This window comes from Dermochelys coriacea, chromosome 8, assembly GCF_009764565.3.
Source record: "Dermochelys coriacea isolate rDerCor1 chromosome 8, rDerCor1.pri.v4, whole genome shotgun sequence".
Classification (NCBI taxonomy): domain Eukaryota; kingdom Metazoa; phylum Chordata; order Testudines; family Dermochelyidae; genus Dermochelys; species Dermochelys coriacea.
In genome coordinates, this window is record NC_050075.1 from 82,447,730 (window position 1) to 82,519,818 (window position 72,089).

The following is a 72,089-nucleotide window of genomic DNA, read 5'->3' on the forward strand; positions in this document are numbered from 1 at the left end:
GTATCACTGCTGTGTGCACTAGGGTTCCCAACCATGATTCTGTTGTGCCTGATTCTGGGGCTAGAACCTATCAAACCTCAGAGGTCTAATTATGTTGCTAATTGAGGGCTTAAATAATCAGTATAGCAAAACAATCAATAACCAACCAATACATCAGGCAACACTACTAATGAATATGTAAAGTTATGGCTTCCAAAAGCAACAGGGAATTAGAAGATTCTGTGCTCTTGGTACTCCTTCATGACAACAGGTTACAAAATGATCTGAAATATTGAAAAGAAGCATTAATTCATTTCACTTTAATAAACCAAACAGTCAGGAACTGTTGGTTTAGATCAGTGGCTCCCAAACTGGGGTTCAGGAACCCCTGGGGGTTCAAGAAATGTTACAGGGGTTCTCGGGAAAAAATTCCCTAATGGCGGACAGAGCTGTCCCTAGGGACCCCGGGCAGCATGGGCCAGCAGCCCGGAGCCCCTGGATTTCCAAGAGCTAAGCAGATCAAAACAAGCATATCTATCACACTAAGGAGATTTAAACTTCAAGACTCCTTATAAGAAATGGAAAGGGAGGTGGATATTTTTTGCTATTTTTGAAATTAAATAAGCAGCTAGTATTGTTTTTAAAATTATTATGAAGAACAAGTTTAAGCTTTGTTGTAACATACATTGTTTGCCTGGACTGCTCAAGACCTGAATGCTTGTGTAGGAGGAACTCTTTGAGTTGGCTTCTTAAATACCTTCATGCTGTTTCACATCTGATACTCCTTGATAAAACATAGAAGCCTTGTCTTATAATAGGTTTATTCAAAGTGATGCAAGCTACAAAAGTGAGATCTTGGAAGAATGTTGCTGTTTTCATAAAGTAATAAAAATACTGTAATGATAAATAATAATAAATAATAAATAGTGTGTAATAAGCATGTCATAAAAACAAATTTTATATTTCTAAGATCACTGCTTTTATAATTTATACTCAGGTAAAGGAGAAAATCCCTGGAAATATTCATTTTTAGGACAGGGTTTGCGAGACTTGACATTTTAGTGAAAGGGGTTCACAGGGTTGTTAAAGTTTGGGAACCGCTGGTTTAGATGTATTAAACTCAAAGAAAACCTTTAAAAAAAATAAAAATTTTAACTAACCGATACTGGATCTGAACCTAAGAACATAAGAATGGCCATACTGAGTCAGACCAATGATCCATCTAACTCAGTGTTCTGTCTTCTGATCTGATCCTTCAGTAAAGTGCATCTCCTTTCTGCTATGCCTCTGGAGTACTTTGATGTTAAAACTAGCTTAACCTACCCAGAAAAGATCACTTTCTTTTTTTTTTCTAGTGGCACAGAGTTGTTGGGGATTTTACACCACCCTGCTGCTAATATAACAAAAAAGGGTGTGGTCAGAGAAAGGGGGCATGGTCAGAATGCCCGAAATCAGCTGTATCTCCCCCCACCTCCAACCTGATAGCTTTTGTAGCCCAAGGTGAGTTAGATCAGTCTTGGATGTAACAGAAGGATCTGCTCCATGATTTTGTTCTACATGTGGTTATATTTTTACTATTTCTATTTTTCTTCTTGCATCCCTACATGAAGATTTCCCCTCTCAGAGTACTTCCCATCATGAATGTTAACATACAAGTATTGGCTGATTCCCCACCCCCCAAAAAAGTTTAAGTAAGTGATGTTCACCCCTTAGCCTATACTTATTAGTCCTCCTCCTATGAGCCAAGTTTTTGCCTAATATTTCTGATGAAAAGCTGCAAAATTGTGCTGTCTGAAAAGGGATATCTTGTGCCTTTTTGCAATACTAGATTCCACTATTCTTCTTGATATGAAAAGCTTTTCACACTTCCCTACTGCTTCAAAAATAATGTTTTGTTATTGGTAAGAGATTAAACAAACAGCTTTTAACAAAGTATCAATAAGACAGTCAGTGTGGTAATGGACTAGCCCTGCACATATTGGGAAAATAGTTGGATTTTATATTTCCCCATACAAAAAGTTCATCCATATACTTTCAGGCTAAAAGTACTTTTATTTTAGGATAAGAAAAACAACAATAAGAGAGAAATGAGACACAACATGCATCTTCTATATAACAGGCTGTAACGACTGATGGAGTTTTCAGAAGGAGCCATCAGGTAGTAACTCTTGAGTACAAAATGGCTGCTGTCTCTGCAAATAATTCAGATACATCTAATAGTGAAATACACTTAAAACAAAGTGTTCACAATTTCATAGCTACATAAAATTGATACCTAGGAGGCAAGTGTCAGATGACAAACTGGATATTATTAGTAGTAGTAAGGAGATAATTTTTGGAACCCCAAGTGAATCTTAGTTCCCCATAAACAGCAAGGCAGTATTGTTGAAATACAAGAACATTGCAGTGCCAAAGCAAGAAAGAATGTTTGGAAAGCAGTAGAGTCCCAGAAAGGGAAGTATATGATTAGTAGAGACAATGGGTGGGAATTAAACTATGAATGGGCACTTCTACTTGGAATTACTAATGGATGGACCTGAAATGGTTCTGAGATTTTTTTCCAGATATTTATCTTGTCTGATTTGAAAATTCCACAGGAACAAAGTTTTGAGTACTACCTAATTCCAGCTTTGTGTTCTTAGTTCTTATTTAGACTGGTTAACATAACTAGGAGGGTGGTGAAGCCCTGGAATGGGTTACCTAGGGAGGTGGTGGAATCATCATCCATAGAGGTTTTTAAGCTCAGGCTTTTCAAAGCCCGGGCTGGGATGATTTAGTTGGGGATTGGTCCTGCTTTGAGCAAGGGGTTGTACTAGATGACTTCCTGAGGTCCCTTCCAACCCTGGTATTCTATGATTCTATGAACTAACAGTACTAAGAAACCCAAAGGGGCAGAAGGGTGGCAAAGCCACACCCATGCTTCTTTTCAATATTGGCCTTAAAGCTAGCCTGCATGCTGAAGGGCACACTGCACCCTCTTTGATAGTGGTACAGTTGCTACACTTCCCAGGAGTTTCCACACCATTCCCATGTGAAGCCATGGCACATGATTTATACCAAATGGCCCAATTCTGCAACCCTTAAGACAAGTAGCATGTATGCTAATACTCTCATTTGATAAGCGCTGTAATAAAAATAGGCTCCATTTTCTTAGAGCCTGATTCAGTGAAGCACGTAAGTAGATGTTTTAATTTAGCATGTTCAGATCACCCCTATTCAGCAAAGGCTTGATCCAGTACTCATTGAAATCAATGGAAATCAGTGGTCTTCTACATGGGTCTTCAACACACACTGAGCTTTAACTGATTTGCAGAATGAGGGACCTAGTGTTCTACTGTTTTATCTGCTGGCACTGAATTCACTAATCATGTTCCTACAGTTAATATAGTGAGCCAGATTCTCATCTGGTGTATGTTGATGCAGTTCTATTGATCTCCTAATGGTGGGCCGAGTATGTTTAATCTTTAAAAGACATTATGAAAAATAGAGAATAAAAAGTAAAATTACAAAAACCAACAAAAACCAAAAGACAGTGTCATTTTAATAACCCTGGCTTTAGTTTCTGAGCTTGGAAAGTTAAACGTTAGCTTATGAGGCAGGATTTCCAAATTCTCACAGCTCTAATTCAGATTTGTTTCAATATTTTATTTTGTGGTTTACCACTATCATTACTGCTAACTCCCTAAAAACATGTTCCAGTATCTTGGTTTCGAATAAACACATTATGGGTATTCTGTAATTGCTTGAAAAATGTGAAGAAAAACAAAATCACAAAATTGATGGGCACAATTACCTAAACAGCTACATAACTCAGCAACAAAACCAGTAGAAAAACAACAAAATAATCCAAATGACATACATGAAACTGTAAATCAAATCAATAACAACAAGACATAAAAGAGAACATGCCTGATCTGAAATATGTTCCTCATGATCATCACCATAGGTATCTCTTTTACTTTGACTGTACACCAGCATTTGGAAGCAAGGAACTCTTGAATAAACTTTTATTTAGTAGATGCTTCAGGCCAGCTTCATAAATGCCATATGGCCCTTGGCACTGATACCCCATTGAGTAGCAGTGGTACAGGAGGCCACTACCAGAGAAGTGGCTCTGAGAGCTCTGCATCAGAGTTCCCAGAGGCTCCTGCTGTGGAAGGCTTTCTGGGATAGTGGGAGGGGCTATGGCAGGGGGGAACTCTTTGTATAGGGCACCAAACCAGACCCTGCAGTCTGAGAATCAGGGAAAGGAATTTGCCCCTACATTTTTAGTGGGTAACAAAGTTAATTTGTTCAAAATGCCTGACACTTTTAGAGCTAGGCTCTCCTCGCTGACTTACATCATAGTTGTTTTCTTCAAAGGTATTTTGCTCTCTCTGCATAAGCAGCAGAGCCAGACATCAAAGGCAGATCTATGCATGTAAAAAGAACAGTCAACCTGAAGGGCCAGTTCTGCCCTTCACAAATGTGTCCAACTCCCCTGAAACCACTGAATTTGGCTTTACATTGCTTTTGCACATGGAGAAAGTCAGAGATCAGACTTGCTTTGAAAAGATCTCTGTCACTCAGAGAGGAAAATGTATTCCTAAAACTGCCAGGCATTCTGAACAAATCAGTGTTCGCATATGTCAGTATCATCAATCTGTTATGCAGCTATGTGAAACAGTACCTCCAACAGATGTAGTATCTACTGAAGACAAATGTTTTACACGGGGGAATCTTTGTTTCAAAATGCAATTTATGGGGAAAAGTAGAGCTGCTGATGATTGTGAAGAACATGTTGCATACTATTTATAAAATGGGTTAATTTCCTTCATTCTGATACAAAAAAGCTGGGCTTTCCATTCATCAAAATCATAATTTTTCAGCAAAGCTTGCAAAAATACTTGTCCCTTTTTATATAGCTATCCCTGGCAACCAAAACCTGATACTTCCACAGAGCACTGGAAGGCACTACTCAACACAAGCTACATTGTAATCTATAGGGAAAAAGGACTTGATCCAATACCCTTTGAATCAATGGGAGTCTTTGGTTCCTTTGGGCATTAGATCAGGCCTTGAATGTTAAGACAATATATGTTTTCTGGATCAATAGTTTTCCTTCACAAAATTACTTTCACATCAAAAAGGGAAATGGTCAAGTTGACTCAGAAAATATTGTTGGAAGTTAAATTGAAAGGAATTAAGTATTTTTTCAGCTAGGCTTTTGAACAGTGGGAAAGAAACTGATTTCTGTGATATATTTGTACTTTAATCTTTTGTAAAGGCATGAGAGTTCTTCCTAAAGCATAATATCTGGCCCAGGAAATGCTCACTACTTTACTATCAGATTATCAGACGATTATGCTCTGTGGTTAGATTATGACTTTCAGCACAGCCCTAGTGTGGGGAGATGATTAAGCTGCATCATAGCAGAGAGAGCCCCGAAGACATTGCGGATCAGAGTCATGCCTCAGAGTCCCCTCTACTTCCTCTTTGCTTCTGGGATATAGTAATTTACTGCTAGACTACACCAGCAGGAAATTACTACTTGGCTCCCTATGCTGGCTTGGATGCTTTGACCAGCAAAAAGCAGGAATGGACTAATGTTCTGTCTGTTCCCTCCCCATTCCTCATGCTACTCCATCCACCTGTTCTGGGAGGAAGTAAGCAGGCATTGGCCCCTCTTACTATGTGGACCTTGACCCAAAGTCCAGGTAGCCTATGCAGGAAGGTAAGGGGAGATTACATCCTCTTACCCCCTTGCTTCAGTTCATAGTCAGTCATAATCTAAACTTTAGCAAAGCACCTTTGGAAGGCCATCAACTCCAGTGCTGGCAGGGAGGGGATAGAAACTCTGTTTCACACATGCTAATCTTCAGCTCCTTCCTTGTGCCAAAAATGGCATAGTTTTGAAATGGTGTGCAGTAGCATGCCTCAGCGCAGCTATGAAAACAGGCTGATTGCTGGCCATGATTACATTAAGAACCAAATTTGCTATCAACTTTCTAAACTGAAAATTCAGTGCACTTTTCCATCTACAACTTAACCTCTGAAATATAATACATTTACAGAAAAAAATCTAATAATTTACAGTATACTGACTATATTCCTTGGTGTACTTTTCTACATCCCTGGTGATCAATGTAAGTATTTTATCAGATTCAAGGCTGTAATATACTTTAACAACCTAACTACAGTGGGTTCATCTTATCTTATCCTAGTCTCATTTCCACTCAGCAGGATAAGTTAAACTGTGCTTAATGTGGTGACTAAAGTAATGAAACTACCACCATTAAAGTATTTACATTCACATTTTTATATCATTATATGGGCACTTTCATCTAGTTCTGAAACTAAGTCAATTTGGCAGGAGCTCTTGCATCAGGATTATGAATTGAATGAGAATATGAATCAAACCCACACAGCTTCATTGTGTTTAGTTGAAAGGTACAATACACACCTCAGCTTTGTGGCCTGACCTGAGCTCTGGAAATGACTGTTTTCCATAATCTCTGGGATGCCCAGCGAGCACATTTTCAGCAAAACTACCACCAGTCCCTTCAATATATACTTATTTCTGTGGTGACTGGGTAAGGTGAGCAGGACCAGAAAAACAAGGGCCTCTACCCCAGCAGGATGCTCAGAGACTTTGACTGAGAACAGTGCTCAAATGATATGAAGACTATACATTTTTATTAGCTGCAAAACTAGGTATAATTTGAGGAATCATGTAAATACAACTGACTAAAAAATCACTGATCTTTAATAAAGAAATCAAACAAAACAGCCTTAAAAGAAAGGCAGCACAGTGCCATAGAGAGGTTCAAAATTTGGTGTCCAAACCTACAGTTGACTACAGCTCACCTTACACAAATGTAAGCAGTTCTCATTGATTTCAATGAGAATATTCCTTTGAGTATGGTGAGTAGGATTTAGCCCTTGATCTCACTTGGCCATTAAGGTATGAAAGCCTTCTTGAGGAAATGGGCCTGATACTCCTCTCACTAGCACTAGGTTTATATCAGTGTTACTACTTTGTTTTAAGCTAATTTACTCCTGATTTACATTAGTCTGAGTGGGAACAGACTCAGGCCCAGCGTACACCATCCAAGGCATGCTTTCAGTCTGTCCCTCTCACAGCAGTGTTCACTGAAGCCTTGACCCAGGAAAACATTTATTCACATGCTTAACTTTAAGCATATGAATACTCCTGCTGAAGTAAAATTGAAGCCAAAGTAGGAATTTCTCATGTGCTTATAGCGAATGATTCTGGCTGGGGCTATGTACAAAGCTTCTCATGTAAAGGGAGGTGTTACAATATTTATATCAAAATCAAATGGATTTTTTGCCTTGACGACAGCATGATAAAGATATGGTCTCATGAGAAAGGGTGGCATGTGCTCAAGAAGGTGCTGCATATAAAAGGATTGCAGCATTTATCAGTGGATAATGAGGTATTCATACCCACACACTCTCTTAAATTCTCTTTACTATTTGACCCTGCGTATGTACACAAAGAGACGGGATAGAACATGCCTTCCCTTCCTTACAATGGCTCTGCACAGGAGCCACCCACAGCAACGCTGGGAAACACAGGTAATGCATGGAGCTAGCACTGCTAGCCTTCCCAAAGGTGTGGGCAGGAAAGTGATGCAGAGCTGGCCAGGCTGGTGAGTGAGAGAGAGAGGCTAAAAGAACTGAGACAGACTCAGTTTTCCTTGTGCAAAACTCACTACAGTGTGGCTACCATCACTCCCAACATACTACAAGGATGCACCTTAAGCAAAACACAATATAGTTTATTATAATTGATTACCCATGTACCCATATTCCCAACCCACTCTTCATTTATTCCTGTGCACTTAGATGGTTTGTCAGGTAGATCAAATCAGGCACCTACAGTGATGTTGTTACTGTTGTCAGACGCAGGCCAAATGCAGAGCTATTGTAAGTGAGTAAAACTCTATTGACTTTAATGAAGTTGCACTTGCCTTTACCAGGACCAAATGTAGTCCTATGCTACTTCTAAGGTAATTCTAGTTCATCGTATTATTGAAAAAGTGATTCCACAAGAAAACAAAACAAAAAATAAATAATGAAAAAGAAAAAAAAAGTAGTAAAGAGGATGAAGAGAACAGGGCAGAGAAGGTCAGAGATACTTAAAAAAATAAAAAACAACAGCCTTTAAGGAGATTTGATGAAAGAAACGAAAAGTGAGAAAAAGACAGATACAAGAAAACCCAAGGGGATTGTAATGGTTAAGAAAAAAACCAAAGGTGTTCTCTGTCTTCAATGTGAAAAGATTTCATACAGCATCAAAGCTCCAGGAAATGGAATATTTTTAGGGTCATATTTTTCCAATTGGACCACTAGTAATAGCAGTGTGTAAAATGTTAAAAATGTTTTACCAGAGTGATGTATGTACATTGTCCTTACAACATGACTTTTTAAAATAGTCTGCTTTGACAAGAAGTGTTGATAAATGCATAAATGGATGGAACCAACCCCCAAAATAGTAGCAGCATTTAATGTGTATTTATTTATTTTATTACAAGTAACATAACTTTACTCTTAAAGACAAACAATAAGAGGGGAATAGAGGATGACTACTTATTGTTTTCTTCCAACATCTACACAGTTTCTAAATGGCAATTTATAGATTTGCTTTATATTTACCAGACTTTCATCAAACTGCAGTCAAACACTGGTACCATTTAAAAATCAATAGGAGTCTTGCCATTAACTTCGAAGACACTAGGATGTAGCCTAAGGTGTGTATGAGTTCCAGGAGCTCTTAAGAAACAAACACTCTTCCAAACTTTTTCAGTGTGGTTTCCATGAAATATCTATTTTTTCTTTTGTTTTTTAAATCTAATGCTGGTCCAGTTGCAGCAGTTTCTGTCACTCATAGCAGGGTCAAGATCATGTCAGGTTAGAATCAGAAAGTTCCAGTGCACAGAGTACCAATGAGTTTTACCACATTCTATTTAGGTGCATAGTTCTACCCAAGAACAGCCATCTGCAGAGTACCACCAATTACCCCCAAACCTTTCTACTATTGTGTGCCAGATGAACCTCAACTCATAATCATTTAAATTAGTTCACATAGCAATATCAATATTAAAATAAAAAGAAATCTAAGAACCAGAACCAGGAAGATATTGCAAACATTAATATTAATTTGAATTTCATGGTGGTCATGTTTCTGTTCCATTCTGTTCAATTCTGCAGTTCAGGAAGCCCTTTTAAAATTAGAAACAACCTGTAGTAGGTGTAACAAGGGTCCATCTTGACTAGTGTTTGAATTAGTCTCTAAAACCCATGTATCTGTTTCATTTGTCTGGTGACTCCTCCCTTTTAGTGTTAAGGAAAAAGATGCAAACTATTCTGAACTTTAATATTTAAACTGTCTCCTTTAAAAGCCATTTTGCCGTTCCAGCTATATACTCATTTAGTCATATTTTAGCATGGAGCAGCATTGACATCCAAGTCAAATAGTTTACGGAACCTCACTTGGAGCATTGCTACTGATGCCCGGGGGAAGAGAGATAGATACTGTACATGGCTTTCCTATTTTCTGGAAGTCATATGAATTTACTGTAGCAGTTGCTGGCTGCCCAGAGTACTGTTTACTCCTAAGGGACCTGATTATCTGGAGGGAAAATTCAGAATTGCTGTTTATAAATTCCCACCAGCCATATACCAAAGAATAATACTCACTGAACTGCAGTGCCCATCTCTGATGTTTCAGAAATTCAACAGTATTGTGCCAGTAAAACAGTGATTTGGGGTTTATATTATCATTCCCTGGAAAGGGGAGATACTATGTTTTAGAATGTGAGGGTAGAAGGGATAGTACAGGTGATTACCCAAATGAAAACTGCATTAAATGCAAATTTAATTTGTGACCAGATCTTGTTGAATTCCAGTTACTGTATATGAAACACAACTCTTAGGTTTAAGTATTCTTTTGTAAAAAGTAATTTTATTTTGTAAGTTATAAAGTGCTGAAAAGTAACACAATATAAAATTCAGCACTAACGGTTCATATGAATAACAGAGCCTGTCATGGTCCAAATATTTTACTAGGTAAAAAAGAAAAGCGTGAAAAATCAATTCTTTACTATAAGTAGTGCAAAATAGGAGTTCTTCTCTCCTTATCTTCAATTTCTTGTTAATAACTACTGCAAATAGTTCCAAACCCTAAACACCAGAGAGAAAGTAAGAGTTGTTTCTTTAGAAACCTTGATTTTGCAATCTCCTTTTACAATGTTGTGCACTGGAACAAAATTTGTCCTTCTTGTAATTCTGTCCTTTTTAGGCTGCTTTTCCAATCAATGGATGCCAGAGAAATGGCCACTTGGGGCTGGAAAAGGAGGAGGAAAGAGACAAATCAGTAAAGGCATTTTAAATGCATGCCCGCAGAATCCTGTGTAAATGCTACATACTTTAAAAAAAATGAATCTTGCCCTTTAACTGTAATGCTGAAATGAAGATTTGATTATAGCTGGTTCAGGTAACGTTTTGAATAACCAATAGGAAAGTGTTAATTCAAATTCTCTCTAGCCCTATCATCTTCAAATGCAATTTTCCCTTTTAAATTAATGACTGCAGCATCTGACATCTTTCAACAGGCAATGCCAGTCTTTAAACTAAGGGCTCTAACAGTCCCAAATCTGTGTATGGGATTACTCTATAGGCATAAACTACTTAAATCAGTGGTGGGCAACCTGCGGCCCATGGGCCACGCATCAGGGTAATCCGCTGGCAGGCCGCAAGACAGTTTGTTTATATTGACTGTCCTCAGGCATGGCCACCCTCAGCTGCCAGTGGCCGCGGTTTGCCGTTCCCACCCAATGGAAGCTGCGGGAAGCAGCATGGGCCGCAGGGACATGCCGGCAGCCACTTCCTGCAACTCCCGTTAGCCGTGCCTGTGGATGGTCAATGAAAACAAACTGTCTCACAGCCTGCCAGCGGATTACCCTGATGGGCCATGTGTGGCCCATGGGCCGCAGTTTGCCTACCACTGATTTAAATTATACAAGCTTCCTTCAAAAACCTTTCCTTCCTATCTCATTCTCATCATGCAATTTCTCCTTAGTGTAAATCCTTCACCTGATACACTGAGATTCAGGAATATGCTATTCCTCCAAAAATTACTGACCTTGCTGCTGTTCAATCTCAGAGGAAAAGGCAGCTGAGAAGAAATCTCTTCAGATGGCTGTCACAGAATTAAAATAAACTCTTGTGCTGGGATTTCCACTCCCATTGTAGATTTCCAATAGTCCTAAATGAAGCATTAATACCAAGAGTTAACATGAAGCCTTTCTGAAAATAATTTAGCTCTCTGAAAATACTGAGTACAGCGGGCTGTAAAACGATTCAATCTTGGGGCATAGCTGCCCTGAGCATTCTCATCCATATCCTACACTGGCAGCCATGAAGTAGAGCTGGCACTGACATTATAAAAGACAGCTGTATGTGTCTTTCTAGAGAGAAGCTGTGGGCTTCAATAGAGAAAAGCTGCTAGGAATCATAGAGAGAAATATTGTCTAGTTTTGCTTCACTAATATTTCATTTCCAGTCTTGAGCATAATGCTTATTGTCACTTGCACATTAGTTTTATCACTATCTTCTTATCAATGGCTTGGATCATGCTCCATAGATTTGCCCATGAAGGGGTGAGGAGGGGTGAGCAGTGGGAGTTCAAGCTGCCTCCGCAACACTATCAGCCTTTCTCCAACCAAACTATCCAGAGATCTCGCTGTATCATTCAGGTTCTATTCTGTAGGAGGTGATGGAGATTAGGTGGAGATTGTATGGGGGAAGCATATAATCCTCTCGAAATTAGTCAGAAAATATTGCATAATCTCAAACTGCATTATCTGTTCCTCATAACACCTCATTCACCTGGGATAGCAGGTACAACTGAAACCAAGGGGCCATGGGCCGCCAAGAATTGCAGGAATACACAGTGTATAGTGCACAGGATGGTGTATTCATGGCCTCCAACAGATCTTCAAGTACCTATGCAGCTCCTTACGGATCTGCTAAATTTGGGGCAGGGCTTTTCTGTGGGGGGTAGGGCAAAAAGGCCAGATCTACTTCCCCTGTGGGAAAATGCCAGGTGCTCTCCAGGAAGAAATACAAGCACTGTATAGAATAAACTAAGATACATAGGACCAATTCCTTAGCATGTATAAGTCATCCTAGCTCTAGATCCATTGCAGTCAATATGCCTCCTCAAATCTATCTCATAGTAAATCACTTGGATGAAGATCTGAACTTAGCTACATCAGGCAGCCCCATATGGAGTCAAGGAAGTTGCATTTGTGTAGTTAAGGGCAGAATATGACTCATACCATGGAAGTAAAAATAAAAAATAAAAACCTAACCCAAAATATTAGAGACATTTTTAATATTTTTGGTACAAACGAAGAGAAATAGACCAAGAATCAGGTCATATATCCTTATGACTTCTGCAGTCAGGGATGGGGGGGAGCGGGGAGGGAATTGCTATGCTTCAATTGTTTAATTGTTGTTAACAAATACTAGGGGCTGGAAAGGATAGAAATAAAAGCAATGCTTTTTTGACATACTTTGTAGAGAAAGCTCATTGCTGCTAATTGCAATCAGGAATGGCAAAGCTGCTGTTTTTGTAACAAATACTTTACTGCTGGCTTGAAATATACCTTTGATTTTTTTTTAACAATTAGTGAATTTCCACTCCACAACATTTTAGAGTAGGGAGAACTAAAGGAAGGAGAGAGAGAGAAAGAGCGAGTGAGAGAGGAAAAAGGATCAGTTAATATCTTTCTCTGGGTGCCCATGCTGTCTAGTCTCATCAGTGTCTGTGTTTTAGCTTGTTAACATTTTGAGGCAGGAATTGTTCTTAATTCATGTCTGTCACAGTATGACACACATTGTTGACAGTTAACAAATAAATAATAATCTTTAATCATAAATGTGCAGTGCACATTCCTTCATTACTCCCTAAGACTAATGAATATGATTGTTTTGTCAAACACTTTGGACTGACAAGTTTAAGTATGACTGCCACACTTAGCTGAACTGTAAGAAGCCAGCAATGAAATGGAAAGCTCTTTTGTGATTTTAATTAGCAGTGCCCATCATCTCCCCATTTGTGCTTATGAAACAAGGTACGACAGGCTTGCCACCACTAATCAAAAAATGTGTAAGATAGACAAACCACCACCCTGGCATTCTCCATTTTGAACTATATGTAGAAATGGCATTATTTCCTTAGGAAATGTAATATGTCCCACAACCACATTTTAATTCTGTTTTCATTCAATCTTATGGTTCAAGGATTTAGAGCTATTTGCTCTGCAAATAATGCACTCACTGGCTGTCATGGTGCAAATGGCAGAGAGTACTTTAATTCCAACACAATGGCAGTGAAGATTTAGGTTATGTTCCATGATTCATTATGTTCTGCAAAAAACAGCAACACTATATTACATACAATAATGTAATGTTATTTGTCATATGGAGAAAAGATCAGTGTTTTCTAGATTAATACACAGTTGAATATTTGCTTTGCATTTAACATTTTACTGTAAGACATTGTCTTCAACATAATTTGACCTCCTTATACAAAATTATTCAGATTTCTATGTAAATTTAAGACATAGGACAATTAAAGCAGTTATAGGAAATGCATAATACTGCATTTCTCTTTGCTTATGTAATGTTAGCATGTTTGCAAGAAAGAATTATTAGCATTTCAATAAATAAAACTGAATTTAAGTTGAAATGTGTATTACATTCACAGATAGATATGACTGCTAGGAATATATAATATGAGCTGTAGCTAAGAATCTGGTCCCCATATGTATTCACATATAGAAGGATATGGTGACATAGTTCTTTAATATTAGGAAACTTGGGAATAATATATTTTACTACATCATCTGCATGCTGGTTCTACTGTCAGCTCTTCTGCCATATTATTTTGCTATTTCAGCTTCTAATGCCATCATATTTTGCATTTCCATCACAAATATACAAGTATCCTTTTATCTGATACCTCATCAGTTTTCTACTTGATATTAATGTCTTTAATAATATGCCTTGAAATGCTGACTAACACACTATCGGAGGAAGCAAGTTTAAAGAGTAATTGGAAAGCTGACTTCTAATTTTACGGAATACGGAAGTAATTTGAAAGCAAACAACAATGGCCTAAATCATCCTGCTCCGCTTCACTGGGCAGAGGGGATGAAAGCTCCAAGAGATTCCCACACATTGTGTCTGGACTGCTGCTGCTACGGCATCAGTATCACATTGGAATATTTTTTTAACCAAAGCATTTTTTGGAGTCTCTTGTTCACAGCAATACACCTAATCTCAGTCAAGTTGATTATTGCTGAGCTAGCCAAAGTTTTAAATCTTGGTGTATGAGTCACTATTGCATTGCTCTAGTTTTAAGGCAGTGTAACTCCATTGGTTTCACTGGTGATAGTGTTATGTTTCAGCATAGCTCCATTAAAGTTAATAGCTTAATAGGGGACGGGGGAAGCTCTCTGCAAAAAGCAGGTGTGGGGCAGAGATTGGAGAGGTACTGAGAATGAGAGTTACTGAGACTCTGTTGGGGGTGGATCAGCTGGCTCCAGGCTGGGAAGGAGAGTCTTACCTACCATTCTAGCCCCTCTGGGTCCCACTTCCTACTGCCTAGCCCAATCCTGGGTTCTGCCAGAGCTGCTCAAGCCCTAAGACTACTCCCAGGCTTCATGGTGGCCACTCCAGCCCCTCTGAATCTTATTCTTTCTTCTATGCATGGTCCCCCATATGAGGGCCATGCACAAGATTATGTGGGAGTAGAGCCTCTCACCCCGCCCAATATTTCCATTGGCACTAGCCCCCTGTCCACCCAGTTCCACCACCCCGGAATTATGTGAATTTACTGCAGCTGAGGTTCTGATCCATTGATTTCAAGTGAGTTACACTGATGTAAAACTGGAGTAGTTGTGAATCAAGTCCCTAACTTTTAATTGTTTAACATAATTAGAAATAATTCTACCAAGTGCAACTAAAAAAACAATCCTGCATACTGAACTGATGGTAGTTGGGTGAAATGACAATGATATATCATTTTACGTAAACATGCCATTCAATGTATTTGCATATAATATTATACATATAATTCTTTCAAACAGAAAAAAAAATCCATCAAACTCACATAAAAGGATAGGTTTCAGAGTAGCAGCTGTATTAGTCTGTATTTGCAAAAAGAAAAGGAGTACTTGTGGCACCTTAGAGACTAACAAATTTATTTGAGCATAAGCTTTCGTGAGCCACAGCTCACTTCATTGGATGCATTCAGTGGAAAATACAGTGTGGAGATTTATATACATAGAGAACATGAAACAATCTGTTATGGATAGTAATCTCTTCAATATTATTATAGAAGGAAATCCTTTTGAGAACTGTGTCATAATGAGAGACTTTAACTTCACAGATATAGATTGGAGAATACATACTAGTAATAGTGGTAGGGCCTAATTATTCCTGGATGTGGTAGATTATAATTTTCTTCTTCAGATCACTGAACCCATGAGAGGTGATACAATTTTAGATGTGGCTTTAGTAAGTAGTGAGGACATCCTGCAAGAGCTGGTTCTAGGAAATAGCCTTGGATTTAGAGATCAAGAATTGATTCAGTTTAAATTAAATGGAAGGATAATCAAAACCAGGTTGTCAACTATAATTTTTTATTTCAAAAGGGCAGATTTTGGGAAACTAAGGGAATTAGTTAAAAAAAAAGTCAGCAGGACTAAATAGTTCAAGGACTTAAATACAGAAGAGGCTTGGAATTTCTTCAATTCAACTATACAAAAACTATCTGCAATTTGCACCCCAAGTAACGGGAAGAAACTTGTAGGGAAAGGCTCCAGTCCCAGCTGGATGAATAAACACCACAAAAAGGTTAAGAGTAAGCAGAGAGCCTGTAGAGAATGGAAAAGGGGGCTGATGAACATATAAAGCTACATTGTGGAGGTTAGAAAATGTCGGAATAAAGTGAGAATTGGTTAAAGTCAAGCTGATTAGCTCTTGACAAGAAAATTAAAATAAATAAGAGGTTTTTTAGTTATATAAATAAAAAGAGAAATAAAGAAAATCAGTCTGGGCCAATATGTGGTGTGGATGGAAAGGAGATTAAAGATAATTTAGGTGTGGCCCAAATGCTAAATGCATACTTTGCTTCAGTTTTCAGTTATGATGGCAATATAGAGCATGTGCATAAAGGCAATATGTCTGATGGAAATAACTGTCTAGAAATGGAAACAGCATCATCTGAGGTGGAAGAAAAAATGAAAGAGCTTAATGCACTCAACTACAGGGGCCAGATATCTTCCACCCCAGAATATTGAAATAACTGTCACATAAATTTGCTGGCACATGAGTCCAGTAGCAGGGATTTGTAATAAATCTGTCTATTTGGGGGTAGTACCTTAAGACTGGATAATAGCTAATGTCATACCTATATTTAAGAAGCGGCCGGGTGAGGGGGGAGAGATGATCCGGGAAATTACAGTCCTGTTAGTCTGACCACAGTAGTGTGCAAAGTTTTAGAAAAAAAATTGTGAAGGAAAGAATAATTAGATTCATAGAGGTAAATGGTAAAGGAATGAAATGCAGCATGGGTTTCATGCCAAACTAACTTCATTTCCTTCTTTGAGAAAATAACTGGTTTTTTTAGATAAGGGAAATGCAGTAGATCTAATATACCTGGACTTCAGTAAAGTATTTGACACTGTGGCACATGGGAAATTATGAGTTAAATTGGGGAAGATGGGGATAAGTACAAACATTGTCATGCGGATAAGGAATTAGCTAAAGGCGAGAAGGTAGCAGGTTGTGCTGAAAGGTGAATCATTGGACTAGATCAGAGGTCCCAAAGTGTGGGGCGCTCCCCCGTAGTGGGCATGGAGGAACATCTGGTGGGGTGCGGCAGGGCGTGGGTCAGCCCCCATGGGGGCAGGGAAAGATCGCTACCCAGCCCCTCCCCGCTCACAGTTCTGCTCTGGTCCTGCCCCCCAGCTGCATCCCCAGCTCCCGGCCCTGCACTTGGCTCAGTCCCCAGTCCCCCAGCCTTGGTGCAGCTCCACTCCTGGCCCTGCGCCAGCTCCCAGTTCGGCCATTGGCCTCAGCTCCATTCCTGGCCCGGGGCCAAGGCTGGGGGAAGGCCGCACCTGGCTGCAAGGCTGGCTGCTGGCCCTCACCGCAGAGCACCTGTGGCTCCGCTCCTGCCCCCAGCCTTGGCTCCTGGCCGCAGCCCTGCTCCCAGCCTTGGCCCCACCCCCAGCGGTGGCCCCAGCTTTGGCCCCCTTACCACCTTCCACACCCACCCTTCCCCTTCTGGAGCCACGGCTCTGCTCCTGGCCCTAGCTCATAAGTAAGGGGGAGCATGACCCTAAAAAGTTGGGGGACAGCTGGACTAGATAGAGGTTACTAGTGGGGTTCTCAAGAATCAGTCTTGTGACCAGTCTTATTCAATATTTTTATTAATGACCTTGGAACAAAAACAAAATTTCCAGAAACCACTGGGGTCACCTTTAAAAACTTTTCAATACCTTTTTGCATCTAACAAATAATATCATCGTATTTGTGGTTATAGCTGGTTGGGTTACATTTGTCCAAAAATTGAATGACTTTTGTGATATTTTAAAGATAATTTTTCTCTGAATATTTTTAAAGTTATTTATCCAGTTTATAAAACTGGCTAAATAATTCACAAATAGATTTACTGAATAATTTTTGGCATTAATTTCATACAATAATTTTGAATATTGGAATAAAATTTCAAATTATTCATTTAGGCCCCAATTTAGCAGTCTGTTCTTATTTAGCAAAGCACTTAGGGCCAGGTTTTTAAGGTACTTAAGAGCCTAAAGATGCTGATAAGCAAAAGTGTCCATGCAGGTTAGGTTCCAAACTCACATCGATTTATGTCCTTTTAAGTGCCATTAGGCAGCTATCTGCATCTTTAGGTATCTAAATCTCTTTGAAAATCTGGCTCGTAAACACACGTTGAAGTCCCATTGCTTAAACATGTGCCTCAAATGTTGTAAGATTTTGTGTGCTTCAGCATGCTTTGCTGAATTGCTACCTCATCTCTATTTTCAGTATTTCCAGATCACTGCAAATAGAGAAGACTGTAGATACTGCCAAGATTGTGGTGTTAGATGATCTATGCAATCAATACCAGGATGGTATGTAGAAAATGACCATGTAAAGAAAATGAACAATTTTGAAATAAATGATTAAGTTTTGCTATGCATAGACTATTATCAAAGTATACAAGCCATATACATTAAAAGTACAAAACTTTTAAAAAAACAACAACAACATAGTCTCATATAACTCTAATAAGGCTACTACTTATTGGCTGACATTACACTGACCTCTCTTTATAAAGCAGTAGAAATAGATTTTTCTGTACCTAAAGTAATTTAAACTCAGCTAACAGAAAACTTGTGTGAAGAGTAACTCTGGCAGCTGGCATATGCAGCTGCTTGGCGAGAATACAAGCTCATTACTGAGTAAGAAAAACAACTTTTATAACTGGAAATCTGAAGAACATTCAACTTTAAAAGTTGAAATTATGCCATATTTGGTACAGTTTAGTTAAATTAAAAATAAACATACCCAGGCATCTGGGGTTAAAAATGGCAGGTTCAAAAATATTTAGGTTTGAATTATTAAAAAAATTATCATACCATGAGGTGAATGATCATAAAATTAATGGCACTCAGGACAATACTCTAACTGACTTTGAAATACCATTAGGGAATGAGCTCTTCATCTCTCATTACAATATATAAATCTCAAAGAGAAATCTATTGTGTGTAGCAGTATAAAGCCCTGATCTTGCAATTTGTGTGCACACAGACCTCTGTGTTTGTGCAGGGCCCCCTTGAAGTTAATGGAGCTCTGTTCTTTCTGAGTCTACTATAGGATAGGGGCCTAAGCTGATACAAAACTAGAATTTATGAGTCTGATGACTGCTACAGACAGCTTTACTATTTAAGACTGACCATTTACATTTAAAACAAAATTATGCAGTAGCACAGGGATTTACATTGAAGATGAAACTCATAAACTACAGCAGTAAGAGAAAAATTTATGTGAAAAGAAGGAGATCCATGATAGACGTCTAGAGGCAGTAAAATGCATTATCTACAGATGCAATGTCAATGGATATCTTTAAAAATTACCTGTTTTTCATAAATATTTGATTTTTGCCTACAGTACTAATTCACTGTGGTCCTCAGCTAAGAGAAATATAATAATAAATAAGCTCAGTTTCTTGATTATTAATTAAATGTAACTAAATTATCTTGTATGTGCCTTTATAAACATGAAGCATTTAAGGGTTCAGTCACATAGCAGTAGCTTGAATGTATGTTATGTTTCAAGAATTGTTTTTCATTAATAACCCAGGAAAGTCAAAGTTAAAGTTAAAAAATACAGGAAACCTAAACTTAGGCAAGTACAAAAATTCAGTTAAGGTAGCCAAACTGCCCTTCTAGAGATATCATATTGTTTTAATTATGCAGCAGCTACTGCCATGCCACAGTGGTAAACATTAGGGCCGGTTGCAAAAATTCAAATTTTTTTTTACTGTCATAAAATGAAGCTTTGCAAAATCCAAATTTTCCATTGCAGAAGATATATTTTGACAGAATTTTCCACTGGCAAAATTAAAACAAATGTTTCATTTCTGCCCAAATCTGAATGTTTTGTTTCATGATGTTGACCTGAAGGAGGATTCAGAGGTTGGCTGCATCCTAAGGGTTAGGCTGAAGAGGACCAGTGGTGAATATGGTTATTTGACAGGGAGGTCATTTAACACCACACTAGACTCAAACACATGCCTGATATTTTCTGCAGGGGAACAGGACAGTTCTAAGTTCTAAGGCTCCATTCCTTTTCTGTTCCCGGCAAAAGCATCACACAGACAGAGAGAACCTTTGTTTCTCCCCGCCTCCAGCTTTGAAAGTATCTTGTCTCCTCATTGGTCATTTTGGTCAGGTGCCAGCGAGGTTATCCTAGCTTCTTAACCATTTACAGGTGAAAGGGTTTTTCCTCTGGCCAGGAGGGATTTTAAAGGTGTTTTCCCTTCCCTTTATATTTATGACAAACCCTTAACCCACCCCTATGGGGAAGGCAAGTATTATCATTGCCACTTTTCAGCTGTGGTAATTGGAACAGAAAGAGGGTAAGTGGTTTGAACAAGGCTGCACAGTGAGTAAGTAGAAAAACCAAGAGCAGAACCCAGCAGTTAAGTTTCCATTACTTTTCCCCAAGTACTCTTACTAAGAATGTCTTTTGCAGTTCTGATGACTTTATTGTCTATTATATGAGGAACAGCTCAGAAGGCCAGAAAGATTATTCTGTCACCACCGCAAGATGACAATTTTGTTTCTCTGATCAAGAATAGGCTCTGTGGGGGGGAAAACTTATTTTGTGGTAAACAGAGCCCTAAACTATTATGTAATTGGCACCATTTACTCTGTATTTATGGCATTATGAATTTACTGTATTTGGGTTTGTTCAAATAATTTCCCATATCTAGTGGAAATTGTATTTTATGTGAAGATTTAATCTAACCACAGCTGCAGCAATATAAATTACACTTAAGACTATGATGATTGATTATAATCAGTTGTAATCATGTCTTATAATTACATTGCATTCTGGAGGCAAAGGACGTTTAAGCCTACTCAGCACCCTACTACATAAAGAAGATTAGCTCTTACTGCTGACAATCTCAGTGAACATTGAAATATGCATATAAACGCCAAGTTTTATTAAATTTATTGTTCAAGAATCAAAGGAATTTCTTTTTGTAACCATAAAAGGTAAAATAGAAATCAAAACAAGCCTAAAGGTTATTGAATATAACACTTATATAAAATATCCTCATTAAAATATTTATAGTCCATTTGGCTTGGATATTTTAATCCACTCCCTTGATATCCATCTGATCTTTGTTTATCAAGTCTCCAGTTGTTTGTTCATGCTTCAGTAAAATTGTGCAGGAAGCATAGGCAGTGTGCTATGTAACAATGACAACCATAGCATACAAAAAGAAAAACATTCCAGTACAATTTCTAAAAAAGTACATTATATATAATCTTACAGTTTATTCTAGTTATTCTAATATACTGTGTTTTCAATGGTATCAGTCATTTTATTTTACATAAGCAAAAAGGACCTCTGTATTTTCACTTACTTGGTAAACGTTTTTTAAAAAAAGGGGGATACAGGGTACCACTTGGCTATCAGAGATTCAGTTGCTGGTAAAGTAATGTCCCTAGGTCCACTTGGGAAAAATTCAAGTCTCTGATGTTTGTTTTAAAAGCGCTGGATGAAAAGTTGGTGTAGAAGGTGAACCACCACCAACAGTGCTGCCTAGTGGTCAGGCACAGATGGGGCCAGTCATCTCCCCATGGCAAATACCATTCTGTCCTTTAGCAGCCCCTCAAGGGTTTCCAGTCCTTTCCTTTAGCTTGGGAACTATGGGGTTCTAGACCCTTAAATGGTCAGGGTCTTCCCCAGCTGGGTTTTCCACCAAGGTGAACACTCCTGTTGTTTTCACATCTTGGAGTGGTAGGGGAGCCTGGGCGCCCTCCATTAGGCTTCAGTCCAGAGCCCAGTGATGGACAGCTACACTCTGCCCTTTGCGGTGCTAAGCAGCCACCCCCATGAACCACTTGCTATACAAGTTTTCTTTTCCACACACAGTAAAACAAAGAGTCTCAAATAAAGTCTTTAACCTGCACAATCACTCCTCTGCCTAGCTTTTGTAGGTATACTCAGGTTTGTGTTGTCACGTCTTAGGCAATCATCTCCTGGGTAGCACTTCCCCTCAGAGGTTGGAGCAGCTGACAGCTCCCTTCCACTGCTGGCTTTCCCTTTTAACCTAACATCCTACTTGTGGAGGATTTTCAGGTGTGATTGGGCAAGGACACCTTGGCCCCGAGCTGTTCCTTAACACCTTGCTCTCCAGTGTGGTGTTTGTATACCCCATCACAGTTGACCTGAAAGCTCTCATTGTTTATAAACTCAATGGGCCAATCTCATTTGTTGTGTTGTCCCATAATTCTAGGGATCCTGCCACATGTACACTTTGGTAGGTGGAGATCTATAGTGAGAATGAGTTTTGTTTGGTTTCCTTTGTCATGCGATAGCCCTGACTTCCCAACAATTCTGGCAGCTATTTCATTTTGTAACCGTGGGATTGCAAACATCAAGCCAAGTATGAAAACACAAGTACTTAAGTAGGATACTGTACTATACTTCCTGAAATGCCTTCACTAGACACTTAGCTACAATACAATGAGCAAACTCCCTTTTTCTGGGCACCAGCTTTGCTCACAATGTTGCACATTTATTTTTTATTTTTTTACACCTGAAGTTAGTTGCACTGTAGACAAATAGTTCATGGATCACAGTTTGAGAATCATTGACCTATTTTCTACAGTAACTCTTGGATCCAGAAAGGGGTTATATTTCCAAAAAAGAAATTGTCATTTTGTAAAAATGAAATTATTTCCTCATTACATTCCATCTTTCAGTATACACCCTGACCTTTTCTTTGAACAAATTTGAGACACCAAATAGTTACTCAAGTTTAAAAATAGCAATAATAATCCATGATTAAATAAGCTAAACAAACCATTGTGTGCATTGTAAAAGCAATGTTTTTGTACAAATGTGTGCAGTTTATTATCATATCTGTATTAAAGGTCTATCCTATATACCTTATGGGTCTATTACACAGCACATGAAGTGAAAAACCCCGGAACTATAGAGTTACTCTGAAGCATGCCTTGCTAAGAATTAGCCTAGTTCTTAATAAGATCAAATGCAAAATGCCATGGTTACTCCAAATGTTTCCAAAAAGATTACCATTTCCTATTAAAATTCTTAAATATTAACATAAACATTTGCAAACCATGATCAGACAACAAAGCATTTCTGTAAACAAAGATAGTCTTTCATAATTGTGTTGGTTATGCATACCTTCATTCCAGCAGAGAGCTCTCCAACAGAGAGGTCGCTGCTTCTGGTATGTATGTGAATTAATAAGACTATACAGTTATTACGAGAACTAACAGAAAATGAGATCTGCAATTACACAAATTAAAATGTTTCATCAAATCAAAGATATAGATAGTCAAAGAGAAAAGATATCAATTTTTGGAAGATTATACACTGAACAGTCTTATCTATAAAGTTTAGTTCATCTTAAACATTATAACTTTGTTGTGGGATGTGTTTTCCAGTATCTCACTATGTGGAAAAAAGGCCTATGAATTTAATAGATAATGACAATAGATTGCTATAGATTTCTTTAGGATTGTTCAAATCATAAAAAAAGGTATTATCTGTTCTATACGTTTTTGGAGTAACTTCTATAGAACCTTACTATGTGTATTCATCCACATTAAATTCTATAGGAATTTTCCAGATGTCCATAGCTATCAACAACAACAAAAATTCCCAGGTATTGTTAGCACTAACTATCTAGAGGTGGGATTTTCAAAACTACTGAAGTGCTTTAGGAGCAAAAATCCTATTAAGAATCATGAGAGATAACCCATCTAGAGTTGAAAAAAATAAACTTGCTGGGCACATCTGATTGCTGTTTAGAATAGAATCTTGTCATTCCTGTCTCCTCAGATCAGGGACCGTCTTTTAGCATTATATGCCTGATGTAGCACTGAGCTGATTGTTAGCATTTAATAAAGACTCAATTATAAGTTGATGAAGGGAACTCAGTAGACATCACATATTTGGATTCTTTAGTAAAACATTGCATAATGTATCTCATGAAATCTTACTTGAAAACATTAATCCAAATTGCCTTGTAGAGAAATATTGTCATTAGGATTGAAAATGAACTGAAAACCATAAATAAAGGGTAATAAAAATCCTTTAACATGGGTAGGATCCTTGTGGGATGGGAGAACCATGCTAAGTTCATTTTGTGGCTTGAGGAGTTTCCTCCAAATTCTTCTATTGTCCACTCCTCCCACCCTCCTCTTGTTCTTATTCACCCAAATATCATGTCTTCTCCCCATTTATGTTATAACTTCTTCGGAGCAAGGACATTTATCTATCCTTGTACAGTACTCAGCACGGTAATGCACTGATCTTCATCAGGGCCTTGGATATATTACTGTAATAACATATTTGTTTTCCTTGATCTAAAGAGCTTACAGTCAAAGTTAGACAAGTCAAAGAAAAGTAAGACAGATCAGTGTGCTGCTTTAGTGCAGTCTCTGTGTGCTTTAACTATGTTTATACCTACATGCTCTTTATGAGTTGTTTTTCATATGTTCTGTTTGTAATTCAACTCAGCTGTATAATGTATTCTATTTCATTGGAAGCATAACTCACAAGTTAAAATGTAATAGTATTTGTTGTGATTCTGTGCAAATGTCTCCACAGAGGGCCAATGCACCTCAGTCCTCCAGACCTGCAATATCCCCGCAATTTTAGTAGATATTTCTGAACCTTTATTTTTGGGACAAAGAATTGCATTTGAATATATTTCATGTCCACTTGAATATTGTGGTTTTGCAATTTAATTATGCAAATTACTGGCTTGAAAGGTTCTGTTCTTTGATCTGACTCCTTTAAATTGTGTGGCATGAGAGTTAACTATTTCGTCTGTGCTGCCAGAATGCTGCTTCACGTGTGAGAGCCCCACTAATTACTTTCCCTGATGCTTTGTGTTCTCAGCACACTATTGTGGAAAATGCAGTCCTATGAGGACTGGTAGAGACTGGTAATGGTGATGGGGATATGGATTAGAAAATGGAATTTGGGGGAGACAGTCTAGAAGAGAGAGAGGCCTGGAGGCAGAAAGAGAATGTGTGTGAAAAGGAGATAATTGGGAATAGAATGAGAGACCTAGCAGCAACTAGGTCTTCAGAGCCAAGAAAGTGAATTAAGCACAGATGGCCAAATATTTTGCATTCAGTTACACTAGTAGTCAGAAGTTATACCAATATAACCAAGAGGAGCATTTTGCCTACAGCGAGGGGTCTGTGAACTGGAAAAGAGTTAAGGAAAGTTGTAATAGAGGAAGACAGGCCTAGGAGCAATTTTTAAAATTTGAATTCAGCATCAATAAAGAAAAAGACAAATTTATATGGAACACTCTCATCCAAACTTTGTGCAACTAACTTTGTCCCCCTCCTCCCCTCCGCCCCCCAGGGCCTCTCGCCCACTGGCAGCCCCACTGATCAACTCCTCCCTCTCCCTCCCAGTGCCTCCCGCCTGCCAAGATCACCTGTTCCGCGGTGTGCAGGAGGCACTGGACGGGAGGGGGAGGAGCAGGGAAGAGCAGGAAGAGGCAGGGCAGGGGTGAGGCCTGGGAGAAAGGGTTGGAGTGGGTCTAGCACCCCCTGGGTAAAGAAGAAGTCGGCGCCCTTGTGTGTATGTATACATACACATACAGTCATATTGTTTTTAAATATGAATTATGACATTCTTAGAAGCTATGTATATTTAACAAGCAAAATGAACATACACCCCTATACAATAGGGGTGGTAAGTCTAAATACCAGACCATGAACTATAATAGTCTTGCTCAGCAACGTAATACCCTCATGGACCCAAATCCAAGTGGATGAACCTCAGATTTCTACAAATAAACTGACCAAATATTAATAAAAGCGCTCCAGAGGGGATGACATGAGATTGTAGTACTCAGCAGCTCAACAACCTAAAAAAGTCAGTCTGTCTGGATGAAATTGTGGTTTCAGTTGGAGAAATCCATTAACTGAGGAACTCTTTGTGGGTTTTTTAAGCACACATCCTCTCCTATGCAAAAAAGCACTGAAGCTAACTGTATCTTGTCAATATCAGTACTTTGTGAGCATATACTAACTGGTTAAAATTTAAAATAATCTATTCACATAAAATCCATTTCCTTAATGCTCACAACATACAAGAAAGGCATTTAGAGAGGGTGTGATACCAGAGGTCCATTGGAAAACCTAGCCCCAACTCCGCAGATTTCAGGAACATCACAGCAGTGCTTCTGCTAACCCTCATGCTGTCCTATGTGTTCCCCCTCCCTCTGACAGCATGACCAGCTAGTAGCCATGTTTCTGTTAGGAACTAGTTCACATACTCATTTTACCTATGGTCAGACTTTGCAGTTCTACTTTCTCCAAGGGCTTAGAATCAAATCGGGGATTAACAGTGCAGACAGTTAATGATGTGGGAAACTTACACTTGAACTGTGGTGGTTTAGTTTGGGACCATGCAGACTTGTCTAGATTTGATGCTCTATGGCCCATAAATGTCCAAAGAGGCCATGCTTCACAGGGCCTTCTCCAGTTTGGGGAATGGGGCAGCATGCCACATCACTTCTCCCTCCCTTCATGTACACTTCTCAGCTAAATGTCACACAATTAACATACATTTTCTGTCCTCATGTAATGAAATAAAGAAAAGCATTTGGCCCATAACCCTTGCACAAAGGAGGACCTAAGACTCTTATATTTCAAGAAACTCCACAAAGTGCACTCCCTGACAGAAATGGGACTTTAGGTACTAATGGAACTATCAAAATTCATTGGGAAAGATGAATTAGTCTACGTTTCATACAATGGTTACTGATAAGAATTGCTTTTGATGAGGATGATTGATGATTATCATAGCACCGAGTGATAGACCAGGATGCCATTGTGCTAGGTGATTCACAGGGAGCAAAAAGATCAAGGATGCTCCAAAGAGCTTACAATCTAAAGATAAAAGACAATGGATGGATACAGACAGAAAGATGGGTGAGTACAAGAAAATAATGAGACTATGTAGCAGAATTCTGAATGGATATAAGTAGGTCAGAATTGCATTGGTCAACGCCAGAGAGAAGGATGTTACAGTAATGGAGACATGAGATGATCAGAGCCTAGGCAAGCATTTGAATTGTGTGGATGGAGAGAAAAGAGATGTTATCCAGAAAGAAACTGCAAGAATTAGATACAACCTGTATGTGAGGACCTAAAGAAAGGTCCGAGTCAAAGAGGATGCCCAGGTTATGGGCCTGAATGACAGGCAGGATTGTGGTATTGCCCACAGTGATCTAGAAAATAGGAGAGTTTATATGGGGGGAGATTAAGAGTCCTGTTTTAGCCATGTTGAGCTTGAGAGGCTGGCTAGACATCCACAAGGAGATGTCAGAGAGAAGCTAGAGATTTTAGTTTGACAGAAGGTAACAGGGCGTGAGTAGAGAGATAGATCAGTCCTCATAGAGATGGTAGTTGAGTTTGTATTTGCAGATAAGATTACCCAGCAGTAAGGTGTAAAGAGTGAAAAGAAGGAGCTCAAGGACAGACAGCCTTGTGGAACCATGGTCCAGTGATATTATAGTTCAGAGATATTAAGGAGGGGAAAAATCAAACTTACTTCTTTTATATCTTTTTCCCCCTATCATGATACAGCCTTATACTCAGAGGAACATAAGGCAACTCTTATTGTATTATTGAAATTTCTTCCTTGGGCTATAAAGTGTTTTCATATTTTTTTAAAGGAAAAAGAAATTATTTTTGAATTCCTTTTCTTCCTCAAATTCTGAAATTAAAACAATTGTAACTTCACTAAAAACTTGCTATGCTCCAGTCTTCAGTCAAGCTGAATGGAACTCTCAATAGAATCAATAGGAGTTTTGTCCACATGAAGACTGCAAAATCATGCTCTTAGGGTAGATGTTAAGGAGACCTTCCAATGTATTCTCAAAAGCTTTTACTTTAACTTCTAGGTCAAGTTGTCATACGTATGGTCTGCATGCCAGATCCAGCTCAGATGATGGATTTATGTGACTGGCATGACATAGTCATGTTTTTCTAATCTAAAATTTCATTTTAAAAAAAGTTTTTAGCACTTGTGGCTGTAGGAGCAACCTTCCAAATGTGAAGCAAGAATAAGTGATGCAGTGATAGCCTGAAACAATGACTCAAGAGGTGTGACCTCCCTTAATAATCTCATTGGAATATCAATTTTAAAGCCCAGTGATTATACTTGACCAATAGTGTCAATATTAACCATTTAATCACAGACCATTTCAGTGGATGGAATGGGGTAGGAGTGAAGAACAATGGGTTCAGAACTGGATTCAGTTGCTAAAGGGAAATGAACACAAAGGAAAGAAAAAAGAACACTCCCAAAAATGAGGAAGGGGCAGAGAAATAGGGAAAGGAGTTTGGGAAGGGAAGAGAAACAAAGTGCTCTCATAGGGGTAAGTGGGTTTTCTCACTGAACTATGCCTATGACAATAAGGTATTGAAGAAATTATAAATAACAACATGTTTTGTTACTATGTAAAAGTGATATTTTCCCCTTGATCTCCTTGCAATCCTCCTGCTAACATCAGTGGGCAGTCCACTGTGTATCGTGGCAAGTGTATGTGCCTAAATTTGTATCCCAGTGCATACATCCTAATTAAAGATAGAATTCTGAATGAGATTGACATAATGTTGTACTGAAATCATAATGTTGTACTGATTTCCACTCTAGATCCATCCCTCCATGTGTATATAAGAACACAATAACATAAGAATGGCCATACTGGGTCAGGCCAATGGCTCATCTAGCCCAGTATGTGTCTTCCAACAGTGGCCAGTGCTAGGTACCAGAGGAAATGAACAGAACAAGTAATCATCAAGTGATCCATCCCCTGTCTCTCATCCCAGCTTCTGGCAAATAGAGGCTAGGGACACTTCAGAAAATGGATTTGCATCCCTGCCCATCCTGGCTAATAGCCATTGATGGATCTATCCTCTACAAACTTATCTACTTCTTTTTGAACCTTGTTATAGTCTTGGCCTTCACAACCTCCTCTGGCAAAGAGCTCTACAGGTTGACTGTGCATTGTGTGAAGAAATACTTCATTTTGTTTGTTTTAAACCTACTGCCTATTAATTTCATTTGGTGACCCCAGTTCTTGTGTTATGAGAAGGAGTAAATAGCATTTCCTTATTTACTTTCTCCACACCAGTCATGATTTTATAGATCTCTATCATATCCCCCCTTCGTCATCTCGTTTCCAAGCTGAACTGTCCCAGATTTAGTAATCTGTCCTCATACAGCAGCCGTTCCATACCCCTAATCAATTTTTGCCCTTTTCTGTACCTTTTCCAATTCAAATATATCTTTTTTGAGATGGGGAGACACATCTGCACGCAGTATTCAAGATGTGAACATACCATGGATTTATATAGAGACAATATGATATTTTCAGTCTTATTATCAATCCATTTCTTAATGATTCCCATCATTCTGTTCACTTTTTTAACTGGCACTGCACATTGAGTGGATGTTTTCAGAGAACTCTCCACAATGATTCCAAGATCTCTTTCTTGAGTGGTAAAAGCTAATTTAGACCCCATCCTTTTATATGTATAGTTGAGATTATGTTTTCCAATGTGCATTACTTTGCATTTATCAACATTGAATTTCATCTTCCTTTTTGTCGCCCAATCATCCAGTTTTGTGAGATCCCTTTGTAGCTCTTCGTAGTCTGTGTTGGACTTAACTATCCTGAATAGTTTTATATCATCTGCAAATGTTGCCACCTCACTGTTCATTCCTTTTTCTAGATCATTTATGAATATGTTGAACAATCTGGTCCCAGTACAGACACCTGGGGGACACCACTATTTAACTCTCTCCAGTCTGAAAATGTATTTCTACCCTTTATTTCCTATGTTATAAGTTATAATGTTCCCAAATATGTCTAGCCATGAAGGAACAATTTAAAAAGTCACATTAGGAAGTGAGTTCTGTCCATGGCTTTCCTGTTTCTAATTTAAGTAATCCAATGTGCAGTTTGTCTCCAAAGCACATCCAGATATGTGTAGAGTCTGAAATACCAGACAAAGAAAAATCATATTCAAGATTGATGTGACTAAATCCTAGTCAAAGGGAAACTGGGAAATCATGCCAAACTTAAGGGTGTTGTTGGATCCTAATGGGATACAGAACCTTACAAGCAAAAAGTCTTGTCCAAAGAGCATGTCAAAGAAATCCAACTGTTAGACCACAAGTACATTAAAAATGCCACAGTCCATCTATTCCATCCTCATAGTGATAAATACTAAGTGCTTCAGAGGAAGGTGCACAAACCCTCATAATGGAAAATTGTGACATAACTTCCCCATAGTGAAAGTCTTCTTGTAGACCCATCCAGTCAGCAACTGATAACATCAGGTATGAGGGTTTATGTCATGCAGATATTTTTATCCTCTGCTATCTAATATTATTATTTAATATATTGTTATTTCTCATTCATATCAGCATCTAATCCCCTTTTGAACGCTGCTAAGCTCTCAACTTCAATAATATTATGTGGCAATGAGGTCCACAAATTATGTAATAAAATAAAATAAAAATAAAATAAAAACCCTTTTTCAGCTTTACATATGTCACCTTCACATTTTGTTGTTTTCTAGTTTCATGAGCCAGTTAAAATAGGAGTCTCTGATTTACCTCCTCTACAACAAAAGTTCTTTGAGAAGTGAAAGTAATGAGCAGCTCTGGAAATGGGCCAGTTAGTTTAGTGCTGAATTATGATTTTTGGTGTGTAAACTTTAGCCACTCAAGTTTGAAAATGTTTGGTCTCAATTTTCCCGTGCCTCAGTTTCCTCATCTGTAAAACGAAACAATGTCCTTAAGTGGTAGGGATACCGTGAGACTTAAAGCATTTGTGTTTATAAAGCTTTAGGAGATTCTTGTAAGGAAGGGGTTTGAAGTGCAAAGTATCTGTTTGTTGCAACTGCAGCACAAAAAATACTTTTTTTTTCATGAAGTATGGCTTTTAATGTAATTGTTGAGTAAAGCCATGGAGTATAAAGCCAGACTACATTATGCTGTTTTACAGTGGCTACTGTACTTTTATGTCTTTAATAGAACAGCATAATGGTGCCATTACTTCTGTTATATTCTAACCTGTAGAACCATTCCATCACCTTAAGGTGCTTCTTGAACAACTGTTCAGTCCTATTTCCTGTTCTTAGCCTCTATATATTTGATTAGTACTGGCCCTGTGCCTTGTCAAAGTGATTGCTATGTATAAGTATTAAAGAAATGTTCCACCGTGGTGTCATTCTGATACATCATGTATGTTCTGTATATTATTTAGGCAATTTTTATATGGTATAGATATCTATAACTTTAAGAATCGTATTGTTTAATTCAATGCTGTGCTCTCTGTATACTTTCTATGTATCTATATATGTGTGTGTGTGTGTGTGTGTGTGTGTGTGTGTGTGCAAACACACACGAGAAATATATCTACAAATAATATTGCCAGCTGTTTACACACACACATACACACACAGAAGCTTTGTTAGGAAGACTTAACATGCTAAGTACTACAGCCAGAAGTAAATGTTTGCAGAATTGATGTGTTGGGGAGTCCATCCCACACAAGGCCTGACCAGGTTATAATTAACTTTATAGGCTGCACATGGAGGAGGGTTAGGGATTGACAGAGTTGAACTGGAGATGAAGCCCAGCTGGGCAGGGGCAGGCTGGGCTTGTATAAAGCCAGGAAATTGAGAGCAAGAGGGGTTGTAGGGATGAGGCTATAGTCACTCCGTAGAGAGAAAGGGCATTGGGTAAGGACAAGTAGGGTATCTAGGGGGGCGAGTAAGCCCTGGCATCCTGCCCTGGATTACAAGTCTGGCAAGAAGCCAAGAAGGGTGTAGTAGCCTCTGGGAGCAGAAGAAGGTCAGAATATTATTCACTCTTCACTTTCCCCCAAATGTTTGAAGTTGAATACTGTCCATCACCTGTTGAAGCAATAGTGTGGATTTGGGATAAAATATATTTAGACATTTTCCCTCCAGTAGGGTCATCAAACTGGCTAACACCTTTGGAAGCCAGAGTAATCCAGGGCTCAAAAAGTACACAGAAAATGTTGCCATTAATTTTCATTGGGAGCAAGATTAGTCCCCTGTGCCTATGCATTTTTTCTGCATATCTCTCCAGAAGTATACTCTCAAATATTACTCATTTTTGACAGCTTGTTGAAAAAATATTTAGTGTTTAATGAAAACTGCTAATGTTCACAACTGTATTTTATTCAACAAGCCCAAGAATAAGGTGACTGGATCAGTGACCTCGCATCAGATAGACTTCCACTGGCTATAGAAGACAAGCCTTTATTTGCTAGTGGAGTCATGCAACTTTCAGCTGACTTCATATATGAAATTTTCAGCTGGCTCATTAACTTTATGCACACCATTAATCATCTGCCACACTTCTGGCAAGGGAAAAAGCCGTCCAAAAGTGGGAACTCCTACAGGCATGTGAACTTGTTCTGCTACAATATAAGGTAGCCAGATATTTCTGGATGTTAAATAATGCCTTGGTCATGGAGAGACAAAGCTGTCATTTTCATGCTAATAAACAAAATGTTATAGTCACTAAATCTTCAAAAAAATTATAAAAGAAGATATTCAGGTTTGCAGAGCCATCCAACATATCAGATCAGGATCAGGTAATTTTAGCCTACAATTAAATGTCATTTCCTCTTGGGAACAATTTTACAATGAGAGATACAGCAGTGCCAGGATCTTGTCTACAACTGAAACTACAACTGGAAAATAGCAATGCATATTTCTGTATTGTAATTTGTTATCTTGAATAGTATGCCAAGAATCAAAGTCCAGGCAAATATGACATACTGTGGTCCAGTGTCAATTTACTTATGCTCTCAGAACTGAAACTCTGTTTTCCTACACAGCATAAGTAAGCTTTGCTTCTTAATTTGTTTTTTCCCCCAAAGTGCATATTAAAATGATTGAACTGTCAAAAATATCTAAATTTTTTTCATTGTTCAACTCCCATGAATGTTTAAACAAGAAGAAATCTTACAATTATTAAAAATTCAATATCTGACAAATAAAAAAATAAAATGTCAATTGCGTCATTCCAAGTCATAGAACTCCCAGTCAACAGAAATCTCTAGTTCACAATTTGATTTCAAGTGGAGTCTAGATCAATATTATTGATTTAACAGAAACTTTAATTATTTACTGTATATGTAGTTTATTAAAAAACTTTTATCACATGTAGACTAGTTATTTAGATAGGAAATTGCAACTGTCTAAATTAATACTGGAGAATTGTAGAGTTTATCCTGAGGCTGCAAAACTGGGATCAAGCAGGAAACTGTTTTAAGGCATTAGAAATGTGTATATCATTAAAAGCCTCAAAGTTGCACACACAAAAAAGAAGGCAGACTACAGCCATTATTTCCCACCGGAGCATAATTAAATACAAATAATAAAGACTGTATTGTCTCTGTTATGCCTTTCTTTCTCTCAGAAAATTTGTTCCTGAATGACAGCTGTCAACGGCCCTGGCGTGATGTGACACAATCTACTTGAAATTTTCTAATTGTGTAGTCTTCAGAAGAAATGCCATTGCAGACTGTGAGAGCCCTCCTTTTGCTGATGGATTGTATGACCACAACCTGGAACAACTGAACTCCAGACATGGAAGAAAAAAAGTCAAATAAACAAAGGCTTCATACAAAGGTCACAGTCAGAACAAGCTCCCTTTCATAAAGAGAGGATCTAAGAAAGTGACTTTCAGCACTGCTAGGGCAAAATCAACAGAGGCCCATAACACATCCTTTGAAAATTAGCTTGGAGGGATGGCATGTCACATAAGGATAATCAGTCAAACAACAACAACAACAACAAAAAAAACCTGTGACAGGAACCTTTCTCAGTAAAATCTTTTTATATTATGCCACAGACACTTATGAATATACGGGAGAGGTTTCCTCTAGAACTATCAGGAAAAGTAGGATTTGTGTGTTGGAGAGGAAAGGTGAAAGCAGAGTTCAAGCACACACACAAACCACACAAAAGGAATGACCTCTGAGAGTTATTTTCACCTTGAGTTTATGCTTTGTGTGAGTAGCTAACTGGCTACTCTTTTCTTAAGGAAAACCTAGAAACATAAATTTTAGGTGGGCAAATTTAGAAGCCAGACTGAGATCATTTTGTACATCTGATATACAGGGGCAAAACTTACCCATCCATGATACCGTGGGATCTGGATGCACTGGATATGATGCAGTTTCATTCACAGGTAGGGAAAAGAAATGGGAAGCTCACATAAGGGCTCACGTTACCTGAGCACTATAAAATATATCTTGGTGGGGTCTTCCTTAATCCAACTGTACAACAAGGTTGAGATAGAAATGGGCTGAATTATTTCTGAGTTTAACTAGTATTTAGAACAAATTAGTCCAATAACAACAGAAAAATATTCCCAGCATTCTTCTGCCATTTATTTTATTTTTGTACAAAACAGGCATAAAATCCATCAAGGTGATATTTAGCATGGGGAACATTGACATATTCTGTAAAAATACAGTCTTCTGGAAAGTGTTATCTACTTTCCACCCCTCCCTCCCCCCTTACCAAGCCAGTGCTATTTCAGGGTGTTCCAAATGTAGTTAGCACAGTGCTCACATTCCAGAGTGCTACAGGCATTTTTTCCGATGCATATAAATGAGTAGATATTAATGCTTATAAAACCTTTACCAAACAGAATGACAGGTCAAAGGAAAGAATTTCTCTTCTTCAAGCAGTTCTTGAAAATAGAGAGAAAAGAACTCGAGATTAGTTTTGCCTCCTCATCTGAGTACATTGTAAACATTTTTGTATCTATTGGTGTAATGCAAATGGCATGACTTTAGATACTGCAGAAAGGATGCTAACACTTTTTTAGACAAAGGTAACTTTTCCCCAAGACTGTGCTCATATTACTCAGTTGTTTTTGTTTCACTTTTTTTTGTTTATAAAAATAGAAACTTCTCAGCTTGATAAATTACACATCAAAACTAGTTCCTGTTTATTGTTTTGGGCAGATTAAGAGATTAACAAAAAAGGTTTTGGCTTTTTGTTCTGAGGCTTTTTTATTTTTTGGAGGGGAAGGCCTTGAATACTGTATGTCGACATAGAAATGTACACACAGTACTGTAGACAGTTGATGGCTGTATTTTTTTTATTGATGTTTGTAATATATTTAGCCAGCTCTCTGATTTTCTAAAGATGCTCTAGGCACATCTGTTTATCTTACCTTTTTAAAAAAGGACAGTTTTACCTGCAGAAATAATTGTTCCTTTGTATAATAAATCACAGAGATGCAGACCCCTAAAGCTGTACTGTATGTGATTTTAAAAACTGAAATAAGCTAAAAGGCTTAAGAGAGGGTGAACATGAAATCTGAAATTGCTTTGACAGTAAGGTTATAATAATTTATTTCTACTGAGTATTAAAGCTTCATTGATTCTAAGTCCATTAAATATTTCTATAAACTAGGGAAACTTTCAATTAGGTTCAGCCACTAATTTTGTCTGCCATTTAAAATGCACACTGGACATTTGTGAATTTCTTGGCAATCTGGTGTTGAGAGTAATTTTGACTATTAATTAGTCATATTAGGCCAATTAATTAGTAACTTTGACTCAAGGAATTACCAAACTTGGGGCGGGGGAAAGGTCTTTGTTGGAGGGGTGGTTTTCATGTTTGTTTCGAAATTATGACTCGGTTGTAAGAATTGTATATTTGTATCCAATGTAATTATACAGAAAGGCCATCAACATTATGCTAATAACTACATGTGAGGAAAATCAGAGTATTACAGCATTAATAGGAAGTAAACTCACTTTAGCCAAGCTGGTATGAATTTAATATCGTCTTGATGGCTCATTACTGAATTATGTTTCATTTATGAAAATATAGAAACTTACTCATTAAACCAATTTACAAATGCAAGAGAATTCTACCTCATGAACCTTGCCAATCCAATGAATTAGGATAAACTCCATTGGAGCATCTTTGAGATTTCCTCTCTCAAATCCCTTCAGTGGGTCTTCCCACAGGATGGGGAGAGCTGGGCCTCCAGGGCTTTTGTATTCACTAATGGCTTGATCCCTCAAAATTGTTCAGCACCTGCTTTGAGCTGACTAACTGTTCAGGTTGATGGGAGCTGGGGGCATTCAGCTCCTCAGAAGAGTTGGCCATACGACCTGCTCCTGCAATTGTTCCAAGTGCAGCAATCCCTTAGACATCCTGATAGAGGGTCAGTTGCAGAACTGGGTCCTAAAGTCTGTTCCAGTCCTTAATTCAAAACATCTGCAGACCTCCCTGATGCATCTTTCTATTATAGCACCAGTATAGATTCACAGAAGCAGCCTGTTTAGTAGCATTTAGTTTAATGAAAAAATGATTAAAAATGCTCTTACGGGCAGTGAAACCATTATTCTCTGGCTCGGAGAGTACTACCTCAGGACCTGTTCCTTGAGTCTACAACAGGCAAAACTGCCATTGACTTTATGAAGACAGATTAACTTCAACAGGAGGTTTGTCTGAGATAGGACTTTAAGTGCTAAGAGAAAGCAGCATTGACTGAGGAACCAATGAACTATAATTTCCCTGATCCATGACAAGTTTATATCACTCATGGGGAAAAAAATCAACAAAAGTTGCCTCCAGTTTTTTCTACCAATGATATATCAGTGGGTAGGATAGCACAGTGCTAAGGTTTGGCACACCTAAAGTTGGGCCTGGATTATTTTTCCTTATACCTCTTTGCAAACCCACATAACTATTTTGTTGTGGTCTTTCCCTAAAAACATATCAAATTTACCAATGCCAGTTTTTATCACTAAAAGTACTAGTGACATCAACTCAGCACTTATGACCTACTGAACAGCAGAGAACCAGGGTGCATGGCCAATGGTGAAGCAGAAAACTGCTAAGAAAACTTTGAAACTTCCAAAACAGTAACAAGCAGCAGTGAATAAATAAATGCATGATTTAAAAACTGTGTAAACTACCCTAGCAGTGTTATATTTTGTGTTCAGATATCTAGAATAAGTGCTACAAGTCACTCTGTGCATATCTTCGACTGGAAAAGAGAGTGGCTTAAGAAGTTTTACAAAACGGTGTAAGTAATTATAGAAAAGCAGGGCTGGAAGAGCCCACAATGGACCAAGTATACTTACACCATCCCTGACAGGTTTTTGTCTAACCTGTTCTGAAAAACCTCTAATGACAGGGATTCCATAACCTCTCCTGGAAGCCTATTCCAGTACCTAACTATCCTCATAGCTAGAAAGTTTTTCCTAATATCAAACCTAAATCTTCCTTGATGAAGATTAAACTGATTGCTGCTGCTTCTTCTTCTTCTTCTTCACCTTCAGTGGACATGGAGAACAATTGATCAATGTCCTATTTATAACACTACTTAAGATGTTTGAAGACTTTTATCAGATCCTCTTCCCACCTCCCCCCCCCCACCCCCCCAGTCTTCTTTTCTCAAAACTAAACATGTCTGGATTTGCTTGTTGGTTTTTTGGTTTCACCTTTCCCCCTAGGTCAAGTTTTCTAAACCTTTCATCATTTTTCTTGCTCTCCTCTACTCCCTCTCCAATTTTTCTGTATCTTTCTTAAAATGTGCCACTCAAAACTAGACACAAAACTCCAGTGGAGGCCTCACCAGTGCTGAGTGTCTTACATATGACTTTCCTGTTAATACACCCCAGGATGATATTAGCCTTTTTCACAATTGCATCACATTTTGGCTCATGTTCAATTTATGATCCACTATAACCCCCAGATCCTTTTCAGTACTACTACTGCCTAGACAGTTATTCCCCATTTTATAGTTGTGCATTTAATTGTCCTTCCTAAATTGCATTATTTAGTACTTTTCTTTATTAAATTTCATCTTGTTGACTTCAGACCAACTTGTCAAGATCATTTTTAATTTTAATCCTGTCTTCCAACGTGCTTGCACACACACGCGCACACACACACACACACACACATCTTGGTGTCATCCAAAATTTTGTAAGCATACTTTCCATTCCGTTATTTTAAGTCATTAAAGAAAATGATGAATATTACCAGATCCAGGACACACCCCTGTGGGATCCCTCTAGATAAGTAATCCCAGTTTAACAATGAGCTATTGATAATTCTCTTGGTGTATGGTCTTTGAACCAGTTTTACACCCACCTTACAGTAATTTCATCTGGACACATTTCCCTAATTTGCTTATGAGAATGTCATGTGGGACTATAGCAAAAGCCTTACTAAAATCAAGATATATCACGCCTACCGCTTCCCCTTATCCAGTAACCCTGTCAAAGAAAGAAATTAGGTTGGTTTGGTGTGATTTGTCCAAATCCATGATGATCATTACTTATTACTTTATTTTCCATAAAGTGCTTACAAATTGATCACTTTCTTGATCAGTCTTTCTCGAAAGATTGGAACAAATTAAACAAAGTTAGGCTGACTAGTCTATAATTCCCCAGGTTCTCTTTGTTCCCCTTTTAAAAAACACTGTGTTTGCCCTTCTCCAGTTATCTGGGACATTACCCATTCATGAGTTCTTGAAAGTAATTGCTAACGGTCCTGAGATTTTTTCATCTATTTCCTTATCTGTACCCTATGATGAATTTCATCAGGCTCGTCCAATTTGAATACATCTAACTTATCTAAATACTCTTTAACCTGTTCTTTCCTTATGTTGGCTGGAATTCCTTCTTCCTTGTTGTTAATATTAATTGTGTTGAGTACCAGGTCACCATTAACCTTTTTAATGAAGACTGAAGCAAAATAGGCATTAAACACCTCAGCTTTTTTGATGCCATCTGTTATTAGCTCTCATTCCTCACTACACTTTCCTTTGTCTTTTTCTTGCTCCTTTTGTATTTATGGAATCTCTTCTTATTGCCTTTCATGTCCCTTGCTAGGTGTAACTCATTTTATGTCTTAGCCTTTCTGATCTGTCCTTACATGTTTACACTATTCTTTCGAAATCATCCTTGGCAATTTGCCTATCTTTCCACTTTTTGTAGGATTCCTTTTTGATTTTCAGATCATTAAAGAGCTCCCGATAGAAACATATTAGCCTCTCGCTATTCGTATTGTCTATACTTTGCATCAGGATAGATTGCTCTTGTGCCTTTAATATTGTCTCTTTGAGAAACTGTCCTTTCTCCTGAACTCCTTTTTCCTGTAGATTTTCTTCCCATGAGACTTTACCTACCAGTTCTCTGAATTTGTTGACGTCTGCCTTGTTGAAGTCCATCACCCTTCTGCTGCTGCTCTCACTCCTTCCCTTCCTAAAAATCAAGAACGCTATTATTTCAGGATCACATTCACCCAAATTGTCTTCTAGCTTTGATACACTTAGTGCTGTGTCAGTTTTGTTCTCTCCTATTGTGAACCACAGCAAAGGGAGCGTGGGAGTTCTAAGGATCAAGGATATGGTATGAATTCAGAGAATGAAGTGATGTTAAGGGAGACATTTCTTATTTCTCATTTTGTTGTTTCTTTAGTTTGACCCTGGAAGAAAAGAGCAAAGATGTATATGTGCCAATGTGAAAATCACTCATTTCAAAGGGAATTTAAGTGGGGAGAAAAAAATCAACCATTATCGTGTTTCCAGACTACAGGGTACTCTAAAGTCTACTCTCCTTCAACCAAGTGTAGGAGTTAGGCTCAAAGGCTCTCGTCCTGGCAATTCCACAGAAAATTGACAGGAGAAGGCACATCTGCAGCTTTCCCATCAGGCTTTAAGGTCCACATAAAAGAGGGAGTGTTTGCAGCTGCAGCACTTGGGGCTATAGGCACAGCCACATAACTCATGTGGGACACCCTGCCCATGTCTGCCCTTGGGCTTCAAACTAGCTTCCTCTCGTATTAATAATAGAGGAAGACAAGACAGCAGCCAGGAACATTAGGCCTAAAATCTGTATTATTACCACAGAAGCACCAGCTGCAGCAGAATCGCTATTATGCTTATGGTTACACAAGCAGCAGCAGGTACCAATAGGGAATTGGCCCTAGGCTTAGATTAGAGTTGCTTTTGGAGATGGGGTTTGTGCTCTGCCTCCAATATTAACTACCTTCTCCTGTGACTTCAACAATGAAACACTGGAAACAAATCTCCATAATGGTGGTAGCAGCAGCAGCTCTAGTACTGCTGCAGATATCGTAGTGGTGCCAGTCTGACATTGTACATTAGTTGAAAACTGAGCAAGAAAATGATTGTGTCCTATTAGTGAGACTGTCATGAAAGCCACTTTCACTCTGCTGCCTGCCTTAGGCAGTGGGAGGGGTAATATGCATGCTTTTATCAGCCGTGCTGTGTTCCACTTTAACCTGCACAGATTACGTTTATTCCAAATTATTTCCTGCAGTGTCTGTCAACCAACAATTTTTCATTGTTCAGATCAGTGCTAGTTTTCAAGGAGTCAAAGGTAGATTTTTGTTGAAGTGGGAGGAGAGAGGAAAGGGGTTTTAGTTGATTTGTTAACTAAAAAATCCCTTGTCCTTATTGTCAAATGTGACCATAGTACTGTTTGTCAGTATCTTTTTTTTTAAATATAAAAACATTGACAATCAATTATTAACTCGAGATGGAAACATTTTATAAACTTAATTATACAATAATGATCAAGGCATTTTGTCTGGTAAATATGGAAAACCTGATGGCCAACTGTCATTACCTTATTAGATAATTCTGAGGAACTGCATTAATCTCAGATTGCTATTATTATTGCTCTGTATATATTGTTATTGCTGGAGTCACTGGATGGCACTGTTATACATAGTCAGATGTGCTTTTTTTTGAGTGTCTGAGCAGTGTAAAGTCTAGAGAAATGCTGCATTGTTAGTTCTGTGATGCAGTTTCACTGTGAGGAGCTGTTGCAAATAGTAAGAGTTTGCTCTCTGCTACAAAATTTCCATCTTGAGTCAATTGAACTGGACATTGGTGTTTGGGCCAAGACTTGCGACATAGCAAATTACCTACGTGCTATTTGTGACCATCTTTATTCAAGGACTAACAAATGCAGTGAAAAGAAACAAATTGTATTAAGAAAACACAACCTACTTCTCATCCTTGTTTTCTCAGTGGGATACTGTAACAGGATCCATTCATGCGAGTAATTATTTGCATGCATATATTTTTTCCAGTGTCAGATACTTAATTGCTACTATACTTACAAAATATTTCTGAGAAGTAATTTCTTGTGTAGCCAATCAATGCTTTCAGTTAGGTGTTGAAAGAGTGAATTAATTAATATTATTAAAGCACTTTCAGATCTTGGAGTATTTTATTATTATTGATTGAATCAACTCTCAACATTCTATTCAGTTCATTCAAGAGCAGGTAAATAGCAATTAGGAGTTTTATTTATTTGCTAAAATCTAGCCCCTCCCCCTGCAAAGAACCTACTCACTACCCTTAAAGGAATACAGAGTTCAAAGTTTTATTGAGCAAGTAATGAGTTGATAAAGAATTTTACATTTTATTGCAATTTGCCTGATTCATTGCAATCTACTCTAGGCAGTTGAAAATCAAATATCCAATCCTGAAATATTTTTCAACGATTCCCAAATTGGCATGTAGCTTTCAGGGGGGTGAGGAAGGGGGCTTGTTTTTGGAAGCTATTGATTGATTTGTGAAAGCACCTCTCTGAAATAACACAGAGCACTACTATCTGCATTTGAGTCCAGCCCATGGTTATTTCTAGGTGCCCTTGACTAATGGGCAGGAGACTTGCAAACCATTATGACTATGTTTAGTGTTTATCGTCTAGTTTATCACTTTGTAAAATTTAGCCACATGACTTCCTGAGACAGTGAATCCTCTACATACAATATTGCAGCATGAAGTTGGCTACACCGAGTATTGTAATATTTCCTTCCTTTCTTTCTTTTTTCCAAATTGGATTTCTTTTAATTTCACTGAGTGAATCCTGGTTCTGCTATTATCGGACAGTATAGAAAGGAAGAAGGGATCACAAAGTTTAGGTCTAGAATTGTATCCAAATTGATTAATTACAACATGTTTATCACAGTAGTACTCAGGGACCAACAAAGAACAAAGCCCCACTGTGCCTAGGCACTGTAGAAACACAGAGCAGTATATTGTAAACCCAGGCTCAGACTCAGGTTTAAGACCAACCCCCACCACCACTATCTGGACACAAAGCATTCTGACGCAAACTGGAAGCCTTTCAGAATATGGGTCTAGGGACTCACCCAGGCATATGGGTTCAAGTCTTTGTCTCACTGGGGAGCTGGTCCAAGCTCCCTCGTTTTGAAGCATGGAGGTAAGCAGAGGCCCAGATCACCAGGCTCATGGTCAGCGAGTTTGCCAATGGTATCCCATAATCCCCTAGGCCTGCAGCTCCCAGCTCTGCTATCCTCAGACTTCTCACTCGACTTCCAATCAAATGGAATTGGAAGCAATAATCACATACTGATGCTTCACTTTGAACCCTTTCTTTGCAAGTGGTCTGCTCAACTGTAAGCACAGTTAACCCTGTCGTGTGTTAGTTGTGCTCATCACTAAAAAGTCCAACACCAGGAATGAAAAAAGGTTTGCAGTACCACACCCAGTTGCTAGAGATTCTCAAGAGGTGAGTGCTCTGTTACACAGAAGTACTGCCAGAGGAGAGCCTGCAGCTGTGGAATCAATCCTCAAAGTAACCTTGGTGCTGTTGCCAGTCCTGGATTAGGCTATGCAGCTAAAGCTCTGACAATACATTCTGGATTCATATTTGAAGGACCAGTCTGGGGACAGTCCTGGGGTGCATTCCAGATCTGGAGCCTGGTATGTTTCATCCTTTATTTTTTTTTGGTTATTGATGGTAGGAATAAAAGAGATTTCTCGATTATGCTCAATGAAAGTATTATTACAAACACAAAGTTGTAGTGTGTTTCCCTGGAGGATGGAATCCATGCTATTTCCTTGGTGCCACCCCTTCCCCTGGACAGCACATGGGATTAAAAATTGATACCAGGAAATGAAAAAATAGTTAAGCAATTAGCATTAACTTTTTACAAGATACATGCATATTGTTAGAAAGATGGGTTGGGGTATTAGACTTATGGTGCTTATTTTTCTTTTCCTGAAAGTGCAGCATAGCATATAACTCAGCCACACCAGACCATCCTCCTGGCATAGCTGAAGTGGTTTGGGCTGCCTGTATTGTCAGTCCAAACAGGAGCAGTGGGTGTATTTTAGTCCGGGTCTGCCAGTATTATGAATCCAAATGATAGCAGTGGATGTGTTTGGTCCTGGGCTGCAAGGCTGATCTGTGCAGGAATGGAGGGTACTTGTAAGGAGGCTATAATGCATCTCTATTCTAAATCAGAATCTTATTGATTCGCCATGAATTTCACACTTTCCTGGCTGGTGACGCATGCAAGCTTCTCACAGAGCAGAAACTCTGTACATTCAGCTAAACTCCAGGACAGTGCACACTCACTGGGGCTGCCTCTGTAGCTCATGAGCCCCCTCCATTTGTTGATGTGTGGTCAGTCATCAGATACTGAAAAAAAATCTTCATAGCATAGATGGATGGTTCTCCTCTGCTGGCCTGGAATAGAATTCTTGCTTCCACTCAGGCTCCTCTAGGACAACAATGTGCAGAGTTTGCTCTGCCTGAAAGGACTGTAAAAGCATAGCTTGTAACAGGGTCCTTCTTTACAACCACCTCCCCCAAGGGAAAAACTGTGGGGATTTATAAATGATTTTAATTGATTTTGGTATGTGATCTCACCATGATGTGTGTTGGCTTGGAGCATAGCTTTTGGGAGCTTCTGAACAGACCAGTGAATTTTCTGTGAATAAAATAAAACCAAATGATAAAAAATAGCATCCTGTGACCTTGAAGTGATGCAGCTCCTGCAAAAGGGTAGAAATCTTTTTCTCATGGTCAGACAATAATGTGCTCTTTCATTTTCCTTGGAAGTCCCTTCCATTTCTGCTAGGCTAAACATGAAACAGGAGTATGGGAGAGTGGACATTCACCCTATGTGCAAGAAGGAAGGCAGTGAAGAACAAAATGATGCAGGGCAATTGGCCAAGAGCTTGAATACCAGAGAGAGCAGCGGCATCCCTAGAAATTTTTCCCATGCTCAATCCCTGCTGAGGATGCTGGCCCCATCCACTAAGTGGAGTGGGAGGAGTTGGGCTCCCCTACCAAAACCTGCCTCTTCATGTCGAAGGGCCTAATCCCCCTGTCCAATAGGTGACACTCCCTATGAGTGCTGACCACCACCAGCTCTTTGTTCATTACCTATAAGCAGGGTTCCCCCCCGCCATTCACCTATTCCTGTTAATTTCTTCTTGTGAAGTCCCCATAATCTCTTCATTAGCATTTGACTTAGTATTCAAATAGTCCCCTATTATAAGACACACCATACACAATGGTCAGCCAAGGGGATAAGTTTCTCTCACCTCCTGTCTGGGAGAAGTGGGCTTAAGGCATATCAGCTCTTTACCTCCCTTTGCCTACAAGGCCCTAAAAACAAAATTCCCTGTACACATTGTGATGGGGCAAGGCCAGATGGCTATAGAAAATTAGTGGGAGATAAATATATTAGCTCCAGGCTAAACAAATCCCTGGTACCAGGATAAGTGAAATGGCAGCTGCTCCAGGTCAATTAAGATATCTGGAGCCAATTAAGAACTTTCCAGAAGGCAGGGAGAAGGCTATGTTGATTGGGACACCTGAAGCCAATCTGGGGCTGGCTGAAAACAGTTAAAAGCCTCCCAGTCAGTCAGGTGGGTGTGCATGTCAGGAGCTATGGGAGGAAGTTGTGCTGTTGGAGGGACTGAGTAGTATACACCATATCAGGCACAAGGAAGGAGGCCCTGAGGTAAGGGTGAAGTGGAGCTTGAGAAGTGAGGGCTGCTGTGAAGCCCAGGGAATTGTACATGTCATGTTTCTAAAAGGTCAGCTACCATAGCTGATACTATTAGGATCCCTGGGCTGGAGCCTGGAGTAGAGGGTGGGCCTGGGCTCCCCCCTCCCTTTGCCCCCGATTAATCACTGAGACTGGGAGACAACAGAGTCTGTGAAAGAAAGGATTAACTTCTCCTCACCTCCCTCGCTGGCTTATGATGAAAATGGCTCAGTAGACTGTGACCTTTGTCTCTAGAGGGTCACAGTGAGCCTCTGAGGCTAGCAAAATCTGCCAGAAAACGCGAGGCCCACAGAGGCAAGGACAGACCTTTATCACAACACACACATATAAGTATACACACATCTCCTTACATATCATCCACACATATCTTTCACAAAGATTATGATGACCAGTGTGACACCAGTTTTCAGTAGAGACCTTGCATGACACTCTTTGGTGAACTAGAATGAAAATACCAGACTCAGGGAGGGACCTTCCGGCAGTCCTTTCCTTTGATCCCTTCTGGGAGTAACACTGCACCTGGGCAGGCCAGGCTGGAAAGTGGGGACTGAATATGCCCTCAGCCAGATTGAACTAGAAAGTAAATACCAGACCCAGGGGACCTCTGTGCCCTCAGCCACATCCAGAGGTTTTTGAGTCACCACAGTACTGATTGCCTCAAAAACCTCTACCAGTTGACTTGCCACCAAACTGACTAGCCACATACCTATAGCAGTCAGGAGTAGCCAGCTTCCAGATAGCTATAACAATCTGCTTCTGGAGAAGCATGGCCTCCCTCATGCATATGATCTTGCAGAGTCAGGGCAAGCTGCTCGCACAGCTACAGAAACATCTGTGTCTTCATGCAGAAGATCTAGAGCCACTGTTGGTCATTGTAGGTCTGCATGACTATGTGATCCCACTAGTCTAGGCTTGTGACTCTGCTACAGAAGCACCAGTATATATATATGGGAATCTGCTTTGATGACAACAGGCATAAGCTGCATCAGCCAGGTCACAGATGACATGGCTTATTCTCCTCCAAGGGGTGCCTTCAGAAGGAGAAATACCACCACCAAAATGCCCACCAGCATCTCACAAATGCTCTGCTTGATTCCCAAAATAGCAGTGAAGTGAAAGCAAGAGAAGGTTTTCCACTGCTGCTGGATCCATGTTGCTGGCTTTGGTTGCAGGGAACATGCACACCCAATGGCTCAGCTGGGTGTATTGGCAGGCTAAGAGCACTTCCAGTAAAGTGCCGTGGGATGAACAGACAAGGTCTCCCACATTACACCATGTACCAAACCCTAGAGCAGCTACAGCAAGTGAGGGTGCAAAGAAACCCTGAAATAAGTCCCCAGAAGCAATAGGGTCTGACTCATGTCAGCATAGTACAGTCTGGACATGTCAGCATGGTTATGGGGCTCTCATAGCAATGTAGCATGGACAGTTCATATAGCAATACAGAAAGAACAGTTCCACAGGTGTAGGTCGCATAGACCCAGGTTTACTAGGCAGTGTAGACATACCCTCAGTAGCAAGGATGGGATCTGTACCAGTATCCAAATTCAAACTGCCCCAATATTGGAGGTTGGATTCCAGCCACTTTTTATCTTATTATTCAGTGAGTTATCTATTTTATCCTCAGTATGTGTGAATCCCTAGGCAGATCTAGTGGTTACGTGTGTGTTTTGAATGGGGGACTAGACTCCCTAGTTGCTTTACATTTTCAAGTCATAATTATGTGTTGTTTGTACTGTGGTCATGCCTAGGAATTTATCAGGGAACAGAACCCCCTAAAGCTAAGCACTGTACAAACAGAACAAGAAGATAGTCCCTGCCCTATTGCCCTCTGCCTTTACTTGCTGGCCCTTATTGTAGCAGGTTGGGCTTTTTTGGCAGGTTTGTGTTGTCTGTTGCCATGCACACTTCTTTTCACATTAATAGATGGTCCTAGCCAGTAAAAAGATGTATATATGTCCATCTGGAGAACAAAAGCCCCATTAGGCCAGGAATGCTGCTCAGACGTGAGGTTAACCTCCTCAAGAAGATAGTGCACATGGACAAAAAATGAGCACAACCTGCAGCTGGGATCAGCAGGACTTGCTCAGTGGTAGGGAACATATATATGTAAATGATCTCTGTTCCTTGAGCAATGCTATACCTGATTCTTGGCCCATCCTTCTCCTTCCTCCACTGGAACTAGGTAGTCCTCAGAACCTTCAAGCCTGCAGTAGAGGGATGAATTTGCACCCAGCTTTCTCTCCCCTTTAAATTTTGAAAATGGATAAACAAACTCCTGCAATTAGGGCTGGAGGCATCTCCCATCTCAAATCATAGAGTAGCAGGTAATTAAAATTCCATCTACCAACTGGCAATGAATCCCATTTTGATTTCATGCTGTGTGGGACTGGCCCATCATCCCATCCTCCCTCCATCACCATTGTTCATCCATGTGGCCATTGTCTTCGCTCCATCAGTGAGCTCCATTTTGGAAAGAGGGATTTGAGCTGTACGGTCAGCGAGAGAAGAATCTTCCCACTTTTAAGACAATAGGGGATGAACTGTAATGCTGCCTTAAGTATCAGTCATTAGTTCCTGCGAGGTAGAGTTTACAGACTCCAACTGAATTTATATAGTTGCTTCCAAAAGTGAAGCACCTCCTCAAGACAGGCAATAATTTGCTGGATAGGTCCTTAAACAATTATGCTATTCAGCAAAGCATTTAGACACATGCGTTGCTAAATCAGGGCTGTTGTCTATTTTTATTTTTTAAGAGTTCAGGGCCTTTTGATTCTATAAAAAAGGAATCAATCAAATGAACATACTTTTAAAATATAAATATTTACAAGAATTAGAGCATTACTTTTAGAAGGTATTTGTTAGAAAGGATTACTATGAGGAGCATAAACTTCAAAAACTTCACAAAGGTTTACAGAGCTATAATCACTGAAGTTAAAAAAAGTTCCACCATTCTGGTTTTATGTTCTCTTATCCCCAGCTGTAAATAAACTTTAATAAAATGTGTCAATAATCTCAAACCCATTTTAACCTGTCTCCTTCACTACCCTGATGGCTATAGTAATGATCTTCCTCTGATGGATCACAGCTGGTCAGGGTCATTCACTGATAAACACATTTCAGAGGATTTTCCCTTCTATCTCAGTTAGAAATTCTTATCCTATAAGTGTGTCCTTGCAGAAAATGCTATTGACTCCCAATCTTTAATTTCTTTGTAGTGCTACTGGTAACTTTCTGGTTTGAACACACAGGGGTACATTCTGCCTTCAGTTGCACACCTACAACCGCATTAGTATCAGCGTGCAAAAGAAGACAGAATTTGAGCAAGATAGTTCTCTTTGGAGAGAAAGAAATTAAAGGTCACTTGCCAGGGAAAGTAAACAGGGTTGGTGTTCTTCTTTGTGATGTATTAAAAGAGCCTGGAAGTTGCTTTCCTCTGTTTGTATATATTGGGACCTTAGGTCTTGTCTTCATTGTTTATTGTTTATTTTGGGAAGACTCAATGGACAACTAGGGAACTGGCAGATAATGATGTGATAGATGTAATGCCATTTTTAATCAGAATGTTTACATTTCTTTTTCTTCTAGAGAAAGTACATTTGTTAAAGTTTAAATAGTTCCACGCCTTGAGAGATCTCCCAGTCCCTGGTGAGTCCTACAACAAAACCAACAGAAGAACATATGAACTGCCATACTGGGTCCCAGTATGGTCCATCCTGCCTATATTGCTGGCTTTGGTTGCCTCTCTCTGACAGTGGCCCACACCAGAGATTCATGGGGAGTGTACAGAACAGGGCAGTTATGGAGTGATCTATCCCTGTCTTCCATTTCCAGCTTCTAGTAATCAGAGGTTTAGGGTTGTCCCGAGTATGGGGCTGCATCCCTGACCATTTTGGCTAATAGCCATTGATGGACCTAACCTCCCTGAACTTATCCAGTTCTTTTTTTCCAGTTATATTTTTGGCCATCACAACATTCCATGGCAATGAAATCCACAGATTAACTGTGCTTTGTGTGAAAAAGTACATAAGAACAGAAGAATGGCCACACTGGGTCAGACCAACAGACTATCTAGCCCAGTACTCTGTCTCTGACAATGACAAGAACTTCATCTTATTTGTATTAATCCTGCTACCTATTATTTTCATTGGGTGACCTCTGATTTTTGGATTGCATGAAAGGGTAAATAATACTTCTCTATTCATTTTTTCGACACCATTCATGAATTCATAGACTTCTCTCATATTCCCACCCCCTCTTAGTAATCCCTTTTATAAGCTGCATGGCCCTAATATTTTTAGTCAAAAGGAAGCTGTTCCATACTCTCCATCATCTTTGTTGCCCTTCTCTGAACTTTTTCCAATTCCATAATATCCATTTTGAAATGGGGCAGCCAAAACAGGAATAGCAATCAAGGGGTGAACTCTTTCTTATTTTTTATTGCTTTGCTAATAGTTTATAATATGTTATTAGCCTTGTTGACTGCTGCTGCCCTTTGAGTTGAAGTTTTAAGAGGATTAGCCATGGTGACTCCAAGAGCTCTTTCTTGGGTGGTTACAGTTAATTTAAAAACCATCAATATATATGTATATTAGGGATTATTTTTTCCAGTGTGCATTACTTTGCACTTATCAACATTGAATTTCCTCTGCCATTTTGTTGCCCAATCACCTGTTTTGTAAGATCTCTTTGTAACTCCTCACAGTGTGCTTTGAGCTTACTTTTCTTGAATAATTTTGTATTGTCTGCAAACTTTGCCACTTCACTATTCACCCCCTTTTCCAGATAATTAATGAATACACTGAAAAGTACTGGGTCCCAGGACAGATCCTAGGGATGGGGGTGGGGAAGCCCACTGTTCACCTCTCTCCATGTGAAAACAGACCATTTAGTCCTACCCTTTATTTTCTATCTTTCAACCAGTTAATTCATGGATGAAAGCCCGTCCCCACTGAAGTTAATGGCAAAATGCTCATTGACTTTAACAAGGCCAGGATTTCACCCAACTTTTCTAATATTTTGAATGTAAAACAGCAATAAACCTTTTAAAAAATCATATACCATAAATCCATTTATTTCTTCACAGACCACCTTTAGTGACATTTTAATGTATTGCAAAATAATTTGCACCAAAGGATATTTATGGAAAATTCATTAATACAATTTAATGTCAGTGAATACTTGCAACTGTTCGTATTCTCTTCTGACTTTACTGTGTGTCACCAAAGTGTGCTTGAGTAATAACATATGACTGCTGCCCTCTGGGATGCTCACAGTATGAGATGTGTATCCTATAAGGCTCTCTCTGTGAGAAAAATATTTAAAATATAAATATTAGCAACAAAATGTCAACATACCTCATTCAGTTTATGCAAGTTCAGGGACTGAGTAAAGGGAACTATTGAAATGGTAGTTAAAAGGGTGTAAATGTTAAAGTGAACAGAGGTATTCTTGATTTGCACTGGTGTCACTGAGATCAGAATCTGGCCTAATCTGAGGGGCAGAGGGTAGGTGGGAAGAATACTCATGGTGATTGGCTCGTAGCCTGAAGCTCTGGCTGTGAATGAGGAGAAAATGAGAAAATCAAAATCAACTTTTTAGGGCAAAACTTTTGGAGCAAAGCCATGGCCCGAGGGTGGAGGGGATATGGAAGAGGCTGTGCTGCAGTGAGAGCTTCCACACAGAATTCTGACTAGTTGGAAAACCAGTAACAATTTTCATGGGATTTTTTTTTAAATTGTCAATGTTTCAACAGTTAGTCAACCTCACCCCCCCACACACAATTTATACCAACATTTTAATTAAAAAAACTCAGGTTTTTCCCTATTAAAATTTATTCTATACCCAAATTTTAAGTGAAAACTTAAAATGTAGACCATTTCTGCTCAGAAGCCTACAATCAGGGCTGGCTCCAGCTTTTTTGCTGCCCCTTTCTATTGGCCGCCCCAGGCACCTGCTTCCTTCACTCGTGCCTGAGGCCAGCCCTGCCTACAATAGTTATGCTACTCAAAAGGGTGTGCATGCATTTACCTCCACTCTCAATATCCATGCCCCTCACAACCAGCCCCTCACAACCAGCTCTCTGGCTAATGCAGAAGTCTGTGCTCACCTGAGCCCTTTCTGTGAGCCTAACTCTGATACCAGCCCTAGGTGAATCTGATGCCTTTACTCACTGATCATATTATGGGTGGCACAAGATGAGGTCTGAAGTTCTTTGTGATGTCTCCTGCCTGTCTTCTTCACCTGTTCAAGGCCAACCTCAATCTCACCCTCAGTGTTCTAGGTTTTTGATTTGAAGACATCTGGCCTTGGCGGATTTTCCCAGTTTCATTTCAGCTGCAGGGAACTTCTTCATCCCAGTTGCTGATAGCTGTCTGAATGTCACATTTCAGCTGCAGGGAACTTCTTCATCCCAGTTGCTGATAGCTGTCTGAATGTCACTCGTGGCAAGGATTTTCCATTCCATGTAACATGGAGTTTGCTTCAGTCATGCCACAGAAAGACATGACCAATATTTTGAAAGTGTGGCGATACAGCAGGGAAGCTGCAAAATGTTGCCATGTCCCATAAGACCAGCCACATCATAGCCGGTATCTCGGATTTCCCACAACTGCATTTTGAAGCTTTAAAAGTTTAATTTTTTGCCTTAAAATGCCTCTTTGAGCATTACCTGTGCCCAGAGAAACAGTTTAAAAATGAAAAACTGGATTTTATAGCTTCAAATTAGGCTGCAGGGGACCTGATACACAGCCACATATGGTTTCCTCGAGTTGTATACTTCTATTCTCTTGCAACATAAAGGCCTGATAGTTCAAGTCTCTTTGCATGTGGAACTCCCAATGTTTGGCTACGGGAGTTCTGGGCATGGAGTTCTGCTACCACACTACATCAGTTACATGCAGTTTCTCTTTTCTTATATAAATATTCAAAATATTTATTAATTTAAACCATTTCTCAAGTATTAAAATGCTTCCTTTAGTGCAGGCAATGAAACATCTAAAATAAGCTTTTTAACCATTTGAAACCTAGCTAGAAAGAGATGAGTACTAATAGTGTGCTTCCATACTGTTCATCCATAGATTGAACAACTCTATTTATCTCTGATTTGTCGCAAAATGTCTTCATGTTTTGGATATTGTCTTGGGGTACTGAATAAGCAACTTTTATGATCATTTAGGTGGTACAATATCACCAACATATACCTGCATTATTGTTGATGGGGGGAAAAAAACTTCCACAATAGCTGAATGAGGCCGATATAAAGTAATTCTGGATCAGGCCCCTAACAGATAATTCAGGTTATTACTTATCTACAGACATTAACAATGCATTTGTAACTTGGCAGGAAAAATAAATATTTTAATATCGGATTACCTATAGCAATGGTTGAAATGAGCTCACTGAAAATAAAGATTTATGAATAATGGCAGTAATATTTCACCATATATGGGAAAAAGACCTTATTTATAAGTATTTCAACATTGGCAAAATAGTTGTCATAAGGAGGTATTCAGGAGAATGAGAATTTTAGAAAATGCATGCCTTTTATTAGACCCAATTGATATTATAATAGTTAAAATGGATGCTTGAACTTTTTCTTCAAGCTATAAAGGCATTCTTAAAGTGTGTTGGAAATATTAACAAGTGAGTCACCAGAACACCATGTTAAAACTAGTGGTTCAAGTCACTAGAACTGTAGCATGCTCGTGTAAGCCTGCTATGAGCATGCTCACAGGTGAGCATGTATTACAGGATCCCTCGGTGCCCAGTCAGAAGAAGATATGTTACAGCCCTAGCTAGAGAATATTAGCTGATTATGCTTTTTGCTTTGGAAGTCCCCAGTTCAATCCTTGATGTGTCAGATTAGATGGCAGCCATCCCACCAGCACATCTAAGGATTTTGTAATCTTTCCAGTTCTTTTGCCATGCTTCAGAGTAGCACATTTTCAATTTAACTATGCTTTATTATAATTGGCTGTAATATTGCATGAAATCTCATCATGAAAGTATTAGCCAAAACAATTATCCAGCACACTGTGAAAATCTGTGGACTTGTCTGCTTTCTGAAAAGAACAGCAACCATTCTAAGTTCTCAGTCAGCTGTAGTTTTCCACTGATTCCATGCACTGAAACTTGAAGAAAATTGTCACCCTGTCCATTGCTAGAGGGTGTTTGCTTTTTCAAAGATGATCAGCTCATCAGAAGGGCAACTACATTCAAGAAATGAAACTTCCTACAGTGCTGAAAGTACAGGGTCATTTATTATGCTCACTGTCATCTCAGAAAGCACCACTTAGAATTCAGTACTTCCAAACTAAATGCTTACATTTAACAACTCCTATGGGAAAGAGCTGCAGGATGAGATTCTGCTATATTAGTTTAATGGAGTAGTGGTTAAAATAAGTGACCTGTGTACATTAGCTGCACATTATATGTAGGCGTATCTGTAGTCATGAAGACTAACAGGCCCATTTAAAAAATGAATCTGATACAGCCGAAGATGAGAGACACAACAAGTGATGAATTCACACTCCATATTACAGCCGTGGAATGGATAATAATAGGAAATTTGGAATGTTTATCATCAGGCTTCTGTGTTTGTTGGAATGTATTATAAACAGAAGGCCAAATCCTGATAACTGCAGAGCACTCACTGAGCATCTGAAACACTCACAGACTTCAGTGGGAGTGGCAGATGCTCAGATGCTCACAGAGTCTGGCCCAGGAATTGCATTCAGATTCCCATAACAGGACTGACAGACTTCCTGCTCTCCCAGGGGAATGTGCTCACTGCTTCTGTTCTATTTTTCTGGACCGGATTTTTCATTCATCGGTCAAAGTATTTTCTGTTTCTCAGTGTTTCTAGGGGGAAAGGGCTAATTTAGGATTTCCCTAAAGCTTAAATATTTGTTGGTAGAAATTCAGGCTTGTCACTGTGGATGCATAATAACCTTGCTGGTAATTATAGCTGACTATGCCACTGGCTCAGTGTTAGGAAGAATATCTGCACCATTAGCTTCTAGAAAGTCTCTGACCTCAGCTCTACCCCTTTGATAAATTATTTTCTTTTATATTAAGAGAGAGAAGAGAGAGCTCCAATTCAGACACTCTCAAAAGCTTTCTTTGCCTTTATCTCTGTCCTGAGATAATCCACAGGGGAACGCTTTGAAAAAGTGTGAGCTCAATTGGAACATATATGTCACACACATTATGATGTTATAGGAGAACTCATGGTTATGATGTTGTGGGGTTCTTTTCTCCTCACAAACAATTATCCAACAGATTATCTAACAGGACTTTCTTACACAATAAGTAACACAATAAGTAACACAGTAACACAATATTTGTTCTCAACAAGTTTCCAAAAGATGAGGTCACAATGGCCAAACAGAAATGTTTCTGATGTTGGAGGGAGACCAGAAACACAAAAAGAAAAAAGAAAAGGAGTACTTGTGGCACCTTAGAGACTAACAAATTTATTTGAGCATAAGCTCAAACCACTATCCTTAGGAGGAGGTATCCTTGGAGGAGGTGTCAGAGAAGTCAGAAGAAATAGGAAGATCCAATAAATTGTTTCAGATTGAACCCTTTGAGTCCTTTCTTTTTCTGCAGAAGAGAATGGAAGAGATAGAAGCTCAACTTCATTCAGAGAAGGCAGAGAATTAGCAGTGCACTGGGTTTAGAGTAAATGGAACATGAGGGAATGCAGATCCCCGGCTCTGCTAAAAGAACAACTTTTCCCCTCTCCCTGGTGTGGGAATCATAGAAGATTTGAGTTGGAAGAGACCTCAGGAGGTCATCTAGTCCAACCCCCTGCTCAAAGCAGGACCAACCCTAACTAAATCATCCTAGCCAGGGCTTTGTCAAGCCGGGCCTTAAAATCTTCTAAGGATGGAGATTCCACCACCACCGTAGGTAACCCATTCCAGTGCTTCACCACCCTGCTAGTGAAATAGTTTTTCCTACCTAGGGAAGAGAGTTCCCTTTTCCCACCTCACTCACTAGGCATGGAAATCTGAAATGGGAAAGACAGGAGGAGCTGATGCCTGGCTGGGGACCTTTTGGAGCTCTCTACCAGTAGGTGGAGCAGCAGTCACTGACAGCAAAACAAGTGTGTGCAGCTACCTCTTCTACACAAAGAACTGTTCCTTTACCCAGCTTCTCCTGGCAACAGCTCCAAGGACAGAAGGCGCGGTGGACAGAAGACAAGACACCCATACACATAATCTCCTCCTCCACTGCATGGGGTAAAGATCCCAAGTGCAACAAATTGACCCTTTTGACTCCCTCTCTCTTCCTGGCTTCTGTGGGTTTGGGGTCTAGGGTGCAGGAAATTTAGGAGAATTTAGGGTTCATATGTGGCTTGATGGAAATTAATCACGCAGGATGGAATGTGATAAATGAATGGAACAAAGAGCAAAATAGGGAGGGACAGAATGGAGAAGGGGTGTGACCAAATGCATCCCAGTATCCACACCCATTATACTATCATAATAATCTTTGTACAAAATACACTTTCTGGGGTATCATTTGAAAACTAATAACTCACTGATCAACAATATCATGGTGAAATGTGTGTAGCGACATTGTATGTAAATTTACAAACAAACTAAAATTATGATTGAAGTGTGTTTATCACACAGGTCTGGGGAGTGAATAAATCTGTTCCTCAAAGACAAAGGACAAACTGATGCCTCTAGCCAGCTGTCAACAAAGTTGATTGGACATCACCTATCATGTGGCCATTCTTTGGCAATGAAGGGGGAGAAGAACGGATGGATCTGCATTTTAGCAAGCAACAACATGGAACCTCTTTCATCTTGAGACTCCATGTCTTCATCTTCACATCAGGAAGGAACTTTATTTAGGGGTTACATTCAGAAAAATGCATTTCAAAGGATGACTGAACTATAAAAGTAAGGGACAAAAACATCCCAGGATCTCTCTTTCTTTCTTACCACTCTCTCATTCTTTTTCACTTAAGAAGACAAAGGAACTTACTCTGGGATTTGGGAGGGGTTCTGACCAGTTGCTGGGAGCATGTGATAAGGATATTACCTTGAACCAAATCTAGTTTTAATTACTAGAATGGGTTTTGTCTTTATTTCTCTTGTTAACTATTTCTGACTTTAATACCTAATACTTGTATTAACTTAAAATCTCTCTCTGTAATTAAATAAACTTGTTTTATTTTTTAATCAAAACTAATCCAGTGTTGTGCTTAAACTGAACTGTTTGATAATTCCAATTGAAGTAAACTATTGTATATTGACCCTATACAGGGGCAACGGATCTTTAATATGTGAGCTGTCCAGGAGGCAACTGGACCATCAGAACACACATTTTGGGGAAAAATTCAGAACTCGGAATGTATTAGGGTCACCTTGCGGATAGTAACCAAGGCTGCAGGGAGGCAGAATGCAACTGGAGTGTTGCTAACAAGCTGCTGAGGTACTGGACCACGGCTGTAACTATACACGCTTGACTTGCATGTTATTTGCTGTTTGTGGGCAGCTCAGGTTGGGAGCTAACAACAGCAGAATGTTGTGAGGCACTCAAGGTTGCAGGGCAGGTAGTGACACAACCACCCACTGGTCTGGACTGCACCCCAAAATGTGACAGAGGAATAGAAGGGACATTTGGATGGCAGAAGGGAGAATACGTTAATTATATGGGAAACTGAAAACAAAGAAGAAAAGAGAGGGGTTTAGATGTGGAACCCATAAAGAATCAAGATCAGCCTGCCAGGACAGTGAGACAGGTGGAGTTGATGGAGGTCATATCATGAGGAATAGTGACTCCTCCATACAGGTGCTTAGGCTAAGAATCAAGCAAAGAATCCAGTTACAAAGGGGACGTAGGTCGTATATTATAGGGGATTTTAAGAACAAACTTTTTGGTGGGAGAATCTGATTCTTTCCCCCTCCTGTAGCCTTAAAGGGGAATGAGAACATCCAAAGACAGAAAACTATCTGACTTTGTCCTCTGATTAATAAATAAGCATGCCTTTCAGAAGGAGATTGGGTAATGTATTCAACTCTGAAAAGGGAAGAAGTGAAAGTATGCCGTGATATTTCCTTTTCCTGAGATTTGTAATAAAGTAGTATTTGCATTGCACGGTTAATCCTAGTAGCTGTATAGATGGGGGAAAGACACCAGCTGACAGTAGAATGAGAATTTATACATTAATATTTTATAGTAATGGGAATGCAACTGAATGTTAAAAGTTTAGATATGCTGTAGTTACTAGTAGAGCTGATCAGAAAATGTTTTTTTCATGTGTGAAAAACTGAGATTTTGAAAAAATGTCATCACAAATTGTCCAGAAGCCAAAATGTTGCAATATTTCACAAAATGAAATTCTACAAATAAAGCATTTTGGATCAATCAGAATGTTTTGCTTTGACAAACATGAAAAATTTCATTTTGATTTCTACTCTTTTTAATATGTTTAGTATATGAAATACATTGCATTACAAAAATTCATTTTAAAATGTAAAATCAAAATTTTTCATTCCAAAAATGTCAAAACATTTTAACAGTTCCAAACCTTTTTTCCAATTTTTTTAAATGAAATTTCATCAAAACCAATAAGATTTCATGAAAAAAATTCCATTTAGTCAAAACGTCATTTTCTAATGGAGAAACATCTGGCCCTAATGTATATCTACTACCAACTCACGGGATTTCAAAGCCATAATAACAAACAGTCTTCATACTTCTCCCATCCTTCCCCCTCACACTTGGGAGGAGTTCCCTGTAAACATCTGCAGAACTCACTCACTATCCTCCTTCAGATCCCTCCTTAGGGATTTGAATCTCTGATGTACAAATCTGTGATGCCTACGAAAACACTCTATAATGTTAGGCAGCAGATGTGCTAAGACTATTGCCTATCTTGCTGACCAATATCGTCTCATTGTTTCCTTGTACTCACCTGTCATTCTGTCTGTATCCATCTATCATCTCTTGTTTATACTTAGACTGTAAGCCCTTAGGGGCAGGAACTGTCTTTTTTGTGCTGTGTTTGTTGAGTGTCTAGCACAATAATATTCTGATCCATGATTAGGGCTCCTAGGCACTATGATAAAACAAATAAAAAAATCATAACAAGAAAAAATACTACACCAGGCAGGAGTTAAAGATCTATTGCACTTCTTGAAAAGAATGTGAGATCTTAGCTACTATTAGTTCATTTAATAAAACAGATTGCAGTGTTGAAGGCTGTATATGTGACCTGTTACTACATGCATAATGGCCATAATTTCTGTCTGATGAATCAGCTTTTACAAGCTGACTGAAAAGCACTACGTAAGACAAAACTCTATTCTGTATGTAGTATTCATATGAAACTCAAAAAATGGGGCCGGGTGGATAGGACAGAAAATGGTAAATGGGTTACAGTCCTTCAGCTCTTGGTAATGTTTTCGAAACTAGCTCAACTGCTCTGTGTCATTCCTGGATGTGTTCACTGTGACTGTTTAGTGGCCTGTGTAAAATGAGTTGGTGATCCAGTTGCAAGATAAAAGCTGTCCAGCTTCTCCAAAAAGATAATTATAATTAGCACTTTCCCTTCTTGCATGAGTATTACAGGTCCTCTGTGCCAGATCCACAAAAGCTATGAGTCTATTTCAGCCCAGGCTACAGAAACTTGGTTCTTTACCTCAAGATCATGTTTTTAGCACTGGAAATTACTGGTTCAATCCCTGGTGTAATGGCCAAGCTGGCAGCTATCACACTTAGGACAAAAGACTGACTAGTTGTGGAGAACAGTAACATACTTTCTCCATCCTAGTAGTAGTCTCAGCTGTGCAGTGCAGTTTAGACTGAGTCTATCAATGCTATCACCATTCCGTGGGGAATCTTGGTCTCCAGGTATGAATTCAGCACCTTTCATGAAGTCTAAGTTTGCTAAAACAATACATAAAATCAGTAAAAGTTTAGAATATCCAATCTTATTTTTCAAAACATAACCTGAGACCTTGTACACTGAGTTTTTAGCCTGAAGTGAATTTTTATAGCTGAGTTATAAACAACCAAAAATAGGAGGTTATATAATAAAAGTGCTGACTCTGTCTTAACTACAGCCTAGAGTTGCAAACAGCAATGCTATAATGAGTCAGACTCATTGTGTCTTTCACAGGCCTGGTTTCATTTTTAGAAGTATAGTGCTGATGGCCTACATTTGCACTACATAAACCTTCATGATGAAATATTTTACCAGTTATGTTGGAAAAAGGGGAATAAAGATCATTTGTGTTTAATTAGTTCTCCATTTGCCTACAGGCTTTAGGAACTAGGAAATTTGCAAGCTTGTTTTTACAAATTAGTTCTGAAAGTAAAATGTATCTTTTCTGTTTCTCCATCAAGGTAATGTGCATTGCTCACATTTATCATTTTTTTCCCCCTAATGAGCTGTTTCAGATAGTCAGCGGCTTTTTCTGCTCTATAGTTCACTGAGGGCACTGTGTTATCTGCATTATTCATTACTGAAACTGGTATATCTTGGTTAGCATCTAAACACAAAACAGTTCCCAGGCATAACCCTATGTCTTCTATAAAAATCATGAATTATGTAATGTGCAAATCTTTCCACAATAACAACATCACTTTATTTTTCTCCTGGCAAGCCAGTCAGCTATTTTTATTAAATATTGCTCATCTGCCATATGGACTCCTGTATTCAAGTTAATTATGAAACTGAAACGTGGAGACACTTTATGAATCTGTAAAGTCTTTTTCCAATTAAAATTATTTTAGGACACCACACATACAGAAATAATTTTTACATGATTATGCACATCAAGAACAAGGGATTTTTTTTCTTCAATATGCCACAATGTTACACAAGTTCTCTCATTTGTTGTTACTTTTGGTGTTTAAACCAGAGTTTAAACATGCCTCAGTGAACAAATTCTATTATCATTCAGTGTGGGTGGCAGAGTATGAAAAATACACAATAACTGCAGCAACAGCAAAGAAAATACTAGTAATGAAAGAACTGTAAGGATCTGTATTCCTGATTGCTGGAGCTAGTACTCTCAGCTTGTTCCTAGCCCTAGGTGCATAGGCTGTATATGCAGAAATGGGCAACCTATGTGAAGAACATTCACCCACTAAAGTTGGAGAATTCCATTGTTATAATGTGGGCAGGATCATTTTCCCCCAGAAAAGAAAATATGAAAGAGGAAGACAGTAAATGTGTGCTGATAAATTAGATAAACCCTTCATTAGAGCATCTAGCTCTCCTTTAGCCTTACCTCATACCTTATGCTGCTGCGGATGAGCATGACCTGTAGCAGACTGAAGATCAACATAAGCCTGTAGTCAGGAAAGTGGCAGTGTTGAGCGGGCAATAGAAAGACAAGCAAAGGCATTCTTTCACTGAACACTACAATTGCTTTTGAGTATCTTAACAAAGCTTCTTCATAGTTTATAAAACAGATTTGCTTTCAGAAATGTTTCCTCCAAGGGACACTTATCACCTAAGAAATGCACATTTCTCTCACATACAAAGCATGCTCTTTTATGTTTACAGTTGCTCCGCAAATTTTTTTATATAGATGCTTTGCTAATTCCAAGCTCTAACAAAAAAGTAGGCAACATCCTACTTTTACAAATAGAAAGATGTACCAGTGCTTTATTGTAGCGTTTCATTTTCTCATTGCTTTCTCAATGATATTCATGTTAGTGCCAAATGGTGAAATCTGTACAGGAATTAATAATTTTACTATCCTTAAATTGCTTGGTTGGTGGTAGACTACACAGTGTAAATCAAAATAATATTCTTACATGTTTTTATAATTGACTAGAAACTGATTTGTAAAAAGAACAGGAGTACTTGTGGCACTTTAGGGACTAACAAATTTATTTGAGCATAAGCTTTCATGGGCTATAGCCCACTTCATCGGATGCATAGAATGGAACATATAGTAAGAAGATATATATACATACAGGGAACATGAAAAGGAGGAAATTGCCATACCAACTGTAAGAGGCTAATTAATTAAGATGAGCTATTATCAGCAGGAGAAAAAAACTTTTGTAGTGATAATCAAGATGGCCCATTTAGACAGTTGACAAGAAGGTGTGAGGATACTTAACATGGGGAAATAGATTCAATAATGTGTAATGACCCAACCATTCCTAGTCTCTATTCAAGCCCAAGTCAATGGTGTCTAGTTTGCATATTAATTCAAGTTCAGCAGTTTCTCCCTGGAGCCTGTTTTTGAAGCTTTTCTGTTGCAAAATTGCCACCTTTAAGTCTAGATATGAAAACTAGATACTATTAACTTGGGTTTAAATAGAGACTGGAAGTGGCTCGGTCATTACACATATTTACATGTATTTGTTTCTGGTTTCAGAGTAGGAGCCGTGTTAGTCTGTATCTGCAAAAAGAACAGGACTACTTGTGGCACCTTAGAGACTAAAATTTATTTGAGCATAAATTTCATGAGCTACAGCTCACTTCATCAGATGCATTGAGTGGAAAATACAGTGGGGAGATTTATATACACAGAGAACATGAAACAATGGGTGTTACCATACACACTGTAAGGAGAGTGATCATTTAAGGTGAGCTATTGCCAGCAGGAGAGAAAAAAAAAAAACCTTTGTAGTGATAATCAAGGTGAGCCATTTCCAGCAGTTGACAAGAATGTCTGAGGAACAGTGGCGGGGGGGGGGGAATAAACATAGGGAAATAGTTGTACTTTGTGTAATGACCCATCCACTCCTAGTCTTTATTCAAGCCTAAGTTAATTGTATCCAGTTTGCAAATTAATTCCAGTTCAGCAGTCTCTCGTTGGAGTCTGTTTTTTGAAGTTTTTTTTTTTTTGTAGGATTGAAGGGGATTGAAGTGTTCTCCGACTGGTTTTTGAATGTTATAATTCTTGACATCTGATTTGTGTCCATTTATTCTTTTATGTAGAGACTGTCCAGTTTGGCCAATGTACGTGGCAGAGGGGCATTGCTGGCACATGATGGCATATATTACATTGGTAGATGCGCAGGTGAACGAGCCTCTGATAGTGTGGCTGATGTGATTAGGCCCTATGATGGTGTCCCCTGAATAGATATGTGGACAGAGTTGGCAACGGGCTTTGTTGCAAGGATAGGTTCTTGGGTTAGTGTTTCTGTGGTGTGTAGTTGCTGGTGAGTATTTGCTTCATGTTGGGGGGCTGTCTGTAAGCAAGGACTATCCTGCCTCCCAGGTCTGTGAGAATGAGGGATCATTTTCCAGGATAGGTTGTAGAATGTTGATGATGTCCTGGAGAGGTTTTAGTGGGGGCTGAAGGTGACAGTTAGTGGCATTCTGTTATTTTCTTTGTTGGGCCTGTCCTGTAGTAGGTGATTTCTGGGTACCCGTCTCGCTTTGTCAGTCTGTTTCCTCACTTCCTCAGGTGGGTATTGTAGTTTTAAGAATGCTTGATAAAGCTCTTGTAGGTGTTTGTCTCTGTCTGAGGGATTAGAGCAAATTCAGTTGTATCTTAGGGCTTGGCTGTAGACAATGGATCATGTGATGTGTCCTGGATGGAAGCTGGAGGCATGTAGGTAAGTATAGCGGTCACTGGGTTTCCGGTATAGGGTGGTATTTGTGACCATCACTTATTTGCACTGTAGTGTCCAGGGAGTGGATCTCTTGTGTGGACTGGTCCAGGCTGAGGTTGATGGTGGGGTGGAAATTGTTGAAATCCAGGTGGAATTCTTCCAGGGCCTCCTTCCCATGGGTCCATATGATGAAGATGCCATCAATGTAGTGCAAGTAGAGGAGGGGCACTAGGGGACGAGAGCTGAGGAAGCATTGTTCTAAGTTAGACATAAAAATGTTGGCATGCTGTGGGGCCATGCGGGTACCCATAGCAGTGCCACTGACTTGAAGGTATAAGTTGTCCCCAAATCTGAAATGGTTGTGGGTGATTGACACCTCCTCATCAATTATTGGGAGTGAACTACATCCACCCTGATCGAATTGGCCCTGTCAACACCGGTTCTCCACTTGTCAGGTAACTCCCTTCTCATCATGTGTCAGTATATAATGCCTGTATCTGTAATTTTTACTCCATGCATCTGAAGAAGTGTTTTTTTACTCACAAAACTTATGCGCAAATAAATCTGTTAGTCTTTACAGTGCCACCGGATTCCTTGTTGTTTCTATCCATTATGTCCTTTTAACTTGGACCACCTTTAACACTGGGAATATTTTGGGACTTTTATTGTTTTCGAAGCTTCCATGTTCCTGGGACTGTTTTGATTCACCTGTTTCTGTTCTGTATATGCTTAAAGCCCAAGAAAAATATCTTCCAGTCTGAATTTAATAGACATGTTTATGCGTTTACAAACTAACTAGTCTTGTTTCTGTTATTCCCTGTTGGGTATATTTAAAAGTTATTATGTTCCTGGTGTTGTGGACTTTCTTGTCTTTCAAATTACAATTTAGATTTTGGAGCGTACTCGAACCATATGGCAAGGGGTGGATTACACAGAAAATTCCATGGCACTACGGACTCCATAATAGCTTGGTAATAGGCCACAACATTTTACAGTAAATATAACAATCAACATGGGCCAAAGTTGGTCCCCGTTGTATTTGTCCAACCACAGAAGTAAGAGAGTAGAAATAATTGTAAGGGTGCCTTGCAAATTAAGATACGTAAGAGAAAATCAGTGTTAAGAAACTGCTGCTTATCTCTTGACTCGACTACTTATATCTTTGAATTTTCTAGCTTTTGTCATTTTATCTCCCTTTTAGAGAGGGCTTTTTTTCTTTTTGTTTTCGATGTTGTTCTCAAAATATAATTGACCCATTTCTGTGTAAATTTTTATGTAATTTACTCAGGAAAAGTGTGAAATGCTTTTCTTCCTGCATTGTAGATATTTCTGAGTTGCAATTCATTAAACCTGTCCCTCCCCAGACATCTCCATAAAGGGTGAGCAGATTCCAAGGAAGGGTGTGCAAAAGGCATCCAATGCTGCATGCTTAAACAAAATTTAAAAAGGGGATCAAAAAGAGAAGACCTGAAGTCTTGACATTTAAAAGGCTATAAACTTCATGACATATACTCTGCCCAAGATTTTCAAAGGCAACTTAATGATTTTGGGTGCCCAACATCAGACCTCTTTTCTGAAGGTGGATGTTCAGCACTTTCTGAAAATCAAGCCCCTTAAATGAGTCTTTAGTAGGGCACTCAAAAATTGAGGGACCCAATAATTGTTAGTAGCACATGAAAAGCTCTATGATCTATGATAATATGTTTTGTGCTAGAGATAAAGTAAATTACGCTGAAAAAATATATGGGTCTCTCTATGTATGACTGTCCAGAGGCCCCGTAAATAGACTTTTGGATTTAATCTCTCAGGTAAATCCCCAAAATAGGTCTTAGATTATATTTGTGGGTTCATAGGCCTTCAGCAAGAAATGATTTTCACTAGAGTAAAAACATTCAGGTAACACTTACCCTACCATTCCTGTATCAATGTTGTCTGACATGTGGGTTCACCTGACACAGTGAGCAGAAATTTCACATCATTTCCTGGGAAGTACAGATCTAATTCAAACATAAAATATTGTGAGCATGACCTTGAGAGAATGCAAAGGAGTAGAGCTTCTTGGCAAGGATGATTTATGGATTTCTGAGCCAGAAAACTGCCTGCTGTTCTTTCCACTGTATTCCAGGAAACAGGATGTTGTGTACATTTCCCACCAGTGCCCGCAGCCATAAACAAGTTATGCACATTGTATACCACTCCCAGGGACTCCAGGTCATCAGTGTAGGGCCCTCCCAATGGGAGCAGTAAGGAGGAGCTGCACTAGCTACCCCACTCAGATTTGGTCCCATGGCTCCTCTGTCATGACAGAGGGACTAAATCTGAGTGGGCGAGGGGTGGCCAGCATTGCTCCTCCTCACCACTACCATCTCCTGTAACAGGACTCCTCCCCATCCTCACCTGCAAAGACCATGGGGTCTCAAACTCAGGCATACAAAGCTCCTAGGCAGCAGACATCTCCAGCATTAGCTATAACCTACTTGCATGTTACTACCCACAACCAGTTTTGGACACAGACTTCAGGAAGGACCACCTCAAAAAGTCAGAAAGGCAGCAGCCTCATGGATTCTGATTGGATCCCAACCCAAGGGCATTCACAGAAGTGTCCAAGTAAGAGTATAACTTCCATGAGCATTTCTGCTCCCTGTTCTAGAACTCCTGACCTTGATTTCGCCTCCTGATCTGGACCATGAAACCTGACTCACCCTCTGATCTTTGGTATGGACCCCAGCCTGAAACTTGACTATGAACTCTTCTGTTCTCTTGGCCTCAGGTTTGACCCTGCTCTGATCCTTGTTCCTGCCTCTCTTCTCAGGATACTGACATCAGCCTGCTTCCAGTAGCCTGTGTCCCCTCTGCTCTGCCCACAGGACTTGCTCAGCAACTTCCTCAAGAACTCCAGTGAATACCTGCATGGACAACTGGCCAGGAGATGGAGAGTGATGAGCCCTGGGGTGTACCATGTGAAAAATTTCTAGGGGTGCCCTGTCTCATCTAAATGGAAACAACACTGGATGGCCCCAAATGCTGGCTAAGTTCTTGGTAGCACTAGTATAGCTCTCTTTGGAATTAGTGCAGATATGTACCACCCAAAGGCCAAGGGATTTCTGAGAAGGATTGTATTTCAGGTGATAACATTCCTCCCTAAACTTCCAAGCAAGAAGGCGACCTGGCAAGCTATATCTTTTTTTTTTTTTTGAGCACAAAGCTTGCTTCCTGATGACCAGTTCTGTGGGCCAGTGTGGGGCAAGTTTTGGGGTCATGATCTTTCATAGTTTAGATATAAATATTCATTAATCCCTCACACCATATACTGGTCACTTAAATCACATGGTATGGCTTCTGTTCACTGACTGGATAACCTTAAAGCTTTTATAAAGAGAGGATACCTAAAGGGAGTAATCTCTGTACTACCTCAGCCAAAGAAAGTGTGATTATTCTGGGCCCATCCATGAAGCACATGAAGGTGGGGGAAGGAAGGCACCTTTCCCCTCCTTCCTTCCTCCCTCCATGTACCTGTGTAAGGGGCAGTCTGGCCCTACAAGCTACTGATGAATTACTGGCAGTGCACTCTGCATGCTTCCCCACAGCACACACACATTTAGATTGGAAGGAGAATTGACTGACTACATCAATTTTCCATGTTATGCTGGTTCTAGAAAAAGTGACTAGCAGAGATAAGATTTTCCTGTCTGTGCGGCTTTGCACGGATATCCTTGAGTAAGAAGGATGCAGCTTTGTTAAGGAAATCCTTCATTTAAGAAAAAGGATATTGAGAGGTTCCATTATAAATCTGCCAGCTGGAGGTTCCGAATCACATTATTTAAAGTAAATCTCTCTCTAATTTGCCACCCAATTCACAAACACCTGGAAAAAAACAGGAAGAACTCTTCCTTTTTTTATCTTATTTGCAGCTGAGCAACTCTTAAGGGGAAGCTTCATGTACTGGACATAAAGCGCAGCAAAAAGTCTGAAGCAACCCTGCAAGTAATATTTGTCAGGGGAAATGATTAGGTCATTGCTGGTCCACATGCATTGCCATGCTGATTAGAATGGAGCTGGTGCTCCATCAAAAAAGTGGAGAGATTCATTAGGCAGTCTAGCAGATACTAATGAAACTATGGGTTGTATCACTCAAGGGACAATGGATGGCATGAGAGAGGCTTTTCTTTTCTCAAGTCACTAGTTTTAATCTGTCTAAATCTGAAGTGGTCAAATTTCATGACCATCTGAGGGCTGCTCAATGCCTATGTGTGCTGATGTGTCTCAGTCCGGTTCCTAGAAGAGATTAAACAAAACAGGATCCAGATTCACAAATGACACACTTATAAGAAGTTCAGTCCTAGTAGGTCAAGGCTGAAGAACATTTCCAAGGCATTGTGAGCACAACTGCCATGCTGTACCTGTTGTGGGGCTAGAGGATTTCAGTCTTCAGTGATGTTAATCTGGCCAAATTTGAAGGCACCAGAGTAGGAAAAAAAACCTTGCTGTCCTTTAATCTCCTCTCTTTATGTTTCTGTAGTCTTTTCCACCATTTTGTTGCAAGGGGGGTAAATGTTAATGACAAAATGAATGTGACAAGTCTGTCATTTTCTGGAATTAAAACAAGTTTCAATTACCTGACCAACATTATTGGAGACAGTTTAAAGATGTAGTAATCTACCAGATTTGAGCTACTTTTAAGTATCTAAAGGAACAAGCAGGTATTGCATATATTGAGTTGTGTGTTTCTCTCATAAGTAGTGCTTCTTACAGTTTGCATCTTACCACAGCTATGGCAAATATGAATCCTAAATTAAATGCAAATACCTGATTGAAAGTTTGAATACTGCAGGGACTATGGGTAGTGTTGAAATATTACACCTCTCCCCATTTACTTAATGCCACTCACTCAAACATGTACAAGCTGTGGAATTGTTCTGATAGAGTATACTTTTGACATTTTCTGAAGATCACTTTCCCCCTCAAACCCATAATAGTGTTTTTTAAAGAAAGACCTCTCCTATGGAATTACTCATTTTATGTCCATTACATTAATTAATTGCGCTCATGATTTCATTTATTTAAATCACTCCAAAGCTTACTGTATTGAGTATAATGGTGATTTCCCAAACAGGGAGGCAATTATATGAATTGCTAAAATTTGAGCACCTGCTCTTTTTAGGGAAACTATAAATAAAGTCTATATCATGCTAAGGGAAAAGCAGTGTTGCTCAAAACTGCATTAAAAGTTGTTTTTTGCCCTTGGATAGCTGTGTAAGTCACCTATAGGCTAAGTTTCATAACATTATTTTATCCTTAGTAGACAATGATTAAGGTAATTGGTTTGTCTGACTGTATATCTGTTTCAAAAACATTAAAACAAAACATGTAATGGTGTTTGAAGGGGAAAAAAGACACAGTGCAAAATTATAGCTGATAGTATACCCACTAGTTTAATTTTTGCATGACAGGGTTAAAGTTTGAGGTCACAGCAAATAATGCATTGTGAAAGACTGTAATTCTTTGGAATATCTTCTGATTATCTTCTCTTTTTTTAAAAAATATACTATTTTGATGTACCAAAATTATCCTGGGCTCTAGGAGATATTAATAGCAATGTGTCCTTTAGTATAAGTAATCTGTCCCACAAGGGGAGAATATATTCTTCAAAATAAGAAGAGCTGTTTCATTTTGTAATAGGTTGAAAACTCCTGAGAAATAGCTGTTCATTTTAGAAAGGTACTGTAGTGAATAAATTGCCTCTTCTACTTTAAAAATCTAGTTATTGCTATAATTTCTTGTTTCTTTGATTCAAAGATTTCCTTAAGGAGTGAACCGAAGGATTGGAAGGGAAGAAAATTGTGTTCCTATCTTGTATGTAATAAGCAAATAATGAAAGGAAACAACATCAAAGGACCAAAAACTGTGGGTTTGCTTTTATTTTTTAACACAATCAGCCTATTAATAACAATCTTTCAGATCCCCTTAGAAAAGTTCTTTTCTTTGGAACTGAATGAAAATAATTTTCCTTTCTCTAAACTTCTGCCTTAAATCCTAGCAAATATCATCAAAACCAGTCCCCTCATTAAAAGAAAGTGTGTGGGGGGTGAAATATATTCAAATTTTCTAAGAGATACTATAAAACACAGTGGGGAGGAAAAGCCATAGTCAGTACAATAAATCATAAGATCACTGACAGCTTATTTGGAGGGATATTAAGGATTTGTGTTTATGAAAGTTTTGGTTTTAAGGTGGCAACCAGGTGCCCACTCTGAGACTTGTTTTCACACCTAGCTAACATTGTGTTTGCTCTCATTTTAACTGTAGAACAATCACTTGTAGAAAAAACATTATTTGAGTTATGGTATAATTCTTTTGTGATTTCTATCTGACAAATGCTACATTTTTCAAAACATGCAAATTCACACCAGTTTACACTGTGCATCAGAACATGAGCATGGAAAAACGTACCACAAAGTCTGCCCTTATTGATTGGATCTCTGCCATTGATGCCACCATGTGGCAATGTAAATGTCATTTACCATCAGCAAGAGTGGGAGCAAGGAACCTTTGAACCATTGTGAAGTGGGAGGAAAGCACTGCACTCCCTTTGCACTGTTGTATATGTCAACACATGGTGCAAACTAGTAGAGAATGAGGCCATTAGAGTTCATGTTCCTACAAGTAACCCATCTTAGTGCTCAGTTTACTGCTCTAGCACTTCAAGATGATATGGATAGAACTTGATGTGCTGAAATGCCTAACTGGCTGAGTTGTAAGCTACATTGCTTTATTAATCTCCAAAGGAACAGTGCTACCAATACTTCCAGTGCACTGTTAAGCTCCGACAAGTTCTTCCAATCCTTCCACAGTTCTCAGTCCCCTTTGACTCCTGAGCTAAAGCTTCTAGTAACTAGGCAGTTTAGCAACTCCACAGGGCTCTGGGTGGTAAGGGAAGCTCCTGGCCCTACTAACTTCTTAAAATTTTAGGCTTGTAGGGTGTAACAGATTATTTAGCATGAGTAGTTAACACATTTCAAGGGACCTTCAAGGTGAAGGCCTGTTAACACCTCATAATAACTGTGAGGGGAGAACAGATTGTTGTAATTAGCCATAAATCCAGAGTATCTATTCAGTCCACGATTTTAGTATCTAGCAAAGTTATGAATTTAAGCTCTCAGGCTCGACTTTTGACGCAGTTGTTCAGGTTTCCTTAGAGGATGAGGTCTGAGAGGTTGTATATAGAGCAACCACTTTGTGAAAAGTACGAGGAGTACTTGTGGCACCTTAGGGACTAACAAATTTATTTGTGCATAAGCTTTCATGGGCTAAAGCCCACTTCATCAGATGCAAAAGTGTTCACCCACAGGTGATAGGGTGTTTGTCTTTTATTGTTCTTCTGTGTGAGTTCATTCAAGAGCATAGTGATTGTCTTTTTTCACCCTGTGATGGGGTAACAGGCCTTTTGAGGCCCCCTGCTGAAGACCTTGCAGCCCTACCACATCCTGCCCCAGGGAAGGAGCCATGAAAATGGGTCTTCCAGGCCTTCCTAGAAAGCTGCAGGGAAGCAACCAATCAGAGTGCAGCAGGCTCAGTTAAAAGGAGCTGTATGGCCTGGCTGGGACCAGAGGAACAAGGAAGGGTGCTCCTTGCTGGTCAGTGGAGCTTAAGGGAGAACCAGAAGATGGGTTCTGGTGACATTCAGTGAGGAAGAAGAGGCATTGAGACCTTTAGCCATGAGGTAAGGGTGAAGAGAAAGGGGCTACGTGGGAAGCAGCCCAGGGAATTCAATGGCAGCAGCAACTATTAATAGAAGCTGTACATAGCTGTTGGTGAAGTGGCCAAAGCCCCAAGATGGGGGCAAGTTCATTTTGGAGCTCAAGCAAAGAGCTGCAATTTAAACAGGGCTCTACACTCTGAAAAGGGTCAGCCATTTTTTTGACTCTTACCCTAGAAGGGGACTGAAGTTAAGGAGAAACCTGGCTGGAGAGCTGGGACAGCAGCTGAGGAACTGCTGAGGGCAAAGAGTCTCCAGGGAGAAAGCTCTGGGGGCACTGCTCCCTAACATGGCAGGGATAGACTTAAAAGCTAGCCGAGAAGGGGCTGAGAACTGAGCCCAGAGGCAGGGCCGCAGATGTCAATAGTTGGCATGGTAATAGTCCTTGTTGGACCTTTGTCACCCAGAAGGGTTAATCTATTTGTCCATTTTAGACTTTTAGACTTAGTTGCAGGGCTGAGCCACTGAAGACCCACCCGATGAAGGCAACAGCTGACAGGGGGCACTAGAAGCAGAGAGAAAGAGTGCAGGATCAAACCCAGCCAACAGGAGGTGCTCATGAGAGGTGAGTACACCCCATCACACACCCTAGATCCAAACTCAGTGGTTCATTACTTTAATTGTGTATATTCCATATGCACTCTGCCACTAGAGTTCACTATAATCTCTGCTTTTTATGGCCTTCTGGCTAAGACTGAAGTTGTTCATATATAATTCACTAGCATATAATGCTTACTAAATGTTCAGATATAATACAGTTTTTGTTGTTTAAGTAATACAGTACACTAAAATGTGTTGTACTAAATTAAAATAGATTTTGAAGGGCATTGATTGAGTTAACCTTCAGCCAAGCTGCATGATATGAAAAGTAGACCACTTACTGTATCTTCACTTTAAGTAAGGTTTGTTAGCAATGTAATGACTGCTTGTAATAGCACCAAAATTACATTCATATAATAATAAATTCTTCTTTAAGTCATTCCATGAATTACATAGGACTGTAGAGACTTCCTGTGTTACAGGGTCCAGTCCCTGCTATTGCAGGCAACCCTGTCATATAACCCTATTCATAATTCATCATGCTCGATCTTACTAAGAATGAGAATGAGAAAATGCAGAAGAAAGATACAACATACCCAGTTAATCCTGCCCTAGTTAAGTTCATTGTGAATTTTTCTTCTAAATAAATTATAAGAGACTATTAAGGCCAAAAAAGAAGTGTTTGAAAGTGGAAATTCAATCCAAATTAGGCAAACAGAACAGAAAATGGTCATTGCCAGACAAGTTGTGAGAAAGAGAGGGCAATGGGGAAATGTGAGCAAATAACTAAGCTATCTGTTGGATCATATTAAAGAAGTTCTGTATTAAAATCACAAATGAGTTTGAATCCCCATAGTTTAAAATTCGAGGGGTATTACTAATTACGAGGTATCTTGGTTTTTGGTACTGTTTCTCTCCCTCTATGTGTGAAACTTGCAAGCTACTAATTGTGTTAGTATATTCTAAAACAGAGTCTGCTCTCAGAGCAATTCTTTGTAACAACAACTACTCACACAGAGAAAGACTCACGCAATACTCTGTAACAACAGAAACAGCACCCAGAGACTCCCACCCTTTTGTTGTATTCATCTCGCTTTGTTAACAAGTGTGATTAAAATAGAGATAGAGGATGTATGTGGATGGATGCTTGATGTGGATAATAACTGAATGATCAGGGAGGTGCCAGCCTAAGAATCCAGTGTCCATCGGCTGAAGAAGGTGTCAAGTGGAAATAACCAGAGGACCCCTGGAGGGCAGACTGGAATCCACCCAACAGCCTCAAGAGTGGGAGAACCAAAGAACAAGATAACATCTGGCAGCATGGAGCCGTCAGGAATGTGCCATCTGCTGATTGATTCAGCAACAGCATGATGAAGCAATTCCCATAGACTGGCACAGGAAGAAATTCCTATAAAAATGGACTCTAGAAAGTGAGAACTTTGGAGTCTGATTCTGCAAACCAACTT

The 72,089-nt window shown here is 39.3% G+C and overlaps 1 long non-coding RNA gene across 2 annotated transcripts; it reads right to left on the reverse strand.

Moving 5' to 3' along the window:
- Nucleotides 1-10,120: 10,120 nt before the first annotated feature.
- LOC122455447 lies at nt 10,121-34,112 on the reverse strand. 2 transcript variants are annotated; one of them, XR_006273657.1, is made up of 3 exons: nt 34,060-34,112; nt 11,126-11,248; nt 10,121-10,327 (listed from the first exon to the last, which is right to left on the reverse strand). It is a non-coding gene; the product is annotated as an uncharacterized LOC122455447 (long non-coding RNA). The 2 variants fall into 2 exon arrangements; XR_006273658.1 differs by lacking the exon at nt 34,060-34,112 and adding an exon at nt 13,328-13,370.
- Nucleotides 34,113-72,089: the final 37,977 nt, after the last annotated feature.